We start from the raw sequence: 72,089 nt of genomic DNA, 5'->3' as shown, positions 1-72,089 counted from the left end.
CTAGGAAGAATCTTGGTGTTTCCAAACTTCTTCCATTTAACAATGATGGAGGCAACTGTGTTGTTGTGGACCTTCAATGTTGCAGACATTTTTTGGTACCTTTCCACAGATCTGTGCAATGACACAATCCTTTCTCTGAGCTCTACAGACAATTCCTTCAACCTCGTGGCTTAGTTTTTGCTCTGACATGCACTGTCAACTGTGGGACCTTATATAGACAGGTGTGTGCCTTTCCAAATCATGTCCAATCAATTACATTTACCACAGGTGGACTCCAATCAAGTTGTAGAAACACCTCAAGGATGATCAATGGAAACAGAATGCACCTGAGCTCAGTTTCGAGGGTCTGGGTCTGAATAATTATGTAAGCTAAGCTGTAAGATAAGCTATTTCTGTTTTTTATTAAATTAGAAGTTGTCAGTTCTAAGAATTCCATTTTAACTTTAGCCTGTAGTGTTGATCTCTAACCCTACGTACTGATGCAAATCAATATCGCACATATTGTGCGCCCTTCCCCTCTTCTTGGTGTCATGATATTCGTCACAAACTTTCAGTTTTTCTTGCATTTCCCAGACACATTATAGCAACCTTTTCTCAGCTTTGAGCTTTTTTCTCTCCACCCTTGCAAAGGTACAGTGTACCACTGTTGTTGCATAACATTTGATGAAAACTGATGAAATCAACTGTACTTCCTCAGCAATCTGTAGATCCCCTGAGCTGGTTACTAAGCAACAGAAGTCGTGTTTTTTGTTGTTGTCAAGCGCACCAAGATGAGTTGGGAATGCCTTGCTTCTCGATTTGTCTTAACCTTACCATTGGAAGAATCAGGTCAGTCAAGACAACAGTGAGTAGGGTATAGGTGGCCTACATGCACTATCTAGAAGTGAAGCTACAGTGCCTGAAGTTCTTGGAAACCCTCAACACAGAGGATTCCTTCTTCTGTCCCTAACTTCTCATTAGGCTAAAGGAAGGGAGTTTAGTTTGCATGGTAAGTTCCTTCTCTATTCCTCACACATATCATACTAATCTCAGTGTGTTGAAGGAGGAGAAGACCCCATGCAGACCAGCAGACCTCAGGAAGACTCGTGTAGACTCCTGCGGACCCCAACGAAGACTAGCCGTCACTAAGTTGTCAGCTATGGAGATCCAAATAAATATTCCAAATATTTGTCTCTGAGGACCATTGGGTCTTTTGTGGCATCACTCAGAGGCAGACTTAGACACATCTTCCTGATGCTGCATGAGGTAAGTACTGTCCTGACTCTTGTCCCTGTTTAGTGTTAGCAGTACAGTCACGGAATCCACAAACCTTAACAGCAGGAAATATTGCAGATTGTACCTTAAATATCTGATGGACATTGTTGTCTCTGGTGACTCAGTAGTTTGAGCAGTGATGCTTTCAAAAAAAGAGTGCAAGTTAGAGAGGGAAGTTAAATGCCCTGCATGCACTCCGGGGTCTTATGTGTTTGACATGACCTTGTATTAAGTACTCATGATGGCTGTGTTTACAAATGTACAGAGGGGACAAAGGTTTGGTATGCTGAAGGTTTTTAGGCGCATACAGCCGATCTATTCTGGAGTGAAGTGGCAGAGAAACATGAGGACAATGATCCTATGGAAGTCTCTCTCAGCAGAAAAGTGATTTAATGCGTTGTTTTTTTATTTTTTATTTTTTATTGTCATGTTTTTGTGTCTATCCAGAGAAGGAAATGTTTGACTAAAAAATCTGCTGGTAAAATGGTGAATAGAACCATTCCGACTGATGACAACGGACCTCTCTTGGCGGAAAATGTCTGCAATATTTCCTGCTGTTCAGACTTTTTGGGAGTCATCGGGATCATACTAGATCTGCTCTTCATTATTGTTGTGTATATCTACACAAGGCTTTCAGAACCTCCCTGAGATTCTGTGACACACCACATTTCTGGGAGTTACTGAGACCAAAGTAATAACACTGAAACTAGCCAGCTACTTCCAACCAACCAAATGAAACTATGCCACTGTCTGGGACCCTGTGTCTCACCTTAGTGACAATAATACCTGTAAGAGGTGGTGGAGATCAGACACATCACATTACAATCACTTGGGTTTTACTGTGTACTGTATAGGCCCTAATGGATACAGGATGCAAAAAGATGGACTATAGCTTAACGTGTTACATGTAGCATTAACTTGAAGTAGCATTAGCTCGAGATAGCATGAAGTGGAGATGGCATGAACTGGAGATGGTATGAAGTGGAGATAGCATTAACATGGAGAAAGCATTAACATGGAGATAGCATGAACTGGAGATCACATGAACTGGAATACCTGAAAAAGATTGAAAAACTACTCTTTCATGTGGATTCAGTGGATGTTTTGTCATTTACATATTGCATGTGAAATATGCTGATGATCATTTTCCTCACTAACCAGGTTTTCCACCCAACCTTTTTAATGCGAGTAAAGTACATGTTAGATAAAAAAATGTCATGACAGGCCTGATGAAAACAGAACATTTGTAGGTAGACTTTCCAAATGTCGACAAAACAAAAAATATTCCAGACGAGGTGTGATCTTTTTGTGGCAGTAAAATTAATCATGTGAGAAATGTCGGTGGAACAGTAGCGGTGCGTGGGTACAATCACTGGGGAGCCCAAAAAAATCCATATTACAACCTATGTGTTGTGATAATTGTGTTGTTTAATCTATAACTTGTTAGTTAATCTGCCTTACCACCATGAGACTGTATATAGGCCTAAGGCCGAGACAATAACAAGACAGAGTGGCAGAATAAATTCAACCACACCTTTGTTTCATCGCAAAACCAGAGAGCAACCTCTGTCTGGTGAAGTCCACAAAGCATACTGCACGTACCAAACAGTTACATGAACTACAGCATGGTCAAGCAAGTTAATGTTTCTGACATTTTCCGACCACTTAACAACTATTGATTTAGAACCACAGAGAGTTACCATAAGTTGCAAAGAAAACAGGAGCTGCCTCCACTATTCCAGCACCATTTCATCTTCAGCATTTCAACAATATAAATCACATATGCTTATTATAATACAGTGACAACTGAAAGATACCAAAAACAATGTAGTCCAATCAACGTAAACTAAATATGATGTGGCTGTCCATGGTTCTGTGTGAGTGTGCGTGCGCGTTCATGCAAGTAGAAAAAAACATGTTGACTTATCATACTCGTAGAGAAACGCCAATTCCAATCCTCCTCCCTTTCATGTTGATGAAATGGTCTCCCACTCTGTCATATATAATACGCTTTTTGTTGTCCTAGGTTACCTGGCTAACATGCTTGATCGCTAGCCTAACTTCCTTTCATGGGCAACGTTAGCTAGTTAACATTAGCCTTCTACATCTAGCTACATATTGATCTGCTATCCTCTCAGGCCAGGGGCACAATGTTTGAATTAATGTTTGGATCAGAATCATCAATATAATCACTGGCCAGTATGGAGAATGTCCAAATCTCTAATTCCATCCATGGCTAATTTAGGAAAGGGACCATTTTAGCTAGCTAGCTAGCCACCGGAGGACAAAAACATTGATGCTTGGCTGCCATTTGACAAATAAAAATAATCTCACTCTTTTGTCCACAATAATCTCATCATGTAGGCTGTACCTCCACTGTATCTGTGAGCTGTTGGCTAGAGTGCACATGCCAATAACAGAGAGGGCACACTCCCTATATAACGCACATTGTTTTGTGAGAAAACCATCAGTAGAGTTGAAACCTGATGGAAACCCATTTAACTTGTAATTTCTATTCGGTACATGGGAATTTACCCCTTTCTTTCTCCCAATTTAAATGATGATCTTGTCTCATTGCTGCAACTCCCCAACTGACTCAGGAGAGGCAAAGGTCATGTCATGCATCCTCCAAAACATAACCTGCCAATCCATGCTCCTTAACACCAGCCAACTTAACCCAGAAGCCAGCTGCACCAATGTGTCAGAGGAAACACAGTTCAGCTGCGGCAGGCACCTGGCCCGCCACAAGGAGTCGCTAGAGCACAATGAGCCAAGTAAAGCCCCCCCAGCCAAACGCTCCCCTAACCTGGATGATGCTGGGCCAATTGTGCACTGCCCTATGGGACTCCCGGTCACGGCCGGTTGTGACACAGCCTGGGATTAAATTCAGGTCTGTAGTGACGTCTCAAGGACTGCGATGCAGTGCCTTAGACCGCTGCGCCACTCCGGAGGCCTTCGCAAAATGCCTTTTTTGTGCATTATGTCATCAAGAACAGCCTTTCATCCACAACAAGTCAATTTGATGGAAACGTATGTCTGGTGGGAAAATGTGCATTTTGTTTTATGCAGATTTTAAAATACTCACATGAAGATCTGTCTCCAATTGGATGGAAACCTAGCTACTGCTTGTAATTTGCAGATGCACAATTGTTACCACAGAAAATTATTATACCGGTTTACTGGGGCTATACAGTATGTACCACAATCAAGTTATATTTATTCTTCTTGACTCTTACTTGTATAAAAGATTAGGAAAAAAACCTTGTCAGTTCCTTCAGGTATCTCCCTCTTACATACTTACAGTAGATACCTGTGTTGGTTGGAAGCAGCATGATAAGTGAGCTCCTCTTTATGGAAGTGAGTTTCTGAGTTAGTCTGTGTACTCTGCTCCAGGCCGGATGGATGTTCTTGCTGTTGATTAGGTACCAAACAGAGCAGTCTATTGAGCTAATACCCTCTCTGTCTGGAGCTCCAATATGCCACACGGCCACTGACGATTAAAACACCTCTCACATGGCATTCATGGGGCTGAACACCACAAAGGGCTCTTGTCTCCCACTCTCCCATTCTAAACGCTCCACAGTGCCTCTGAGGCTAAATGGTAAAACTCTACCCAATCTCGGTGTCTCTGTTATAAAGAGGAAGAGAGCGAAAACCCAATCTGCTGTCGGAAAAGTTGATCAGTAGCTCAGCTGTAACACTGTGACATGCTTTTCACACGACAAAGCTGAGCCGAACTAAGCTGAGCCAAGGTAAGGTGGAAATCAAATATCCAAACCAGCGCAATGTGGTTTGGGTCGGCATGATAGTATGAAAATGATGAGGGGCCACAGAGTGACGTGGACCCCAAGATATTCAGAACTCCATCTGTGATGTGAGTCAGATAAGAGCGGTTTGGCTTCAGGTAGAGAACAATGTAGGGGATTCTCACTGTATGGGTGCTCCAGGGTGTACTCAACAGTACTGTTATACTTAATGTTGATGTCTCTTTCCTTCTCTGCTTTTCTCTCTCACTCATACACACACACATACACACACACACACACACTCCCCCCCTCTCTCTTTCACTGTTTTATTTCTCCCATCTCTCCCATTACCTTTTTTTTCTCAGGCTCTGTTTTCTGTGTGAAATAAAGATTCAGACAGAAGACTGACATGGTTTTAAATACTCGTACCCTTTCATTAACATTTCTCTATTGTTGAATATTTGCTATCAAATATACTGAACAAAGAAATGAAACACTGGTAAAACATTGATTAGACGTCTTCCTCTGTGAGTACACAGCCTGTCATTAAATACCGCCGCGTCAATATTCATCAAAGCCTTAGGTAGAGCAATCACATTTCAAGACAGCTTCTCCCTTGTTGTGGATACGTTGATGCCCCCTTTACTCAGTAGTTATTTTGGTGAGCTTCCGTTCAGTAATAAAAAGAGAATGCATTTCCTGCTGTGTGCCTTGTGTCCCCTGGTGATGATGTCAGACGGTTCCATACTGATGGACTATCAGGGGACCATCCTGCCAACTGTGCCAGGTGACAACACGAGAGGAAGAGGAATCAACATATCAACCAGAACTAGTATGAATTCCTTCCACTAATAAGTCAACGTATAGAAGATGTCTTTATGATAAAGATAAAGGGAGTATGGGCCTGTGTGTCACTAAAGTCAAAAATGCCTTTATAAGTACATTGAACCTGTATTGAGTGTACGGAGTCGATCATGCTCCCTTTACATACTGTAGACACTTGGCAAACAATATGTGTCATTGTTTTCTGTTTTGTTTACCAATATGGGTGGCATAGGTACAGAAGATACAGTCCACGGTGTGGTGATAATATTGATGGCTTGCAGTGATGGGAGGAAGTTAAATCACAGAAGACACGCGCGCACAGCATGCTGCTTTTTAATGAGGAGGAGAGTGTGTACTCTGGCTGTGCATCAGGGTCAACACAGCAACTGTCATAGTCATCTCCATACTGGACTGCTCCTACTCCTGGAAGCACATTTCTACCCCTTAAGCCAACATTTGTGTATGTTTGTTCAGGTTTGGTGAACCTAACCATGTATACACCTATACTTACATGTATATTAATCAGATACCCTAGTGTAGTTTGCAGCCTTTGTTCTATCTATAGCCACCCTCTTGTGGCGGGCACGGCAAGTATTTTAGACGGCGTCACTGTAGAACATGCTGGACTAGACTGGAGTTTCTAATGACGGGTTATGAGTGTCATTATTTCTGTAAGATATGTTCTTGCTCATAGGAATGGATGAGATTGGGCTAAAGACACCTGCATGTCCCAGATGTAGAATTGTCTCAGACACAGCCTTGTGATGTTTTTACCCTTGTCTACTTCTCATCTCAGTGATCAGCTCCCTGTTTCGCAATATCAAGTCAAACCATCACAACGATGGGCTAGTGCCTGTAAATCAATCGGTTAGGTTTATATGGACTGACAACAAGCCTCTCTGATCCTCGTATGCCTTAGGTGGGTTAAGTGTGTGACACCACGCGCGGTAGAGTTAATGAGACCGTGAAGTGAGTGGGACGCACCCTGTCCACCTCCTTATCGAATGGCAATCTGATGAGCCCTGCGGCCGTCGCTCCTACAGTAACAGACTGAACTGGATCCATCTGACCACAGTGACAGTCAATAGACTTTCTGCTGGGGAGAGACAGCGAGAGCGGGGGGTTGAGAAAGAGAAGGGCAAAGAGAGAGAGAAGATGAAGGGGGAGAGAGAGGGATCAGATGGCGGGAGTGCGGGAGGTAGGGAGGGAAAGTGAGAGATAAAGAGAGAACAGGAGGTAGAGGAGGTGACCGACATATTATAATCAAGAATGAACAATTATTTTTGTTTAATAGCCTGAGAGGTCATTATTACCAACCTTTTGAAAATGTAACGTACAGGATAAAGACATTATTTTGTCAGCTTGGGTGACTTTACCATATTGCGTGTAATGACACACATACAGATTCTTCATGGGCAATTACCTATAAATCACATATGATATACAGTATAGTGTACTCTACTAAACATTACAGTCATAATGACTGTGGGCAAAAACCTGCTTTCTTATACAGTGGCAAGAAAAAGTATGTGAACCACTTGGAATTAGCTGGATTTCTGCATACATTGGTCATAAAATTTGATCTTCATCTAAGTCACAACAATAAACAAACAGTCTGCTTAATCTAATAACACACAAACAATTATACATTTTCATGTTCTTATTGAACACACCGTGTAAACATTCACAGTGTAGTGTGGGAAAAGTATGTGAACCCTTGGGTTTGATAACTGGTTGACCCTCCTTTGGCAGCTATAATCTTAACCAAACTTTTCCTGTAGTCGCGGATCAGACCTACACAACTCTCAGGGGGATTTGTGGACCATTCCTCTTAACAAAACTCAGTTCAGCAATATTCTTGGGACGTCTGGTGTGAACCGCTCTCGAGGTCATGCCACAGCATCTCAATTGGGTTGAGGTCAGGACTCTGACTGGGCCACTCCAGAAGGTGTATTTTCTTCTGTTGAAGCAAATCTGTTGTTGATTTACTACTGTGTTTCGGGTCGTTGTCCTGTTGCGTCACCCAACCCTCTGTTGAGGATCAATTGGCGGACAGACAGCCTAACATTCTCCTGCAAAATGCCTTGATAAACTTGGGAATTCATTTTTCAGTCAATGATAGAGAGCTGTCCAGGTCCTGACAGCAAAGCAGCTCCAAACCATGATGCTCCCTCCACCATACTTTACAGTTGGGATGAGGTTTTGATGTTTGTGTGCAGTGCCTTTTTTTCTCCACACATATTGCTTTGTGTTCCTTCCTTCCAAACAACTCAACTTTAGTTTCATATTTTTCCAGTAGCGCTGTGGAACATCCAGGTGCTCTTTTGCGAACTTCAGCCGTGCAGAAATGTTTTTTTAGGACAACAGTGGCAACAACTTCTTCCGTGGTGCTCTCCCATGAACACCATTCTTGTTAGGTGTTTTACGTATCCTAGACTCGTCAACAGAGATGTTAGCATGTTCCAGAGATTTCTGTAAGTCTTTAGCTGACACTTTAGCTGATTCTTCTTAACCACAGAGAATTCTGCACTGTGATCTTGCAGTCATCTTTACAGGACGGCCACACCTAGGGAGAGTAGCAGCAGTGCTAAACTTTCTCCATTTATAGGCAATTTGTCTTACTGATGAACATCAAGGCTTTTAAAGATACTTTTGGAACCATTTCCATCTTAAGTCAGCAATTCTTAATCTTAGGTCTTCTGAGATATTTTTTGTTTGAGGCATGGTTCACATCAGGCAATGCTTCATGTGATAGCAAACTCACATTTTGTAAGTGTTTTTTTTATATTGCAGGGCATCTTTAACCAACATCTCCAATCTCGTCTCATTGATTGGATACCAGGTTAGCCAAAGGGTTCACATAATCTTTCCAACCTACACTGTGAATGTTCAAATTACGTATTCAATATAGACAAGAAACATACAATAATTTGCGTGTTATTAGTTTAATCTCACTGGGTTTGTCTATTGTTGTATAAGATCAGATCACATTTTTTTGACCAATTTATGCAGAAATACAGGTAATTCCAAACGGTTCACATAGTTGCACTCTATAAACAAACATGGTGATTACTAAGAGAACACAAAATATCTGTCTACAAATATATATTTCCACCCATTTAAAAAAAAATCCACACATATGAAGACACAGATATTTATATTTTCCTCTCTAGATTAACAGTCAATCAGACAATTACATCTAAACGATGAAAGACACAGCAAACACACTGTACATAGCTTATGATATTAAGAAGTATGGTAGGGCCTTCTGAGTGGCGCAGTGGTCTAAGGCACTGCATCACAGTGCTAGCCATGCCACTAGAGATCCTGGTTTGAGTCCAGGCTCTGTCGCAGTTGGCCATAACCGGGAGACCCATGGGGCTCCGCACAATTGGTACAGCGTTGTCCGGGTTAGGGGAGGGTTTGGCCGGCAGTAATGTTCTTGTCCCATCACGCTCTAGCGACTCCTGTGGCAGACCGGGCGCAATGAGTAGTAAGTGGACTTTTAAGTAGCACTTTATATTAACTCCACATATTAAAGCATTTATAATGGATCACTTTATAGTTTATTCATCACGTATTAGTATAGGTCCTTCTAAACCAGTCTTTTTTTTGTGGCCTCATCTAAAGTTGTGATCTATTTATACTTTGTAAATACTTTATAAATGTTTTGAGTGACCGGTGCATTTCTCACAAAAAGATGGACATGTCATTGGACATGCCATTAGTACCTGCTGCTTCTCATTAAGGTCTCAAAATAGCCTAGAACATATGAATGTTAAAATAGTAATCACACAACACAGGACATTAAAGGAAATGCAATGAACTTCCTGCTTTCTCTCTGTTACCGCACTGCAAGCTGTACCGGAGCGCCAAGATCTAGGTCCAAGGGGCTTCTAAACAGCTTCTAACCCCAAGCAATAGAACTCCGGAAACATCTAATCAAATGGCTACCCAGACTATTTGCATTGCCCCCTCCTTTTACGCCTCAGTTACTCTCTGTTATTATCTATGCATAGTCACTTTAATAATTCTACCTACATGTACATATTACCTCAATTACCTCGACTAACCGGTGCCCCCACACGTTGATTCTGTACTGGTACCACCTGCATATAGTCTCGCTATTGTTATTTTACTGCTGCTTTTTAATTACATTTTACTTTCTTCGTATTTGTATTTTTTAAACTGCATTTCACTGTTGTATTTGGTGCATGTGAGGAAGGATTTGAGGAAGAGTTCAATTGTGAATGTTTTGCTAATGTTGTCAATCTCGTGAACTAATCATAAAATAGGGATATGTAGCCTACAGACAACAGCTGGCTGGACTGCACAGTTATTCTCTAGTGGATTTTAACTCCTTCATTACTACTGATGAATAGGCTAGGTGAATGAAGTGGAAATGTTACATGTATGATTTGCAGTCAGAAATGTTATAAGCTTTAAATGCATCCTGCGCTTCAGTCGTTTAACATCAGACTATTGGCTGAGAGTTTCCTTTTCCGAGGGTGGATAGTTCACAAACCGGAACTCTGCTGCTCGAAGGAGTGACTGCAATCCACAATTTGGTTTTGGAAAGTCACTGCCAAGAACGTCAGCGTTTTTGGACTAAAAACATGATTTTACTCAGCCTAGAGTGTGTCTGAAGTTACACATCACACAATTACAATGGTGTGACTGTTTTGGAATAAAATGTTCAATATATTTTCTTAAACAACCTCTGTATTGTGCGCTTATTGTTTAACCATTGATATGTTCTAGGGGCAGTGGTGACCCGTCCTTCAGGGCACCTGGGGCAGAGCCACCTGTTTTGAGCCCCACCTGTTTAGCTTGAAAAGATAAACACTCAACATCGGCCATGCTGTCAATCCCGCATGATTTACGCTGCGTTCAGAACAACTGGAAACTCAGAACTGGGAAATCTCAGACTTCAGTGAGTTCAACACAACTGGGAACTCTGAATAAACGGGCCCCGACTGGGAAAATACTTTTTGAACGGTCATACAACTCGGAATTCCAAGTCGAGAACACGAGCCTCGTACTAGAGCTCCGACCTGAAAATCACTGATGTCATGATTTAACCTTGTTTTTTTCCCGTGTTACCAGGCTTCTTGAAAGAACCATAAATCCAGAGAATGCCAGACTTTGCTAAAATAGTTTGATGACAAAATGTGCACATTAAGGACCGCCGCGTCAACTTCTTGTTCAAGTGATCACAGCACAATAAGGTGAATCCAAAAATATATTGTATGCTGTTGCATAAATTATGTATTATGCCAGGGAGATAGGTACACTGTAGCTAAGAAAGTACTACTGAGTGTATGTTGTGTAGTAAGCTGTTGGTGGTTTTAGAGAAATGTCATCATTGAATATTGTAAGAGCATTTCATTGTATGCCCCCTTTATTTATCATATGGTTTTGACTTGGTATACAGGGCGAATACTGTAAGAACGGCCATGTTCTGAATTCTGTCGCTATACAAATAGTTATATTGACTACATCAGTCTTAGCTCATTAATGTATTAATCGAAATTACGGATTGCCTCTTATCCTCTCGGCGTCCCCTTATGCCATAGTTTGTACATCTCATTTGTCAGTAGAAACTACATTTGTTTAAGCAAGTTAGCCATATCAGCTATGTTTTTTTAAAAGGTAGTAAATTAGGCTGAATTAACTGTTTCTCTGCCAGACAAAGCTCCGCTGATAGCGAGGTCTAGCGGTGGTAAGGATTCACTCCATGGTGCTGAAAAGAAAGCTCTGCCGTTTGGACAGCGCTTATGTTGGCCCTAACAGTTTGTGGGCACCGTTTGTCACCGTTATAGTGCAATTAATGTATTGTTTAGTGTTGTGTTGTGTAGTGTAGTGAAGTGTAGTGTAGTGTCATGTAGTGGCTTTGATGGCATGTATCTAAAAAAAATGGGGAGTTTGACCCACCAAGATTTACATGCTAAAATCGCCTCTGTCTAGGGGCCTATTTGAGCATCAGGGACTGCTGGAATGTCTACCAATGGCCAGTCCATCTTTTTGTGAGAAATTACACTTGTCACTTTTATAAAGTATTTATGAAGTGTAAATAGCCGACACTTTAGATGAGACCACGGAAAAATACTTATTAACGTTTAGCAAATGGTTTATAAGGACCTATATTAAGCATCTTAAGAATGATCTTACTTTTACTGGCCTCTGTAGGCTTACTACAATCTCATTTAGTGAGCTTTATCATCTCTATCAATAAAGGAAACACACTAAATGCCTATTTTCCCTTAAGAGACTCTGTTGGATCTTTCCCATTATGTCCCATTGTTTTTGTGCAGACGATCCAATTGAGATGAGCTGTTTAATTGGATTCGTTGCATAAAACAGAATAAACAATAAATGGAAGCCCGAAACCAGAGAGGATCTATCCATTTGTATTCAAATGAGATCAGCTGATACAAAATACTAAACAATTGCTTGTTTCCATTTATTTATTTTTCCTCTCATCTGTGTTGTTCATCAGACAGGCTCCCTGGGGTCTTTATTGGTGTGTGCAGTTCTCCATTAAAAGCGATGTGTGGCACCAGACTGGGACGAGTAATAAATCACAGCCCAGACTTAGAGACAGACAGTGAATAGAAAGAGAGAGAGAGAGAGAGAGAGGGGGCAGAGAGAAACGGGTTATAGAGACAGAGACAGAGAGAGAGAGGGCAGAGAGCAGAGAGAGAAAGAGAGGGCAGAGAGAGAGAGAGAGAGAGAAGGGCAGAGAGAGAGAGAGAGGGCAGAGAGAGAGAGAGAGAGAGAGGGCAGAGAGAGAGAGAGAGGGCAGAGGGAGAGAGAGAGGGCTGAGAGAGAGAGAGAGAGGGCAGAGAGAGAGAGAGAGAGAGAGAGGGGGCAGAGAGAGAGAGAGAGCAGAGAGAAATGGGTTATAGAGAGAGAGAGAGAGAGAGAGAGAGAGAGAGAACATTGAGGCAGATCTAGACACAGAGAGAAAGAGAGAGATGGGTTATAGGGAGAGAACCTTGAGACAGATCGAGACACGTAGAGAAAGAGAGAAAGAGAGAGAGCAATAGTTAGAAAGATTGAGACAGACAGAGATAGATAGTGACCGAGGTTGTGAAGCGAGATGCTCCGATTGGGTGTGTTCCAAGTTCTTACGTGGCACTCTCAGTCTCAGTGGGTTGGGGGTGGCTGCTTGGTTGGCACCCCTGCAGTTTTTGATAAACTCCGTTTGACGACAGCATTTTATTTACTGGGACATATTGTGTTGCCTGAGAGAATGCTTCAGACTGCTTCAGTCTGCTATGCACTGTCTGACATTAAATCAGCGCGCGACAACTCTAAAACCTCCTCGCCCTTCAAATCTCAGACGACAGCGTGATTCATTAAGTCAGAGTAACTTTTCTTCATGTTAGACGTCATTAATTAGCCTTCAATTTCATATTCACATTTAGCTGATTTTGTACAAGTTAGAGTGCGGCACATGAGAGTGCAAGTATGCTGAGGGAGAGTGCTGCATTGAGATTTACAGCCCGGAACACCACTGTATTGGTACATTAGTTACTGTACACCGGGTCTGGGTTCAAAGGTTATTTATTTTCTCAAAAATACTGTGAGTGTTTGCTCAAGCCAGCCTGGAGTGCCAAAAAGGCTAGTTCTGCACCATTGTTCCATGGCCCAGGCAACCTGAATCAAGCACATACTGCATTTGACCCACCTGGATTCAGTCCTATGTAGCAAAATTTGAAACTGTGTTATTTACATTGGATAAAAGTAGAGACTCAGAGCTAGGAAATTGTATATCATACATTGAAGTTGAGGGACAATGGGAAATCATGGCTAACGGGAAGGTTCCTGACTTTTTCCATGGCTAAACCAAATAGGCTTGTAATTTAACAATTGTATTCGTAGTTACAGATGGAATACAAGTTTGTTATTGAGGCTGACGAAGGTTCAATGTTCCAGAAGGCATTTCTGGCAAAAAAAAAAAACACGCATTTTGATCAAAATAAAATAAAAATACTTTCAAATGCCTCTCCTGTGAAGGAGTGACGTGCCACATGCACCTAGCTTCCCGAAACGGCTCACATATTAAAAGTATTTGAAAGATTTCAAATGCTATTTGAACCCAGGTTTGTATATGGTATTCGTGTATACTGTGTGGGCATGTAATGTAGATTAGACAAGAATACACAATGTGTGCACGGCTGCTGCTTTTGATGTTCTTGTTCATCAGTTTAATAAGCTTGGCAGGCCTCAGAGACATGACTGTAAGCCAATGCACACTCAGGTCACCTTATGTAAATAGTTATAATGAAGTACAGCAGACCTTTGATGTAGTCCTACTGTGTTATAGGAGACGGCGTGGGATAAGGCCATTGATTATCCGGTCTGACACTCGTGTGGAGACAGTAATGAAAAGGGGGTTTAATTGAGATAACCCTCGTGCCTTTGAGGGTTTTGTTCATGCAAAACCCTTCATGATAATCTTTCCATTCATGTTGAGCACTCTATTTGACTCGAAGTGAGCCAAGAGGATGTGCGTGGATCATCCTTTAATCTTTGGATATATGTACGGTATAAGATAACGAATGAAAAGCGTATCTGCTTTGCTTAAAAAACTAAGAACGTCAGACACATCAGAAACTTCAGAGACGAAGAAAACCTAGTAGGTAATTACTCGATAACAGCACACTGTTGCTGATCCGAGAGGAGAGGAAGGATATTAGAAGTGAAAGGTGTGTTCACACCATCGGTTCCCATCGGTGTAGGGAGCATGATTGGTCTTGGCAGGGGATGCCATAGACCCTTACGCCTCTCTATCAACACAGAGCCTTATCCACCACCAGCCAGTTCAGATTGTTATTCATGAGATGTCCTTATTTCAATGTTTTTTATAAGAAGTGAAAATATACACAGATTTATTTGCAAATCCAATTTTTGCAGAAAACCAACCTGTCTTTGGTTGAGTGGTTTCATTCACAGAGGAATTTGTTAAATCCTTAGTTCTTTTGGGAATCTGAGACTCCTTTTTTTATGTTAATTTCCTAAAGATAGTCAATAAGGGTAATAAGTGCACTAATAATTGATGTAGGCCAAGGAGCCGTTTTGGCCTGCTTATGTGTCATTTCATGTGTTGTGTACAGTGTGTCTATCTAGGGATGGTTTAACTTATTTTTGTACACTAGAGGGCACTATATGTTGGGTCAATGGTCACTGGTCACATAAGTAGCACTGGTGACCAGTATTGATAGGAATTCCGAGTCTATTTGGCCCCATTGACATAGAAGAGCCAGCTCAGTTGGCTCTAAATCGGCTCTTCATTCAAAACGCTTAAAATTCGAGCTAGAACCATGGAACATTTTTAAAATCTTCAATGTAAAGCGCAAAAGGTAGGCTACTATTATGTCAGATCGTGAAATGCGCATTCAAATAAATGTTTACCTGGTCAAATTATTAGATGGGCTACAAGCAAATTATGCTTTTTTCATGCACTGAAAAACTTTGCGTGGACCAGATTGAGTGCTCTCTCCACTATTTACTGTTTCTGCAGTGTGGATTTCACCATCTTCAGATAATTATTTTGTAACTTATCTGAAGAAAAACTTTGTTTTGAGCTCAAAGGCAGTATGCAAATCAGGGAGCCAAACAAATGGCTCTTTCACCTATGCGAAAGCTGGAAAGCTTTTGGAAAGCTGATTCTTGTGGACGAGTCATGAACCGCTCTCAACCTGTGCCAGTGGCTTCTCAAAGGGATTCACCACTACACTTAAGGTGACCAGATATCCAGAAGGACTTAGAACCCTGTCAACACATTTTCTCTTGACCTGGAGAAGGGCTTTAACAAGCTAAGACGACTCCCTGTGCGGGTGCCTCTTGTGAGTTACAGTACAGTATATGTGTGTCACTTCTAAGCCATCTGTGCCCAAGAGAGCAACTCTTCCCCTGGTGTCTGTGTCTGATCAGACACACACCAGGGTTGGGCTCAATTGAGAATTTGGGAATTGACTCCCATTCAACGTATTAGTTGAAATTCAAATTGAATTGGCCACACCCCACAGGATGAAGAATTATACATTTGAGTTTGAGTTACAGAAAGTAGAATTTAATTTAGTGCAATTCAAATAAATGCCACTCAGTCTTAGAACATGACTGTTTCATTGAATCTGAAATGTAGTATTTTCCCCATACTGAACAGAATTTAAGCGATTCATTAAATATAAGAACTTAGAATATTTTCATTCGGGTTTTGTTTTCCTTTATCATTCATATGAAGTTTATCCTGAAAATCAATAGTTTCAACAATCTTTTAGATGCATGTATATAAAGACATGTTTGACCTTTTATGTACAGAATGTATATTTGTATAGACTACATCTATTATAGAATAGAAGAGGAATTTGAATTTCAATTATATTTCCTTTAATTCAAATTCAAAATGCAATTATGTATCCTGTTTACTACTTCAGTTCAAATTCAACACACAGCACACACACACGCATTACAAGAGGAAGCTCCTGTCCAAGATGTTCAGTTCAAGTTATTTGGTAGAGCAAAGGCTTTTTGCTTTGTTGACTCTAAAGAAAAGATAAGGGTGAAATTGCAAAAGGGATTTCTGAAGCCAACTTTTATACTCAGCGCAATTCTGACTTAAAGAGCAAGTTAGAACTGACTCTGACAATCACATAGCTTCGGTAAACAGTAGAAAAACATCTGAAAATGACATTTGTGTGAGGATGTTTTATATGCAGTATTTCACTTGCCATACCAAAGGAAGGAGAAGTGAACACACTAAAACGGCAAAAAACTAGCTATTTAATAGAGATGATATGATGTATTTTACTTACTGCATCAAAAGGAGTAAAAGTGAAGACACAAAAGAAAATGTCAGACTTATCGACTTTCCTTATTACATGGGAGAGTCCGGCTCCATCAGCGATTCTATTGACTGGTGGCCTTGGCGTATTTCCTCATGCTTACACACATCATTGCTCCATCTCTCTGTATTGGTCCCACCATGGCATTCCATGTGTGTCTCTTGCGCAATAGGGTATAATTAGACCTAACATGCAGCTGTACATCATCAATGGTTGGCTTTTTATTTTGTACCTTTATTTAACTAGGCAAGTCAGTTAAGAACACATTCTTATTTTCAATGACTGCCTAGGAAGAGTGGGTTAACTGCCTGTTCAGGGGCAGAATGACAGATGTGTACCTTGTCAGCTCAGGGGGTTTGAACTTGCAATCTTCCGGGTTACTAGTCCAATGCTCTAACCACTAGGCTACCCTGCCGCGGGAGGAGTTGTCCTTCCTCAAGGTGAACTGGGAAACGGTGGTAATAGTGTATTGGTCAATAGATTGGGAGGGGGGTTTGTCTTTGGCGTCGGTATTTATTGTATATACAAAGGGTGTCCACTCCAAACAGTCATCCATAACAATGCATTGAATATCAATATTATTCCAGGTTACATTTTTCTCAACTCTTTTATTTTTTTGATTTATCATACTAACTACAATAAATCTATGCCACCCTGTCTCTTCCATGACTAATCAACATCTCTGAAACACATCTCATACCCAAACAACCTCTCAACAACAGAGACATATACTGTACATCTCATTGTGTGATACTATCTCCCTGCATGCTGTGATTGCATCTGGGTTGGAGTTATTGACTGTGGCGTTGCACAATGAGCTTTCTTCTCCCTTCCACTCAAGGCTACGTCTGTAAACCTACCTGATGAGCCTCTTCGTGACGTTCTGGGAAACTAGACACTTCCTGATGCTCGGGAAAATTAGACCATGCAGAAAGAACTTTGGTGGACATGCTGAAGGTTACTCTCACACTTCAGTTCCACTATACATGTCGCTTTGCCATCAGTGTCGTGTCAATGTGACATTCCAATTGCTACACAGAGCGTGCAGTTTGAGAGTGGAGAGGAGCAGAGGGGAAGAGCATCTGTATTCTATTTTACCCTAATGTACCATACCATATTCATCCATTATGTGTAAGTACAATAGCCTTGGTCCAGTTTTTCGCAAGTGCTCATTAAATTATTGCTAGTGGTTGTACAGTTCACTAAGTATAGGTCATCCTCACACATGGCAGTGGACCAACCTGAGCAGAAAATCTGAACCTGCCGAGTCCCTCGAAACACATACACAAGGCATGTCTACACATAACACTTAGATAAGACTTCTGCTTTCAGAATACGATGATCGCATTGAAAAGACAGCTCTAGACGCACAAAAGTTATATTGAGGTCTGTTCAGATCAGGCTGACCACCTCAAGAAGATGTAAGAGAGGCATTGTGTGATTATTTCTCCTCAGTTTGCAGGCAATCAGGCTACCAAAAGCACAAACAGTGGGCAAACTCATTATCATTCCCACTGGAAGTCTCCAGAAAACTTCTGTTTTGGGAGCAAGAGGCACCTTTTTATTTTAAATGTTGAGGAAGAAATTGATTAAACACTGAGGGTAATTACCCTCAGACAAAGGAACTCATTGACATATTTAAGGAAGCTGATCTACAACACATATTTAGAAGCAAGTTAAAATGCAAAGAACTGACAAGGTACAAAATCTGTCGTTCTGCCCCTGAACAAGGCAGTTAACCCACTGTTCCTAGGCCGTCATTTAAAATAAGAATTTGTTCTTAATTGACTTAAAATATCAATAGGTGTCAGAGGAAGTCCCTAAACATTGTCAAAGACTACAGCCACCCAAGTCATAGACTGTTCTCTCTGCTACCGCATGGCAAGCGGTACCAGAGTGCCAAGTCTAGGTCCAAAAGGCTCCTTAACAGCTACTACACAAACGCCATAAGACTGCTAAACAGTTAATTGTTATCCAGACTATTTGCATTGTCCCCCTTTTTTACACTGCTGCTTCTTGCGGTTTATTATCTATGCATAGTCACTTTACCCTAACCTACATGTAAATATTATTTCAATTACCTCTACTAACCTGTACCCCCGTACATTGACTCAGTACCGGTAACCCATACAACCGCGTTATTGTTATTTTATTGTGTTATATTTTTACTTCAGTTTTTTTTAAACTGCATTGTTGGTTAAGGGCTTGTAAAGTAAGTATTTCAAAGTAAGGTTTACAAGTTGTATTCGGCGCATGTGATGAATGACATTTTAGTTGATTTAATGATCAAGCACAAGCTAACCCTGAACTACAAATAAAAACTGTCAACAAATACATTGCTAAAACCAAAACTCTGAACTTATAACTAGATCAAAAACACGTATGACCCAGAACCCTAAGTCACCTCTCACCTAACAAGAAAACAAAGATCAATTGAGAACTGGGATATTGCATCTTTCAACTGAAGTAGGTAGGTTCAATGTCATAGATGAAGAAGAGCGGCTATGTTCGGTCTGCAATTTAGGGGAGATGACAAATGAACTGCACTTTTTATTTTTTACTGTACTTTATATGATAATTTAAGACTAACCTTGTTTTAAAAAATGCAACAACAGAATCCAGAACTATTCTGGATAGTGATGAAGAAAAACTTTCACGGCTATTCAGGAAATAAGTGTTTCTGAGTGTAAATGTTATTTCCAAAGCTTGGAAGACGCGACAAGATACTGTAAATTGGATAACTGAAAGGTGTTTTAATTGTTTTAATTTCAGAAGGAATGCAAATGTGTATGTACTGTACATATGTAGTTATGTACCCACAGGGTTGGGGGGTAAACGGATTACATGTAATCCGTTACATGTAAAGGATTACAAAAAAAATGGTAACTGTAGTCCGTTACTTTACCAGCAAACATATTGTAATCAGATTACAGATACTTTTGAAAAACAAGATCATTACTTCAAGGATTACTTTGACATTCAGAAAGGAGGTTGATGACATTCAGGTTGATGACATAATGACATTCAAATCAGCATTGAAAAAAGTTTAAGTTTGTTCCACCTGAGCGAGTCTGACCACAAGTCCTAAAGCACTATGATGACACATCAAAATGGGTTTGATGGATTCTGGGAAAAGAGCAGGAATAGGCTTTTGTAGGTTACAGTCCAAGCTACGTCTTCCAACGGTACGACTGCTGTCGGCATCCAAAGATTATCCAACTTGAATAAACGCTGGAGGTTAGGATGACAGCAGTGGTGTAGTCTAAGGCGATATGGATATCACATATTATTGATATCTACTTGACGCATTGATGTGAATCACACTGCTGCTCTCTCTTTAACTATTTGTGCCTTACGGATTGTAGTTGTTCCTCCTGACCGTTGTGCAGGTCTGATCTGCAACTACAGAAAATGTTTGGTTGAAGTTATTGCTGCCAAAGGAGGGTCAAACAGTTATCAAATCTAAGGGTTCACATACTTTTCCCACCCTACAATGTGAATTTTTACACGGTGTGTTCAATTAAGACATGAAAATGTATAATGTCATTAGATTAAGCAGACTGTGTTTGTCTATTGTTGTGACTTAGATGAAAATAAGATCAAATTTTGTCACCAACTTATGCAGAAATCCAGGTAATTCCAAAGGGTTCTAATCGTTTTTCTTGCTACTGTACATGGACAGGACATGAGGACACCTGTAATTTACCATGAGTAGCTCTGATCTCAAACCTCGCCACAAGTTATTGTGTCTGTCACAGGGGAGCGCCATGTCCCTGGGGACCACGCAAACAAGTATAAGGCCTACCATTTGTAGCTGTACATAAAGGAGGCCTCACTTGAATCAGACTATATTCTCAAAGCTTGAGACAGCGGCATTAAAATGATATAGGTTTACCAAGGGCTTCCATTTGAACCTGAATGGAATAAACCAACAACTCACAACCCAAGCTGTAAAACTAACGCCATTCTATGGTAATCTGGTTCCAAAGAAAGAAATAGAGTGGTGGTATATAAACCTGCCCTGGCAAGCATCCAAACATACAGTACTCTCTTTCTCTGTCTAAAAAAAGGACAAGTCAGTCCATCAACCCGTATTTGACAGCTGAGGTCCCCATAACATGTTCAAACAAGAGGTCTGAGAGGCTCCAGTCCAATAAAAAAAACAGGGGATGCTGAAAGAAAATCACATTTCAGCACAATTAAAGCCACAAGTATGGAAGTGGACACGTGGGACCTCGAAATGGCAAGGCCTCCTCATCCCATTTTCAACTGTTCAGCAAGACTCAGCAAACAGCTCCACTGGCTCGACCTGTCCTTCCCCAGCGTGTGAGGCCAACTTAATCTGATGCATTCTGAATACCAAAACAACATTTTACTGCTAAAAAAACTCTGAAACTGCAATGACTACACCAACTACACCACGGTGATCCCGAGATTTAAATAGACAACTTGGGATCTCTATTATTCCCAAAAAAATGTTAAAGGGAAGTTGCTAGGGAGCATGGGTCTTATCTCTAGTATCTTGATTATAACTTTGGGGATTGCCCGCTTTGGATGCCCAGAGGCAGTCTCTTGTTGCTGAGAACTTAGTAGACCGTGTAATACAGTAGGTATGCCTTACCGGGTTTAAGGTGAAAGTTAGAGCTGGTACGGGGCGCTTCGAAGTGGCTGTATATCGTTTCACCCAGAATCATGGGCACAATGACTTGTAAAGGAGAAGAGTAAGTCATAACTGCATGTGGCCATGTGAGAAGCAATAAGGTTGCATGCACTGCTGTCATACAAAGCGGAATGCAGCTTTTCTGTATTGTACTGTAAGTTAATATCTTAAACATTCTGTATACAGTGCCCGTTCAGTTACTGAAAGGGTGTTACTGGACAGAAGGTGTAGGGGGTCATCAATTTGAGCTACAAAAAGAAACACAGCAGACAAAGACTACAGTCGGGATGAAAAATGATCATAATTGCAGTCCTTCTTGGGCATTGCTGTCCTCTTCCCTCTTTCTGGAAACTTTAAGAATCTATCAACCAAAACAACCAACCCATTCCAATAGAAACCTTTACTACAGCAAGCATATATTCATTAACATCGCAACACTTCCTTTACATTTACCTCCTATCAGATATTTTATTCCTCTGTCGTGTTCCAGTTTCAACGACAAGCCGTATTCTACATGTAAAATCTAATAGATGCTAATCTATTGCGCCCCGTCTTCTACTCTTGGCTAATGATGGTATTCATAGACTCCCTCCCACACAGCTGCCACAGTCTAATGACCAGCAAATTCATGCTACCAAAGATTAACTATGTTTACTGGGAACAGTTGCTGTTTCAAATGGGTTCTTCGGCTGTCCCCATAGGAGAACCCTTTTTGGTTCTAGGTAGAACCCTTATTGGTTCCAGGTAGAACTCTTTCAGATTACATAGAACCCTCTGTGTAAAGAGTTCTACATGGAACTCACATGTCTGACTCCTCTCTCTCTTTCTCTCTCTCACACACACACACACACACACACACACACACACACACACACACACACACACACACACACACACACACACACACACACACACACACACACACACACACACACACACACACACACACACACACACACACACACACAGGTTTTTCTGCCTGGAACCAAAAAGGATTCTTCAAAGGGTTCTGCTATGGGGAGAGCAGAAGAACCCTTTTAGGCTCTAGATAGCAAAACAAATTGTATGAGTGTATGATAGAACTATCACAAAAAAAAGTGAAAATAGTATACTGTAATAACAGATCAGACCACGTGTGAGTGGTACTTGCAATCTTGGCAGTATCTAGTGTATAAAGTTGTACAATAGCTAAAGGTAGTGGCACTCGACGGAGGCAGCAATTTATCTACTGTATCTATAAAGCCTCCTGTCCAGAATCAAACTGCACAATACATTAGGTATCTGACTGCAGGACATAGTTGGAATGCTTTAAAAGGTTCTGTAAGTTTTTATCCTCAAGAGTAAATCGCCTTGACCTCAGGTGTGCCAGATGCTTTGGAACTCTGATGAAATATTGATGAGTTTAAAAGATTGTGTGTCAGTGCAATTGTTCTGGTACGTTAATGCACCGGAATTAACAAATCCCATGGCCAATTTCCCATGGGTCCGCGAGTGGATGCATTGTTACAATTTATCAGTAGAATATCATTACACAATATTAATAGTTTGCATTGGAATAGGAAATCAGCTGGAAGATCTGTACTGTTATTCATATTCCATAACATTTTCAGAAGTGGACATTAACGATGTAATGGCCAAGATGGAAGGTACAGTACTTTGTTCAAATGGCTAGACATAAAACTGTGAACACACTGTTACAGCTCTCATCTGGGTGATTTCCCTGACTGAGAGTTATTTGGCAGACACATAAAGTGTCGGCTCTTACACTACACTACGGAGTTCATTACCTGTTTTAGGCAAAGCGTTCTATGAACTCGATGTTGGCGCCTCTCATCGCTTTGCCATCATCAACTTCTTTCCCTTTAAGACATTGCATTTCCTTGTTCTATACCCACAATGAGCTTTGAGTTATTCACAGGCCACGTGCTCTCATATGAGCAAGTATGGTAGCGACTTTAACCCATCACCTACATCCGGACCTCTTGGCGTAATGGTTATGGTGTTGGCTTGACAGTCGCAGAGTTCCGGTCGGCGCTACCCCCCAAATTCACTACATTGGTGTCAAAAGTGGGGTGGTGCCTGTGTGGCCATCAAAAGAGGCGTGTACACGTGAGAGTCTTGGTACAGAGGAGCGTGGGGACACTCTCTCCCAGAGGAAGGAGACAATGTCGTGGCCTTAAACTAACACCTAGCAACCTCAGTAAGAGGTTCAGACCTGTTGCCGTAACAGTTAAGGTGTTGGCTTGACAGTCGCTGGACCCGGGTTTGAGTCCAGCTCAGGAGGCAAAGTATCATTTAGAATAAGATGAAGGATGTCACCCAGAGTGGGGATCCTGAAAATAGACCACAGACACAGTACATTAAACATTTACTAATCCATCAGACAATAATTTATCATACAACCTCCTGTGCATCTAACATAGGTACTCAGACAGTGCATGATTAATTGCTTCATGAAATATGGTGCTCTTTAAATATTGCAAGCAGACGTGGTTTCTGAAGCACAAGCTCTTGTATTTCAAAATGCACAGATAAATGTGCCAAGAGTAGGCGAGACAACTCAATTAGACTGTCATAACTTCATAACTACTCTCGAAAACACTGCATGATTAGCCGTTTGTGTTCATATCACTGTAGGCTATTAAAAATCTCTCCCTTCTCACACACTCACACAGAAACACACGGCTGTTGCGCTCTTTCCCTCTCTGTAAGGTTGTCGTATGTTCCAATACAATAGTCGCCTACTCGGCTACGCCACTTGCATACGCTATTAACGTTGGCTGGATCTGAGAATGTAGATGGGAAAAACGTTCTAATTACATTTTGGAGAATACTGGGGCGACTCGACACTATTTCAAGATAGTCAACGGTGTACTGTTCTCACACGCGTAACACAATGGATCTCTCATTTATGGCTGCACAGGTAAGTCTGCGACATTATTGGTATTGGTAATCAAGAAGTTATGTGTGGTTTCCATGCAATTATCGGCTAATAATTATTAGAACGAATAGGCCAAATGCGTTGTCAAAAGCTTGCTAATGTGCAGAAGGCAGTAAAGAGTAAACCAGTTCTATATGGCGTCTGTATGGGTTATTTATTTCCTACCGACATACGCACGAAGTTTCTCTCTCGCCCGATGAACTTGATTTTGTCACCAACAAGCTAAAATAACCTTTCGCGGATAAACAGGTGTAAACACGCATCCCACCCTAAATCTTGAGATCAATATCGTTTTTTAAACCGACTGTAATACAACTTGTTGATTTTTTTCAAAATATAACATTTGGTCGCTTAAGCTTCAGGAAATGATACGATTTTAGCACGAATTAGATTAGGCTAAAGTTAGTACATGTAATCATGTAAAAAACTTAGCACACATGCGTACATGTTTTCATCCATTTTCTATTATTTTGTCCACGCTGATGTTCCTCTGATCATCAATGCAGTTCTTATATTTGACTGAGATGTCAGACAACTTTGTAATCAACAGGATAATTAAAGTAATCAAATGTAATCAGCCCAGATGAGATATATGCAATTATAATAGACTTGGAGTTGATCAATATCTATTAAGATAGGCTATTCTAGATATTATATGGCAGGCTACCATGCCATGGTGCAAATATGTGATTTGCAATGCGAAATGTAATTATCTTGAACTTGTAACTCCGCATAACGACTCTAATAAATGAAAAATGACAATAACACACCGGACCATGGACAATGTTTACGATTCACCATGATTTTCATTGCTAGCCTATTTACATTTCTCTGATTATGAGTGTCATGCCCTCAGGGCTGCACATGCATGCACATTTATATTTAGAAAACATGAGCGTCATTAGGGTGGTCAATGGTGGGCAAGGGGAACCCCCCCCAAAAAAAAAAAATGTTGTCTCAAACTTAGCTTAAATTTAAGAAAACGTAGGCAAACATTTTGTCAATTCAAAATGATGTGCTTGCTCAAGTTGTCTCATATGATCGTTCAACTATAAATTATTATTTGGGCATCTTAACTAAAAAAGGCTGTGCAACTGGTTACAGACACACAGAGTGCTTTTAACATACAATATTTTTAACTTACATACAGTACCAGTGAAAACTTTGGACACACCTACTCATTCAAGGCTTTTTCTACATGTTTACTAATAGTGAAGACATAAACACAATGAAATAACACATATGGAATCATGGAGTAACCAAAAAAGTGTTAAACAAATCAAAATATATTTTTGCCAAGAGTGTGCAAAGCTGTCATCAAGGCAAAGGGTGGCTACTTCGAAGAATCTCAAATATAAATATATATTTTGATTTGTTTTGTTTAACACTTTTTTGCCTACTACATGATCCCATATGTGTTATTTCATAGTTTTGAGGTCTTCACTATTATTCTACAATGTAGAAAATAATGAAAAATCCTTGAATGAGTAGGTGTGTTGAAATATTTGACTGGTAATGTATATTAGACATACATGTTTACATTGTGCATGTTCATTTATACAGTAGTTATTATTCAACATGTCCTCACTTGGGATTTGAAATCTCAGCCTCTTGGTTCTTGGCATTCCAATCTTCTGGCTTTGCCACCATATCTGAGTCAAGTGTCAGTTTATCTAACTATTCTCTCACCATTGATATTATTGACTTATTTCAGCAATTGTAGGTTTTTCTGTGTAGTTGTCTGCTGTTGGTGGGGCATATTAATCTGTTTTAATGTTACTCCGTAATCACTATGATAAATACAATAGTTTTGCTTGAGTGTACCTTTAACAGAGCTGAGATTTACTTTGAAGAGCAAAGAGTAGCAATGCAGGTGAAATAAGTCATTGACATGAACATGGTTGTGGTAGCAAGAAAATTGGAAGAGGTTGTGAGTTCAAATCCCAGGTGAGGATGTGGAATATTAATTACTGTCTACATGTCAAATATGAAAACATTGTATGTTAAAACAATAGTTCCCCCACAGGCTTTTTTAGGTAAGTCATATTTTTCAGTCAATTTTAGCAAACACGTCGTTGTAAGTTGACTGAATTTCTGCCTATGTTTTCTAAAAGTTGGAGCTAATTTTGCGCCAACTATTTGTTTTTAGTTCAGGTAACACTTGGGCTGAAAGAAGTGGAACCAGTTAATAATAATTTGTTGAAACCAAACATATTACAGTGTGTGGTGTTAGCCAGGCGCCTGATAACTTGGAATGTAGAGCGGTAATCAGCTGAATTCTCTTGTATTTAGAGACTTTCTGACAGGGATGAACGTTTTTAAATCCTCAATAAAGCTGACTATAGTATCTCACAAAGCCCAGATTGAATGTGTTGGTCAACACATTGTGCAATCAACATACAGAACTTTCAGGTTACTGTAGGGAAATACAAAATGAAGACTGATATTACTGAATCATATCATGAGCTAGGACGCCATCATATATCTTCATGTCACCACTCATTCCCCTCAACATCCATCCATACAGTACTCATCAAGGACACATCCTCAATCATCTGTCAACTACAAAACAGTATTAATCAAGGCTTTCTCTGTTGCTGTGGGTGTTCAGAGTCTAGGTCTGGGAGGTCATGTGTCGGGAAATATTTAGGTGGTTTTTCTCCACGGCTCTAGACAGCTGTGCGACGGTGCGAGGAAGCGATGGCTGTTGGGAGGACGGCATCGGTAAGATAGAGATGGTGACACAGCTCTGCCTGCCACGTTGAGAGAGCTCTCCATTAGACTCTGAGCTGGGCGCCAAGTTTCTCTGCCTGACTTCTCCACGACGCTCTCCGCTCTGCTCAGTGTCATCTCGCCCTCGATGCCCTGGCTGACAGGCAGGAGCTAGTCACTTTCACATTAATGCTGGAGAGCACACTGAGATGCTCCATTGCCATATTGTTCCAACATGGGTCTGCTATGACAGAACTTGGTAACTATGCAGGCTTAAGCATAAGCACTAACTGCCTCAGTTTCTCACTTCCCATTCGTATTACATTAATCACATTCTGATTACATTTCTCTCTTCTGTCTCATTATGCCTTCGTACACAAAAAAAAATGCTGGGTTAAAAACAACCCATCGCTGGGTAAATAGTGGACAGAACACACGTTGGGTTATTTTTGACCCAGCCAGTTGTGTCATTTAGTTGGGTTATTGAGCTATGATCCACCGTGTCAGATCAGAACACTGGAAGCACGTGGCTTAGTAGTCGCATGGCATTCGGGTCGTTATTTCTGGTCCCCGGTGAGAGCAAATGTCATTACGGGTTATCTGTTTTGTAGTATTGTCAAACGCATTAAGGGTGAGCACCAACACTTTTGTAGTTTATTGAAGCTTACACAAGTTGAGTTCCTCAAGTGCCTCTATGCATATCCCAGTGTTGGGATAGTTACCAATTTGTTATGATATTTAAATAATGTTGTTAATTGTATATTTAAACTATGTAATGTGCAAAAATATTGAAGAGAAATTTAAATGTGTACAAAATTGTACAAAAATAACATGATGAACAGGAATGACATTTACTCCCACAGGTTGCCAAAAAGACTTATCGTCGCCAATAGGCCATTCTTCCTGCAAATTACCTCTATAGTTTAAGCCTGTGGGGGGGTTCTACTAAGCTAACATGTGGAATTGTTTTAAGATGGTCATATGAAGGATCATTTAGATATTTGATTTGAAATTTTAGGATCCCTTTAGGTATAAAAACAAATATTTGATGAAACATTGAATTTGGTCTTACTGCTATTAGCTATTAGCCCATAAACGCATTGAATAACAGCATCATACATGGAAAAACAAAACTAAAGGAATTTTGTTTTTGAAGTGTCTGTCCTATATCTGAGGGATATAAGAAAGATCAGGAAACTTCCATATATACTTCCATTCATTCATTTTACTGGTATCGGGCTACCTTCAGGCGAGTCTTGTGAGGCTTAGGGACATCCTAGAACAAAACAGTAATCACAATAGAGGAGTCATAATAGTTTGGCTACCCGGACAGGAAGATCACGTCAGTGACTCAACCCACTCAAGTGACGCACCCCTCCTAGTGACGGCATGTAAGGATGCAGTGGATTCAGATGCAGCCAATGCAAAAAATATATATCTTAATACACTGCTCAAAAAAATAAAGGGAACACTAAAATAACACATCCTAGATCTGAATGAATGAAATATTCGTATTAGATACATTTTTCTTTACATAGTTGAATGTGCTGACAACCAAATCACACAAAAATTATCAATGGAAATCAAATTTATCAACCCATGGAGGTCTGGATTTGGAGTCACACTCAAAATTAAAGTGGAAAACCACACTACAGGCTGATCCAACTTTGATGTAATGTCCTTAAAACAAGTCAAAATTAGGCTCAGTAGTGTGTGTGGCCTCCACGTGCCTGTATGACCTCCCTACAATGCCTGGGCATGCTCCTGATGAGGTGGCGGATGGTCTCCTGAGGGATCTCCTCCCAGACCTGGACTAAAGCATCCGCCAACTCCTGGACAGTCTGTGGTGCAAGGTGGCGTTGGTGGGTGGAGTGAGACATGATGTCCCAGATGTGCTCAATTGGATTCAGGTCTGGGGAACGGGCGGGCCAGTCCATAGCATCAATGCCTTTCTCTTGCAGGAACTGCTGACACACTCCAGCCACATGAGGTCTAGCATTGTCTTGCATTAGTAGGAACCCAGGGCCAACCACACCAGCATATGGTCTCACAAGAGGTCTGAGGATCTCATCTCGGTACCTAATGGCAGTCAGGCTACCTCTGGCAAGCAAATGGAGGGCTGTGCGACCCCTGGCCTGTCTCCTGGTAGCGCCTCCATGCTCTGGACACGCTGACAGACATACCAAACCTTCTTGCGACATCTCGCATTGATGTGCCATCCTGGATGAGCTGCACTACCTGAGCCACTTGTGTGGATTGTAGACTCCGTCTCATGCTACCACTAGAGTGAAAGCACCGCCAGCATTCAAAAGTGACCAAAACATCAGCCAGGAAGCATAGGAACTGAGAAGTGGTCTGTGGTCCCCACCTGCAGAACCACTCCTTTATTGGGGGTGTCTTGCTAAATGCCTATAATTTCCACCTGTTGTCTATTCCATTTGCACAACAGCATGTGAAATTTATCAGTGTTGCTTCCTAAGTGGACAGTTTGATTTCACAGAAGTGTGATTGACTTGGAGTTACATTGTGTGGTTTAAATGTTCCCTTTATTTTTTGAGCAGTGTATATACAGTATATATATATATATATATATAGAGAGGATATCTTTAGCTTAAACAGACAGATTTTTATGGGGATGTTTATATTATGCTAGTTCGATTTTCATGGGGCTGCTGTAATTGACTAAAGAGGGTTAAAAAAATGAAACAAACAAAGTGGCAACTATACCAACATTGGGATATCAAATCAAATCAAATGTATTTATATACCCCTTCGTACATCAGCTGATATCTCAAAGTGCTGTACAGAAACCCAGCCTAAAACCCCAAACAGCAAGCAATGCAGGTGTTGAAGCACGGATATGCATAGGAACTCAATCTTGTGTAAGCCTTATTAAAGATACAAACCTGTCTGTGCTCAACATGTACTGACAATACAACAGAACAGATTAACTGGAATGACATTTACTCTCAAAGGTAGCCAAAATAACGATCTGAAAGGCACGCCCCTACTAAACCACGCCTCCAGTATTCTGCTCTGACTGGGTGGATCATAGCTCAATAACCCAGCATCAACAACCCAATTTATAGAAAAAATGAGTTGTTTGTGACCCAACTGGCTGGGTCACATTAACCCAACATGTGTTCTGTCCAATATTTAGCCAAATTGGGTTGTTTTTAAACCAGCATTTTTTAGAGTCTACCTGCCCATTGGAAACCAGAGCGAGAGGGAGCAATCATCTGGGTCGCACCTAAACTCATTACGCTGTTGGTGGTATAAACAGTCTTAACATTTACTGTGCTTTCTTTACACATTTTTATCTCTCTCTCTCTCTGCTAGCCTTAATCTGAAATAGGAGCCACCATGTAATGAGTCCTAATGTTTTACCAAGTGACTTTACTCTTAATCATATCCTTAATTTTGTGCCCTTGATGCAAATTAATCGTGGGCTATATTCCTTTTAAGTTTTGACAGATGATGAAGGATGCTTGAAGTTTGCAATTTTTTTTTCATACAATGTCCATGATCGCAATCAAGATTTCCCATTATTCCTAATTAAGCCATTCCGTTTATCTCTTGCCACTGATACCGATGCTTCTTTCAACTCTTATTGAATTTCTCCTTTATGTTTGACCACTGCTTATGACTATTTCATTTTCATACCCTCAACTACAAAGGAATAGTTATACTGCTTGTGCAAGACTCATGCTGTGTCTGTTATATGTCACATACACTGATTTTTAGCATCAATCTACTACATTCCTTTTTTCTATTTCATGCTCTCATACTATTCTATACATCCTTGGTTTTGATCATTAATGTTGTCTGCTACTAAATTAATTTACAGCACACATCAGCTGTCAGTAAGTGGGATGCTTGTTAGTGGCTTCCATAGATTTGTAGAGTGTGGGTAGGCTACAACTGGTACTGAAACAAAACCCTATCTGAAAGGAACTGATAGTGAGGATGGCTGTGGCTGCAGATCCCATGGATACATAGCTGATCAGCCAGCCAGTCAGCCAGACAACCAGCTAGTGACGGTTATAGTAGACATACTGTACGTGCTGCGTCTGCTGGAGCTACACATGCTATATGCAGTGGTGGGAAAGGTGCCCAATTTTCATACTAGAGTAAAAGTAAAGATACCTTAACAGAAAGTTCCACAAGTAAAGGTGAAAGTCACCCAGTAAAATACTACTTGAGTAAAAGTCTAAAAGTATTTGGTTTTAAAATATACTTAAGTTTAACAAGTAAATGTAAGTGCAAAAATATACTTAAAGTATGAAAAGTAAAAGTATAAATCATTTAAAATTCCTTATATTAAGCAAAGCAGATGGCACCGTTTTCTTGTTTTTAAAAAGAATGTATTGCCAGGGGCACACTCTTGTGTTTAGTGAGTCCGCCAGGTCAGAGGCTAAATTTGACAAAAGTACTTTTGGTTGTCAGGGAAAATGTATGGAGTAAAACGTTTTTAAAAATGTAGGAATGTAGTGAAGTAAAAGTAAAAGTTGTCGAAAACATATATAGTAAAGTAATGTACAGATTCTCCAAAAAACTACTTAAGTAGTACTTGAAAGTATTTTTACTTAAGTACTTTACACCACTAGCTATATGGGTGTGTGTACAGTAGGATCAGGGAGTGGTTTGTCACTTCTTGGCCCACTCGACTGGGCACCAGATAAAATTGCTTTCAGACCTTGACACCATCCTCCTTATCACACCAACCAAGTACTTGTCTTTGGGTCTAAGCTACAGGCGGCAATACAATTTTCCTCAGCTTAGCCCAGGGGTGTGTCAGAGTGCATGTACTGTAATTAGCGGGGCGAGAATGATGGCTTCTGGCTCCCAGCTCTCCAGTAGTAATGTGCCATGCTCGAGCTAGCTGGCTCTCTCTGAATGGGTGAATTTACAGACAAGGGGTGAAATATTGCGGGACGGCAACAGCTCCCAGGGTGGGGCACAAGCTCCCTGTGTGTGGACAGGAAGCACAGAAAAGATTAAGCAGTTGTGAGATCTTTCTTGGATTATGACTGTTTCTTCTCAGTAGACTGCTGACACAGTGCATGAAAGGATATCTGATCAAGACATAATGATCTGAAACAGAGTGACTGGAGCTATGGCAAAAAGAGATCAGCATACACGGTTAAACCAAGTGTTTAAGACACATAACTAAAATAAATTCTGTAACACTTTTTAAATGCGTCAAGGCATTTAGAATATCAATGAAAACTCGTCACAGTGTTTTGATTGTAAACACAAGAACATGCTTATTTGCTATTATACTTTTTAAACATATGAACATGTTTATTCAGGATAAGGCATTTAGGTTTTAAACACTAAACACTGGGGGTGTTATTTCAACACTGTAGGATGTAAAGCCATATTTTCATATTTCCATAAATGCCTTTTGAGTGAATGTAAGAGATACCCACCCATTACTGTGTTTGTTAGTAGTGATGGGGAAATGAAGCTTCCTAAAGCATTGAACTCTTTCCAGCCAATTGTGTCGAAAATAGGTTTTGCCCCATGGAAGCGTGCACATCATTTTCTTGACGTTGTTAGCTAACCCGTCTATTGGCAAACCTAAATGCCTGAAGTTTAAGTTTTTAACACTGATGTTTATGTTATAAACGTGTCACATGTTTCATGGTTTTCCGGTGTGTTCTGTAGAGAGGGTGATTATGCTGATATCCAGGTATCACGATGCCTCCGCGTGTAAATACATGAGGATGTACACCCATAACACTCGTAGGTTGTTTACCCTGTAGAGAAAGGAAATTGGAGTGCTAATGAAAATGGCAGTGTGGGATGCCATAGAGTTAGTGAGCCATTACCTGTAACCAGAGGGGGCCTTTCTCTCCAAGCTGCCTTCTCAAGGAAGCATCCAAAGCAGGGTGCCCTATTTCCAAACGTAATCGACTTAAACATTTCTTAAAATATATTTTGGCCCCTATTCCAGGCATGGTCAAGTTAATCAATAGGACTGTGGTCATACATTAGATAATCTTGTTTAGTCATCCATCATTCTTCTACTCGCTGTTAATAGCAATGCGCTGGGAATGAACAAGCATGTCCATGACTTACAATATTTAGCCTTACAAAACAGAAGGAAATGGCCGTCTACCTTACTTGCACAGAAGTGCATCAGGCAGTAGTTCTATTTTACGCCCCATTAACATTACCAGATGTACATAAAGTAACAGAACTGATAATACAAAAAATTCAGCAACCATTGCAAAACCATCCTAACAACCATATTTTGAGTTATTAATGGGCACTGATAAATTTTCACGAGTCGCGACTCGTTTGTAAAATGAAGAATTCTCCAGGGACCGCACAAAGGGAACATAATGATATGGATGTTGGGTCGGGGATGTACATTTTCTTCAAAGGATCTGCGATATCTGATGAGTGCAGTGATTTACTGCGTTTATAATCCATATACAGTATTGTGTTATCTTTTTCGACCTGATGAGTTAGTATGTAAATCTAAATGAAATGTTGCCAGTCCAATGTTCCCCAGAGGTGACGATTTGTCAACGTGATTTTTTGTAGTCTGTAGTTATTATTGAATGGGAAACATCCTTATTGATCGACTAAACTGTTTCACATCATAATTTATCATATTTAATGTATTCACAGATACTGAGACATTGTGTTTTTTACATTCGGGCCCAATGAAGTGGAAGAAAAGTTCATCTTTGTTTAAAGACGATATTCTTCATTTTTTAAATTGAGTTGTAACTACTGAACCTTTAAATTAGGCCCTTCTAAGGTTATATATTGCATTGTAAAGGCTGTGTCTGACCTGGTGTCTTGCCGGAGTCAGAGGTCCCCATTCTACCCTGGTATACTACAGTAGAATCCATGCAGTGACGCAACTGGTCTGGGGACAGTGCTTCCACATCCTGTGTAACTCATCATCACCACAGCAGGGGTTACTTCCAGTGCCTTAAACAAACATAGTTCAGGGTGTAGAGAACAAACCCATTGCCGCATACAGTAGTCCTGCTCCTGGTCTATACACTGGCCATAGAGTTCAACTCAGACTTACTATCTCATCATGAACAGTATGATAAAAGGGGGCCAAGCAGTACAGTAAGGAGAGTCCTCTGGATCACCCCTATAGCCCTCTGCACTGTGGAATGCTGGGAATTGCCATTGTAGCAGCAGTACCAGTTCACTCCTGTGTGTAATGTGTTGACTATAGTTGTTCTAGTTGAACTTGAGGTCTGTGGTGTCATGATTTAATGACTTTTCAAATGCAAAGCAGAAAACTACTCAAACGTGAACTGTGTTGGGTATGCGCCACATCTGAGGAATAACAATCAGTTAAATATTTTCTCACTACGTATCTCTCTATTAATACATAAACAGTTTGTTACAGAAAGTCCTGGCAAATATGCTTATTTCCACAGGGGCTATGGTTGCTATCAAATTCCTTCAGTGCCACTTTACTGAAAACACTCCCTTCTCAGGGAAATTGGAAGCTATCGCTTGTTGGAAAAATGTGTTATCTAATGTTAGTCCAAAAGTAGGGGTTTTCTCTCTCTCTCTCTCTTTCCCTCTCTCTCTCCCCATTCCTCTGACTGTTTTTTCAGTCAGAGTCTTTTAAGTCTTTTTGTGATTCAAAGTCAGAGAGGTGTTAATGCCCATTCTAGAATGCCCTTCTACCAAATCAGAAATTATTATTCAACATGTGGTAGTGATAAGGTGTGATATGTCAATGTCTATTTCAAGAAATTACATTTGAAGGGTTAATGTGTCAACATGTGTATGCTAAAATGTTATGTGAAATTGGAGGTACCAAACTATTTTAGGTGTTGCTCCCCTCAGAACCCAATTAGTTTTGCTATTGGGACTAGTGAATAGGTTACTTATTGTGACTTTTGTTGTCTAGAGGCTGTCTACACTCCATGACTACTCCGTAGGGCTGTTACGGTGACCATATTACGGCCACACCGGCGTTCACAAGTCATGACTGCAGTCAAATTCCAGTGACCGTTTAATCACAGTAACTAGGCTTCTCCAAGCTCTGATGCTGCTGATGGTCATTAGTGGCCTACCAGTTGTCCCACATGAATGCAAATGTGATCGAAAATCTAATCAAACACATCATGAGAGCCCACAAGCTCCTGTTATGCAGCATTTCTATAGGCTGTGCAATTGAGTGAGAAAACCGTTTTGATGGACTCTATTGAATAGAGGAGGTTCCCATCAGCTTTCTGTAGGCTAAGCCTACTATATTTATTTCTCATCTTTCCTAATATTAAGCACATTGCTTCTTTTTGCAAGAGGAGTATAGCCTGCCTGGCTGGCATGAAAATTAACCATGGGAAAAGCGTCCTCCATTTGTTTTTTAAGTGTGTTTCGTGTTTGAAATTTCACACATATATTACTTAGTATTTGTAAAGATAAGATTAAATCAAGAATAGCCTGATGGGTGACAATATTAGCCTATCACTTGTGAATGATTCCCAGCTTGTGCAGTAAGGCAAGAAACAAAGCATGCATTTTTTGTGTGTGACTTTTTCAAATCATAGTCGCACACCTCCTGTAGCCTAGGCCATAGGCCTATATGTTTTGATAAGGTTTGTATCACAACTACAGTGGCCAAATAACTTCTTAAAATGAAGCACATTAATCCACTTTACAACCAGTGTTGAGCCTATTTGGCATACATAGGCGGTGTGTGAGTTTGGGGAAGAAAAATTTCACCATAAAAATGCACCTTTATAATGAGCATTACATACCTTTACATGCATAATCGCATTTGCGGTCACTTTTGAGAATTGTGTTTTCTCCGCTAATTGATTGCATTTTTGAACATCAACTATTCCAGACTATGTTTGGAATATTTTTTTTTCAGGCAGAAGGACAAGTTGACCAGTAAAATGCGTCCCTGTTGTGTCTGTCTTCACTTGTAGCCTGTGAGAAAGCATAGCAGCACCCACCTGTAGCACGCGCTCCAGCAGGTATATCTCTCTGGTCACCCCCAAAAACAATTCTTCCTTTGGCCGCCTCTCCTTCCTGTTCTCTGCTGCCAGTGACTGGAACGAACTACAAAAATCTCTGAAACTGGAAACACTTATCTCGCTCACTAGCTTTATTAAGCACCAGCTGTCAGAGCATCTCACAGATTACTGCACCTGTACATAACCCATCTATAATTTAGCCCAAACAACTACCTCTCCCCCTACTGTATTTATTTATTTATTTATTTTGCTCCTTTGCACCCCATTATTTCTATCTCTACATTGCACATTCTTCCACTGCAAATCTACCATTCCAGTGTTTTACTTGCTATATTGTATTTACTTCGTCACCATGGCCTTTATTATTTTGTTGCCTTTACCTCCCTTATCTCACCTCATTTGCTCACATTGTATATAGACTTATTTTTCTAGTGTATTATTGACTGTATGTTTGTTTTACTCCATGTGTAACTCTGTGTGGTTGTATGTGTCGAACTGCTTTGCTTTATCTTGGCCAGGTCGCAATTGTAAATGAGAACTTGTTCTCAACTTGCCTACCTGGTTAAATAAAGGTGAAATAAAATAAATAAAAATGTAAATCCCGAGATGCTGTGAGAAGGACCAGATCACTTTACAGGCATTGTCTAATAAGAATTGAGAACCTCCGAGAGAGCCTTGAGAGTGAGAGGTGCTTTGGAGCATGCAGCCGGGAGAAGGGAAATATAATTATTATATTCAGCCCAAGTGCACAACAGCTACTGGCCGCAAAAGTCATAGATTTTTTTAGGGGGCGTTACGGCCACACAAAAGGGATGCCGCCAGGAAATTTGAGTCATTATCAAGTGCTTGTCCAGTTGTGAATGAGAGACTGAAACAATGCATATCATATCATTAGAGTCATATCATGCAGCCTTAGAATGTATTGAAAATTAAAACACATAGCCCAACATTTGTATCACAACTAAAGTTACATAAATAAGTCTAAATGAAGCATGTAGGAGGACCTGTTTCTTTGTTAACCTCTCAACACAGAATAGAAGCATGTGCGCAATCCCTCAAACCTTTTGGAGAAAATATCCTTTCTATTTTATTCAACTATGTTCAATTGTATTCTTCTTCATGTTTCTTTAGACCTGTCTAATATAAATAATGGATATCTTTTGATGGTGTTGGCTATATTACATGGATTTATTAGACTTTTAAAAGTAGACGTTCCAAAGGTCTGCATCAGTGTCTTGTGGACTATGGGTGGAAGCCAGAAGATGCTAATTGTGTTTCTGTTAATTAACGGTCAATTACTGTGAAACCAGCAGTTATTTGCTTGACAATCACCGGCTGACAAAATGTCATGACCGCCACAGCCGCCGGTATGACATTGTTTATTTCTTCCCAAACACAACTCATACATTGTAGTTTCTAGCAAGAGATTTCTTTGGAAGACATTTTCTCAGTAAGGTACATAATGAAGCAAACACATTTTCATTAGCTTGTCGAGACTGTCGATGTGCAGTCTTTATGTGATTATTATTCATAGAAAAACGTGCAGGTGCCATTGTGTGTTGGGGTTTTGTTGCTCCCTTGTTTGATTGTGTGACCTAGGGAAGAATGGATAAATGACCTGTTTGTGTGTGTGTCTGTTTGCGTGTGTGCGTGTATGCATGTGGGTGTGTGTAAGGGCATTTTGTTATTCCCTCCTGACATTGTGTGGCCTGTGGAGAAATGGATTAATGACCTGTGAATGTCCTCACACTAAGCAGCCTGCTTCCTGTAATGTAGCCCAGTGGATAGCTTTTACATCACATGAAGCCCAGTCCCCAGAGTGGCGCTAACGCTATCTCTGAGATCCCATGCCCCTCTATATGATTAACGTGTCACCTGGCTACACACTACAGTGAAGACTCACCCAAGCGGTGAGAGACAGCAGGAGTGGACTAATCACAGCATGCGGAAAGTCCCATGTCCTTCTTGTCGTGGTTGAATGATGGGCGTCTTGTTCAGTTTGCTTTTTGGCCACCGCTGTTACAGGGATGTGGTTAGACCCACTCTGAGCCCAGACACACACTTTTAGGGGAAATTAGTAGTGGTGGGCACCAAAATAATATTGATAATTCAATATGAAAATGGTACCGGGCATTTTTTAGATTTTTATTTTACCTTTACTGGGCGATGTATCGTGATAGCATGTCATATCATGATAATATTGTGGCATATATAATGATATGTTTTTATTCTTCCTACTTGTCTACACTTTTCAAAAAAACTGTTCACGTTTTCTATTTTCCTTCATGCCCATAAGACATTCTCATCCAGGGACAGATAGAAAGACGGCGAGGACGTCTAAAGAGAGACCAGAGGGAATCATGGTAAAAAAAAAAATGTTAAAAGGGGCATTCAGCAATGATAGGCCAGTGATTAGTACAGCCTTGTGTAATTCTTACAGAGCCAAGATATAATAAAAGAAGAGCTAGGCCCAGGCAGGCACATAGTACTGTTACAGATCTGAGCTGATTTGTTACAGAACAGGCAGGCACATAGTAAAAAGCTGAAATAGCTGGCTGATTCTGTTTTTGCCAAAGATTGGGCTCCATCGAAATAGCTGGCTGATTCTGTTTTGCCAAAGATTCTCCATCGTCAGTAGTGTGATGGCACTCAACCAGACAGGCTTGAGAAATGGTAACTCGCCAGATATTACTTTGTAATGTCAAATTGGTTGCATGTTCCAGCATTGCTTTCCATGCTATAAATGACATGCCACACTCATTATGTTGAGGTAGGCTGGATATGACCTGAGGAAAATACCTTGTCTATGGATTGTGGAGGCAGAAATCCAATAATTGCAACACATATTCCAAATGAAAGGGTAGGTTGTGAACTATGCGAAATAGTGTAGTCCTTGTTACCTGAAGATGACAAAGTGTCCTTTGCTTGATTTGCATATAATATGTTACCGTAGTAACAGAGTTCACTGAGAGACATGGAATGAGTTTGTAGCCATAAATGTACATAGGTCAGGATATGGCAGGTTTAAATGTCTAGTCTGTAATAGCATACAAGATATCAAAGTCTACATGGGAAAATAGTGGTAAAGCTCAGAGTTCTATTGTGATGTGAAGCAGGGGTTTATAGGTATTGGACTCCATATTCAAGTCTGTAAAAAAGTCAATGCGTATACGTGGGCCAAACTTGCTATACGTGTGCATCCATGAACCATCCAATGACCCTCTTTTTTTACTAGATTGAAGAGTTTCACTTTATGCTTTGTTAGAGAGGATATCATATTGGTTTCTCAAGTTTTAGACATTTGTATACCTTTTGATTGATGGGTCCTTTTGTTTCGTGAGAGAATAAGAGGCAGCTATGAGAGAGGTAGTCGTGACTGATGCTGTGTGGACGTTTCAAATAGCATTATTTTACAGTATTTTACATTTTTTTCTGTAAACACATGGGGCATTTTCTGTAAATGTAACGGCTGTCTTGGGAAGAAGGTGAGGACCAAAGGGCAGCGTGGTATGTGTTCATCTTATTTAATGAAAAAACTGAACACTGAATAACAAACAACAAAGAAACAACCGAAACAGTTCTGTCTGGTGCAGACACACAAAGACTGAAAATAACCACCCACAAAACACAATGGAAAACAGGCTACCTAAATATGGTTCTCAATCAGGGACAATGATTGACAGCTGCCAAACTACTTCCGGCGCCGACAGAGATGGCCGCCTCGCTTCGCGTTCCTAGGAAACTATGCAGTTTTTTGTTTTTTTACGTGTTATTTCTTACATTAGTACCCCGGGTCATTTTAGGTTTCATTACATACAGTCGAGAAGAACTACTGAATATAAGATCAGCGTCAACTCACCATCAGTACGACCAAGAATATGTTTTTCGCGACGCGGATCTTGTGTTCTGCCTTACAAACAGGACAATGGAGTGGATTCCATGCAGCGACCCAAAAAAATGACTCCGAAAAAGAGGGAAACGAGGCGGTCTTCTGGTCAGACTCCGGAGACGGGCACACCGTGCACCACTCCCTAGCATTCTTCTTGCCAATGTCCAGACTCTTGACAACAAGGTTGATGAAATCCGAGCAAGGGTAGCATTCCAGAGGGACATCAGAGACTGTAACGCTCTTTGCTTCACGGAAACATGGCTCACTGGAGAGACGCTATCCGAGGCGGTGCAGCCAACGGGTTTCTCCACGCATCGCGCCGACAGAAACAAACATCTTTCTGGTAAGAAGAGGGGCGGGGGCGTATGCCTTATGACTAACGTGACATGGTGTGATGAAAGAAACTATCAGGAACTCAAATCCTTCTGTTCACCTGATTTAGAATTCCTCACAATCAAATGTAGACCGCATTATCTACCAAGAGAATTCTCTTCGATTATAATCACAGCCGTATATATCCCCCCCCAAGCAGACACATCGATGGCTCTGAACGAACTTTATTTAACTCTCTGCAAACTGGAAACGATTTATCCGGAGGCTGCATTCATTGTAGCTGGGGATTTTAACAAGGCTAATCTGAAAACAAGACTCCCTAAATTTTATCAGCATATCGATTGCGCAACCAGGGGTGGAAAGAATTTGGATCATTGTTACTCTAACTTCTGCGACGCATATAAGGCCCTGCCCCGCCCCCCTTTCGGAAAAGCTGACCACGACTCCATTTTGTTGATCCCTGCCTACAGACAGAAACTAAAACAAGAGGCTCCCACGCTGAGGTCTGTCCAACGCTGGTCCGACCAAGCTGACTCCACGGCATGTGGCAGGGTCTACAGTCAATCACGGACTACAGGAAGAAATCCAGCCCAGTCACGGACCAGGATGTCTTGCTCCCAGGCAGACTAAATAACTTTTTTGCCCGCTTTGAGGACAATACAGTGCCACTGACACGGCCTGCAATGAAACATGCGGTCTCTCCTTCACTGCAGCCGAGGTGAGTAAGACATTTAAACGTGTTAACCCTCGCAAGGCTGCAGGCCCAGACGGCATCCCCAGCCGCGCCCTCAGAGCATGCGCAGACCAGCTGGCCGGTGTGTTTACGGACATATTCAATCAATCCCTATACCAGTCTGCTGTTCCCACATGCTTCAAGAGGGCCACCATTGTTCCTGTTCCCAAGAAAGCTAAGGTAACTGAGCTAAACGACTACCGCCCGTAGCACTCACATCCGTCATCATGAAGTGCTTTGAGAGACTAGTCAAGGACCATATCACCTCCACCCTACCTGACACCCTAGACCCACTCCAATTTGCTTACCGCCCAAATAGGTCCACAGACGATGCAATCTCAACCACACTGCACACTGCCCTAACCCATCTGGACAAGAGGAATACCTATGTGAGAATGCTGTTCATCGACTACAACTCGGCATTCAACACCATAGTACCCTCCAAGCTTGTCATCAAGCTCGAGACCCTGGGTCTCGACCCCGCCCTGTGCAACTGGGTACTGGACTTCCTGACGGGCCGCCCCCAGGTGGTGAGGGTAGGCAACAACATTTCCACCCCGCTGATCCTCAACACTGGGGCCCCACAAGGGTACGTTCTGAGCCCTCTCCTGTACTCCCTGTTCACCCACGACTGCGTGGCCACGCACGCCTCCAACTCAATCATCAAGTTTGCGGACGACACAACAGTGGTAGGCTTCAACCTCAGGAGGCTGAAGAAATTCGGCTTGTCACCAAAAGCACTCACAAACTTCTACAGATGCACAATCGAGAGCATCCTGGCGGGCTGTATCACCGCCTGGTACGGCAACTGCTCCGCCCTCAACCGTAAGGCTCTCCAGAGGGTAGTGAGGTCTGCACAACGCATCACCGGGGGCAAACTACCTGCCCTCCAGGACACCTACACCACCCGATGTTACAGGAAGGCCATAAAGATCATCAAGGACATCAACCACCCGAGCCACTGCCTGTTCACCCCGCTATCATCCAGAAGGCGAGGTCAGTACAGGTGCATCAAAGCTGGGACCGAGAGACTGAAAAACAGCTTCTATCTCAAGGCCATCAGACTGTTAAACAGCCACCACTAACATTGAGTGGCTGCTGCCAACACACTGACAATGACTCAACTCCAGCCACTTTAATAATGGGAATTGATGGGAAATTATGTAAATATATAAACAATGCTACCTTATATAATGTTACTTACCCTACATTATTCATCTCATATGCATACGTATATACTGTACTCTATATCATCGACTGCATCCTTATGTAATACATGTATCACTAGCCACTTTAACTATGCCACTTTGTTTACATACTCATCTCATATGTATATACTGTACTCGATATCAGCTACTGTATCTTGCCTATGCTGCTCTGTACCATCACTCATTCATATATCCTTATGTACATATTCTTTATCCCCTTACACTGTGTATAAGACAGTAGTTTTGGAATTGTTAGTTAGATTACTTGTTGGTTATTACTGCATTGTCGGAACTAGAAGCACAAGCATTTCGCTACACTCGCATTAACATCTGCTAACCATGTGAATGTGACAAATAAAATTTGATTTGATTTGATTTGAAATAGAAAATCATAGACAATCTAACATAGACAACCCACCCAACTCACGCCCTGACCATACTAAAACAAAAGACAAAACAAAGGAACTAAGGTCAGAACGTGACAGTAAAACACATGCTTCCGCTTTCCCTAGTATGAATAAAAGCATGATAATGGCCTGGAACATTACCATAGGAGTGCACAGTAGCCTGTAGTTAATGGATGATATTTGCTGTGTGTTTAGAAGAAGAGAGGAGAATGTCACTGTTGCTACCCATTGTCTCAGTAGTCCATTTGTACGAGAGATGGATTATTTTGGGATACCAGGGGAAATAAGAGAAAGTGCACTTCACAGGTGAATAATTTACAGTTGATGGAAGTGCTCAGTGTCATTACTATGCTCTAAGTCCAAAGTGGGCATGTGAGTGCTCATTCAGTGGTTCTGCTAAGCAAGCTTTGGGATATTTAGTCTGTACTTGCAATAGAATACAAAATGTTACATCCTTTTTCATCATGCTGAAACCTCTGGCTATAGGACCGAAGATCATTTGGTAAACAGAGAGTGCCATGACTGACAACCGACTGGAGGCTTATTTGAGGAACTGACTGTAGAAACATAAAGACGTTGACTGCTTCTGACAGTTGCGTTGTAAAGGGGAATCCTAAAGTGCTCACTAACACATATGCTCATGTTCAGGCTGTAGGGTGGGAGACAGCAACCTATATACAGGGACTATCCTGAGACACATATGAGGATATGGTTTGTACTCTGTTGATGTTCACTCCTATGGAAGCTCTTTTGAAATGCTTTGCCCTGAATGCTGATTGGCTGACAGCCGTGGTATATCAGAACCTTTACCACGGGTATGACAAAAATACATTTTTACTGTTCTAATTACATTGGTAACCAGTTTATAATAGCAATAAGACACCTCAGGGGTTTGTGGTATATGACCAAAATACCACGGGTAAGGGCTGTATCCAGGCACTCCACTTTGCGTTGTGATTAATAACAACCCTTATCCGTGGTATATTGACTAAAAAAGCCAACTGTACTCTTGGAGATTTACATAGAAAGGGATTGTGACAGTGACAAAGAGCAAATGAGTGCAGAAATCAACTGAATTTAGTTAATAAATCCAGGTAATCTAGCCAGGGCAGTACCGAGGCTCCAAACCTTCCTATCTTGTTGATCTCTTAATTATTGTCTCAGCTGTGATTTAGCACAGTCTACACTGGGAAACCAATATGCAAGATCCATTTGTTCTAGCTAGAAAGCGATTTCAAAAAGCCGTTATGGCGGTGACAGGCACCTCTATTACCCTGAACATAGCACTTTAATGGCTAGTTGGAGAGAAAAAAAACGTGTGTAATCCGATGCATGAACAAATGAGCAATGTGGGAGTGCCATCGCTCATTTGGACAGAGCGGTTTGTTTTCATAGGCACACTGACTTGTCCCTTTGAGGAAAGGTGTTTGGGGCCGTCTGAGTTGTTGTGCGCCTAAGTGTTTTGTCAGCGTGCATGTGTGCACGTGTATGACAGTGATGTTTAGCAGAGGCAATAAGGAACAGTGATTAAAAACAACACTCTTATGTCTTAGTTACCTTGTAAGGTATTTATTAAATGGAAAGTATTGACACCATTGAATAGCAATCAAGCAGTTCACCTCTGAGTGACACATTGGAATTGATGTCCAGTCCACAAATGGACAGTGTGTACTCCATTATCAGCAACAGTCAGCGACAGTATTGGTAAACAGCTTTGAATGAAAAAAAGAACATGTTTGAGGAACAATTGTATAATTTGTTCACATTCCCCACTCCTGTTTCTAAATGGTTAAAATCTTCTCTGAACCACATAATGTGCTGGGCTGATTCTATATACAAGTGAAAGATAAAAGGTAAGCTTCTTGAAGGCATAGTTTCTTCAATGAGATGAGTTCTGCTTTGTTTGAGGGAAAGTGTCTTTGAGAAGCTATTGTACATTTCAATGTGTAGAAGGAATTGTTTACCCTACAAGTCTATACGTTTGACATGCGAGTGAATTGTCTCTTAATTCCTCTCCTTACGTTATCTGTGAAATGTGAATAGATGGTCAGGTGGAAACCTGAAAAACAGACACATCTACGGGACACTCATCACAGCCCTTTCCTTGATCAGTTCTCTATATGACATTGTCTCTCCCTTTATTGTACCCCTACTACACAATACCCTCTCTTTTTCATTAGTTTGCTATGAACAAAACACATCTCTATAGGAATCAAAGGAAATAAGGTACTCATAAAGGACTTTATACCTTTATTTAACTAGGCAAGTCAGGTAAGAACAAATTCTTATTTTCAATGACGGCCTAGGTACAGTGGGTTAACTGCCTTGTTCAGGGACCGACGACAGATTTTTACCTTGGGGATTCGATTTTGCAACCTTTCAGTTAATAGTCCAATGCTCTAACCACTAGGTTACCCTGCCCTGGCGTACTCATACAGGATCTCAGACTCCATCCCCTCTTTGAGACAATGTTCACAAAATCTTTTTTTGTATACTGTATCTCTTAACCTCCATTGACTATTTACTTTATATGTGACAGACTAATCTCCACAGAAGGGTTTCAAAGATACCGGTAGCAGCCTCATCACATTAGAACACGTCTTTCACCATTGTACTCTAACCTCGTGACAAATTGGTCATTTGCTGCAATTGGTGACGCTCTACTACGGACTGTGTTGTATAGGATACAACTGTGTGAAGGAGAACACCTTTCTTGTCCCACTGTCATATTTGTGGGGTTTGGCTACCTAAACACAGCTCATATATTCTGTGTGTTATTTTCTGAGCATAGTTGCCATCCTCTTCCCTGCTGTAGATAGGTATTGCGATACTGCGTGTATGTTCTGAATGTGTATGCGTAAGTGTAGGAATATGTAGGTTCCATACCATCGCTGGAAAGCATTGCATTGGCAATCCAATAGCTTTACTGTTGATACATTTCAGTGAAAGAGTTTTAAATGATTGCTATAATCTAAATATGTGCTCCAATGGCCTATTGGACGAGCTTCACCTTCCAGATAAGGGTTCCTCATTCACAATGAATCAGAGCCATTGCAGAAATGTTTTCAGACTATTTACTTAATATTGGAAAGGAGACAAGTGAACTGAATATTCAATTAATATTCAAAGGGAGAAGAAGATTAAGCCAATGGACTATATTGATAGGGAAGGAGTGTTTCGGGTTATACATAAAATGACGCTGTGCAAAGTTCAGATATTTTGCCCACTTGGAGTTTAATGGACTTCCTTTTCTCTTCCAGTCTGTCATGGCGGGGGCCTTCATGGACTCGTCACCCAACGATGACTACAGCACGGACCACTCCCTCTTCAACTCCTCAGCCAGCGTCCATGCGGCCTCCATGGCAGCCCATGACCAGCCGGAGAGGGAGCCCATGTCCCGCGACGCCATCTGGCTTTGGATTGCCATCACCGCCACCATTGGGAACATTGTGGTTGTGGGAGTGGTGTACGCCTTCACTTTCTGAGTGGTGGGAGCCATGATAAAGTGTTGCCAGCAGGAGGAAGTTGCTGCACAAGATATTTGAACATAAGCTCAGAAACTTGAGAGCGACATAATCTCAGAACTCCACAGCAGCCAATAACCACTCTGAAAGGCTACACTGATACAGAGGAGTGAATGATTATTGCATTGACATCTTGTCCATGCTTTTGAAAGACAAGGGACAAATACAAATACAGAATTGAGTATGTGTAATATGTTGGTAATTTTACTGCAGCCAAAGGTAAAAATATGAAATATTTTGTACATAAGTTCTGTTGATTTTACGTAAAAATGTTAACATTTCTGATGAAGCTTTAAATATTGAACGGATTCTAGAAAATAGTATACAGTGTTGTATAGTCAACTCTGAATAACCTCTGAGCTAATTGGTCAATTCTGAAATCACCTAAAGGACGTAAAATATTCCTACAGAACCTTTGTAACGTGCCAATCGAAGCGTTTGGAGATCATTGTATGGAAAGTAACACTGATGTGTTTTTATCTTCAAAGCATTATCTTCAAAGCATTACTCCACAGAGGTCACTGTATTCTAAAGACATCTGCCCAAAGTTAGGAGTTTATGACAAACATTCTAGAAACAGAATGCCTAATGATCTTAGATTTATTTACTTACCCCATGAAAATGTAGTTCACCTGACACTATCGGTTTTGGATCAAGTAAATCTGGTTCTCCCCTTTTCTTTCTAAGTGAGCCTTGAGTGCTGAATAGACAATCCTTTCCGAGCAAATTCATATCAAATAAAGTATGGGTACACTAAAACTATTTCCCTTAAACACCCCTATCAGACCTCAAATCCACATGAACGGGATGTACGATTTACAGAACTTGATGTTCACTGTGACCGCTTGTTATTTTTGTTTCCATTCTGTATAGCAATCCACTTTTCACAGATATTTACATGTGGAAACCAGATTTATCACGCTTAGAACTCACTTGGATCCAAGCCTCTTGATGTGACTGCTGTAACCATAACCATTTTTATGTCGGTCTGAATGTATATTTGGATATAAGATTATCTTTCTTCCTCTTTACAGTTGCTCAACACATTGTAACCCAAACTGCATTCCAAGCCAAATACTCAACAAAAGTATAAACGCAACTTGTAAAGTGTTGGTCCCATGTTTCATTTGTTGAAATAAAAGATTCCAGAAATGTTCCATATACACAAAAAGCTTCTTCCTCTCCAATTTTGTGCACATTTTTTTTACATCCCTACTAGTAAGCATTTCTCCTTTGCCAAGATAATCCATCCACCTGACAGGTGTTGCATATCAAGAAGCTAATTTAACAGCATGATAATTACACATGTGCACCTTGTGCTGGGGACAATAAAAGGCCACTCTAAAATGTGCAGTTTTGTCACACAACACAATGCAACAAATGCCTCAAGTTTTGAAGGAGTGTGCAATTGGCATGCTGACTGCAGGAATGTCCACCAGAGCTGTTGCCAAATAATTGAATGTTCCTTTCTCTACCATAAGCCACCTCCAACATCGTTTTAGAAAATTCGGTAGTACGTCCAACCAGCCGCACAACAACAGACCGCGTGTAACCACACCAGCTCAGGACCTCCACATCTGGCTTCTTCACTTGTTGGATCATCTGACACCAGCCACCCGGACAGCTGATGAAAATTAGGAGTATTTCTGTCTGTAATAAAGCCCTTTTGTGGGGGAAAACTAATTCTGATTGGCTTAGCCTGGCTCCCCAGCTGTGCCCATCCATGTGAAATCCATAGATTAGGGCCTAATGAATTGATTTCAATTGACTGATTTCCTTATATGAACTGTAACTCAGTAAAATCTTTTAAATTGTTGCATGTTGCATTTATGTTTTTGTGCAGTATCGTTTTAATGAGCCCCGGATGAGACAAGAGACAGTTGCCATAGCGATGAATCTCTACTTCCCTCTCAAGGATGCAGTGTTTCTCGTTCCCAGTACAGCACACCTTTTTATCTCTCCCTAAACTCCCCAGCAAAACTGGCTAACACACACACACAGCTTTCTCACAAAACGCTGGGTACATTTCCATGCACAGGCATCCACAATGTCCAAATGGCCCTTTATGTAGCCTCTTTACATGTGGACATCACACATTAGCCGATACTCTTACATAAATAATTAAGAGATTTTATAAGTTGAATGATACTCTTCATCTATTAGCATTAGCCTGCTTTACTCCAGAGAGCAAGCATAGTTGTCTTCTGCTTTTGCTGTCTGTAAAAGGGCACAGGGTGAGACCCAGATGCAGACACGGGAGGCAGGTGGTTTGAGTCTCTGATATTAATTATAATCTAAGGGGCAGGCAAGGGTATGGTCGTGGATAGGCAAAATATCATAACAAGGTCAGAGTCCAGGAGGTACAGGGTGGCAGGCAGGCTTGAGGTTAGGGCAGGCAGTATGGTCAGGCAGGCGGGTTCAGAGTCAAAGCAGTCAAGTGTCAAAACCGGGAGGACTAGCAACAACAGAGAAAATGGAAAAAGCAGGAGCACAGAAATAACATGCTGGTTGACTTGACAAAACAAGATGAACTGACAACAGACGAACAGGGAACACAGGAATAAGTACCTAGGGACTAATGAGGAAAACAGGTGACACCTGAAGGTGGGTGGAGACAATCACAAAACAGGTGAAACAGATCAGGGCATGACAGTCTACCCTTTGTGCACATTGATGTTAGCGGTGAGATTCGTAGCCCGTTACTCACCAGACAGGGGGCATGCAAATCTCCAAACCGCAAAGTCACTCTCTAAATTAAAGCAGCCAGACAGTGAGCACCCCATTAGGTGTAACATGGAGGCTGGGAGGCAAATAAAATTTCAATAAAGCTCTGATGCGTTCCTGCCTGCCACACCGTAGAGCAGGCCCGAGGATGTCAAACACACTGCATTAATAGAGTCACTGTTTGGGAACAGTCATCTGTGTCCCAAATGGCATTCTATTCTCCATACAGATGCCGGATCTTAATTTGACCCCTTTCATCTCAGGAGGATTTGAATGAATATTGAATATTTAGAATCGCTGCCAGAGGGCAGCTGGAATTGGTGTTTGTAGGCTATACAATAACTTAGGCTTCATGTCCACAAGGCGTCAGTTCAAGTAGCCTTTCTACGTGCAGGCTACAGAATTCCTATGTGGATTATAATAAATGAACATATTTGGAAGGGGTAGATGTATTTTTCATTAGGGGAAATCTGTTTTTTTAGATTAATTATTTGATTGTATGTTTAAGACAAGCAATAGGTTGAAAAAAATTGTAGATACCTCAGTGCCTGTGTGGTCTAGTGGTTACAGCTGCTGACCCCAGCACACATATGCCAGTGTCAGCATGGGTTTGAATCTGGCTCCCTGCCTTTTGGAGGAACTCATACTTTTCTAGTTACTCTCTGTGGGTTGTATTTTCTGAAGGAATTCCATTGGCTTTCAAAGTTGTCCATCAAACCCAATCATTTCTATTTACACTAGATGGCTGATAGGGGGCGCTGTGTTGAAGCCATCGCACCTCCACCGTTAGCACTCCCCCACCGTTAGAAAAAAAATATTTTGGAAGCTATAGAAATGCATTTAATATGGTCTACATTCATTTTTTCACATTTATTCTGTTATAGACACCTTAATGTATACTTTTGAATTATATTATGTGAGCTAAACATAAACAATAGAAATAAAAACAAATAGAACAATTTGCTTTGAAAAACATTTTTTTTTTAGGTTTCCAATGTTACTGTCCCCACTACAACAAAAAAATCTTAAATAAATGTAATTTTGTCTTTGAAACATTTATTTTAAATACTGCAGAATTCTATTAATTCCTATGGAGTACTGACCGGTGACTTCAAAGACTCTCAATGGCCAATACATAGCATCAGCAATAAAGGATTTATATACGTCATTGGTCAAACCCTGTATCTCCACCACGGTTCTTGATGTGAAGCGCATGTCTTCACTCCTTTCCTTTCTGTTCCTTTTTTAACCTGTGAAATCACATTTTTTTTACATTTAGCTCATTAAATTACTTCACTAATCAGTGCAGATTGAACAGGCAAGCTAGTTGTTTACATGCGTGATGGACAGAAAAGTGTATCCTATGGCGCAAGATTTGACTGAATTAAAGCGGGTGGGGAGAGAGTGAGAGAGGGTTGAGAAGGAGGCTTGAATCACTGGGCATCTTGTTATGACACGCATTATTTCAATAACTTCCACCGAATTATACCTAGGAGGAGCGGCATCTATGGAGGAACTTTGAAAGTCCTTTGAGCTAGCTAGCTAACAGGCTTGTGTGTGCAGATTCGGTAACAGAATTAAAAACACGTCTTACATTTTTGTAGTTTGTAGTGAAACGTGATAACTAGGCCTATAGTATCCTTAACTAGCACTGAAAACGTTCATCCACTCTTCTCTAGCTAGTAAAAGATCTCTCTCCCTATCTTCTGAATCACGCTGTAACTTCAGTACAGTAGCCTATGCTTGGAGGAGGGAGGGTAAGGTAGCCTAAATGTGCACACACACTGGCAAAGATTTTCACCTTGCAGACAGACACTGGAATACGTTTCTGAGTGACAGAGGGCTTTGCATAGAGGCTTTGTTGCGTAGTTTTATAGGACTAGACAAAAATGCCTGGGATGTAAAATAACGTTATTAACCGGTTCCCATGCTTTTAAAATAATTGTTCTGTTCTGGAACTGTATGGATCACTTTCGTTCCAGGTTCTGGTTCTGTTCCTTGAAAAATGCCGTTCTTTTACGGCTTTCGGTTCTGAACCAGTTCCAACTCCTGCTCCTGAGGATATTTTTGTTGAGTCCAACGCGATCAGAGGTAAGTTGCACATTAATAACCTTATGCCTTTGCAAAATTATGTATTTCTGGAGTAAGATAAGTATTTCTCAGATATAATTCTGCTGTTGAAATTGTGTTTTGAGGGCAGTTACATGTTGCTGGTAGCTAAACGACAGAATTTGACAGATAAAGTTTCATTTCCTGTTTTTAGCTCCCCATATGATCTCTGCTCGTTGGCTAACTAGCCACCTTGTCATGATTGGCATAAAGAGTGAACAGATTTATCAGATAATTGTGTCAATAACTAACTAGCTATAACATTAGGTTGCCACTGGATATGCTGGCGAAGCTAGCTAGCTAGTTGTAGTGTCAACCATGTAGCTCGCTAACATTAGCTAGGTCAACAGGTGAGTCCAGCACAGCATCCTCCCACTCCTCTGCTCTCACTCTCACTGTGTTTGGGTGTGTGTGGTGGGTGTGTCTAAATGCCATTCTGATTTTATGACAAGACCTGACGCCTATAAGCACATCGGTCATACAGTCAATGTATCTCACTAAGCTTTTTGTGCCATATACTGGAAATAAAAAAGGTTGTGTGTCTTAATTACAGCTTGTGCCACAACTGAGTGGGAGGAGAATGTGCCAGCCAAGAAAATAAAAAGTGGAAAGGAGAGGTTCTGAAGAGAAATTGAGGGTAAATCCTACCTTGGCAGGAAAAAGATGATTGAGTTGACTATGCCAATTAATATCTGCACTTTGCTTATTGATTACTTACATTATTCTTACCTGAATAATTTGATGTTTAATTCCATGCTGAAATGTGTCTGATTTACATACTAATAACATGATTGATAGTGAAATTTCTGATGTCCGGGAGGGCACTTGCCTGGGCTACGGCGGTGTGGGAGCCACAATCCACCATTTGCCTCAGTCTGGGGGAGTTTGTGGTGGGGGTAAGGAAGGTGTTCGATTCTCCATTGTCTGGGAGAGAGGCTGCTCGGAAGCTACTTCCACTACGTCATGACTCCCGTAGTGTGGCAAACTACGTGGTATATTTTCGCACTTTGGCCGCTGAGAGTGCCGGGAAACCGGAATTCCTGTTCGACATGTTCCTTCATGGATTATCAGAGGGGGTTAAAGACAAGTGTGGTGGTTATTTTCTGTACTATCAAATGAGAGACACACTTATCACACAAGTCAGAGTTATACTTAAACTGAATCTTTATTAGTGAGAGCTTTGCAATAGCAATGGCTGGTTGACGAATCACCCTCCGATGATTCATTGAGAGCCACAACACAAAGGCTAATGAGATCTTTTATAGCATAGATCCACCCCCTAGTCTACATAACAAACCGGGTCACAAGGTGAGACCTTTTAAATGAGAAAGCAGTATGTTGTAGCCAGATAGCATTTGCCAGAAATTATCATTCAGTTTGGCACCTAAGACGAGGTTCCAATCTCGTTCCTGGTACTTCATAGCACAAAAGCACCAACTCATCCAATGGCATAAATCAATTGACAACTCCAGATACTCCCATCTCAAGTAAAAACCCTTCTTGACCACACACCTAGACAAGCTCACTGAGGGGAGTAAAGCCTCTAGGTCATACACTATCCCAGGATAAGTGTAACATCAGAGATGACATACAATGGTTCCAGACACAACCACACATATCTGTTGTCTCAAACCTTATCTCCCCCAACGCCAAAGGAGGGAGTGACTGGCATACAGACATTGTGGAGACAAGTAATTGGTTCCCCATTAACCTTTTTGGGATGGGGGGCAGCATTTTCACATTTGGATGAATAGCGTGCCCAGAGTGAACTGCCTACTCTGTCCCAGATGCTAATATATGCATATTATTATTAGTATTGGATAGAAAACACTCTGAAGTTTCCAAAACTGTTTGAATGATGTCTGTGAGTATAACAGAACTCATATGGCAGGCGAAAACCTGAGAAAAATCCAACCAAGAAGTGGGAAATCTGAGGTTTGTAGTTTTTCAACTCAGCCCCCATTCAAGATACAGGATGATATTAGTTATGTTTCACTTCCCAAGGCTTCCATTAGATGTCAACAGCATTTAGAACCTGTTTTGAGGATTCTACTCTAAAGGAGGGGCTCATAAGGGCTCTTTGAGTGAGTGGTCTGGCAGAGTGCCACAGCCTCGATCTGGCGCGCTCACGTGAAAGGTAGCTACGTTCCACTTCATTTGTACAGATTGGAATTGTCCGGTTGGAACATTAATTAAGTTTTATGTTAAAAACATCCTAAAGATTGATTCCATACTTAGGTTGGCATGTTTCTACGGACTGTATCGGAACTTTTTGAACTTTTCGTCCGACGTTCGGCGCGACCTGAACGCGCTTTTGGATTTGTTTACCAAACGCCCCAACAAAAGAAGGTATTTGGACATAACTGATGGACATTATCGAACAAATCAAAACATTTATGGTGGAACTGGGATTCCTGGGAGTGCATTCTGATGAAGATCATCAAAGGTAAGTGAATATTTAAAATGCTATTTCTGAGTAATGTTGACTACCCAATATGGCGGGTATCTTTTTGGCTGCTTTGTTGTCTAAAGGCTGTACTCAGATCATTGCATGGTTTGCTTTCTCCGTAAAGGTTTTTGAAATCTGACACAGCGGTTGCATTAAGGAGAAGTTTATCTAAAGTTCCATGTATAATAGTCATATCTTTATCAATGTTTTTTATGAGTATTTCTGTAAATTGATGTGGCTCTCTGCAATATCACTGCATGTTTTAGTACTACTGAACGTAGCGCGCCAATATAAACTCAGATTATTTTGTATAAATATGAACTTTATCAAACAAAACATTGTCACAGTGTCTCCTGACCCCTCCTGTCTCAGCCTCCAGTATTTATGCTGCAGTAGTTTATGTGTCGGGGGGCTAGGGTCAGTTTGTTATATCTGGAGTACTTCTCCTGTCCTATTCGGTGTCCTGTGTGAATCTAAGTGTGCGTTCTCTAATTCTCTCCTTCTCCCTTTCTCTCTCTCTCGGAGGACCTGAGCCCTAGGACCATGCCCCAGGACTACCTGACATAATGACTCCTTGCTGTCCACAGTCCACCTGACCGTGCTGCTGCTCCAGTTTCAACTGTTCTGCCTTATTATTATTTGACCATGCTGGTCATTTATGAACATTTGAACATCTTGGCTATGTTCTGTTATAATCTCCACCCGGCACAGCCAGAAGAGGACTGGCCACCCCTCATAGCCTGGTTCCTCTCTAGGTTTCTTCCTAGGTTTTGGCCTTTCTAGGAAGTTTTTCCTAGCCACCGTGCTTCTACACCTGCATTGCTTGCTGTTTGGGGTTTTAGGCTGGGTTTCTGTACAGCACTTTGAGATATCAGCTGATGTACGAAGGGCTATATAAATAAATTTGATTTGATTTGAAAACATACATGTAACATGAAGTCCTATGTGTGTCATTTGATGAAGATCATCAAAGGTTAGTGATTCATTTTATCTCTATTTTTGCTTTTTGTGACTCCTCTCTTTGGCTGGAAAAAATGGCTGTGTTTTTCTGTTGCTTGGAGGTGACCTAACATAATTGTTTGTTGTGCTTTCGCTCTAAATTATTTTTGAAATCAGACACCGTGGCTGGATTAACGAGAATTTTATCTTTAAAATGGTGTAAAATACATGTATGCTTGAGGAATTTTAATCATGAGATTTTTGTTGTTTTGAATTTGGCGCCCTGCACTTTCACTGGCTGTTGCGGGGGGGTTCCGCTAGCGGGGTGGTTCCGCTAACCATTCACATGGTTTAAGAATAGGTAAAAACACATTCACATATGAAGACAATGTTCCTTCCTGTCCTCTCCCCTTTCTGATATTCTGCATAGCACCAGGGACATGTGCTATGGGCCCCAGGTGACTGAGCCCCAGCTGAGGGAAGAAGTGCAACTGCCAACACTAGTCCGAAGGGATACATTCTAATAACAAGTATATCACAGAAGCATATTATGCAGATAAGACATCTTAATTATCTATGTTACCCAACTAATTCTGATACTTCCGCCACACAAGCTCGCAGCCCGGGAGCTTCCCATGGACCTCGACTCTCATAGCCTTGACCATACTGTTCGATGGAAGGCTACAGGAACGTAGGAGTGAGAGGAGATCTGTTACCCAGTCACACTCGGTCGTCCACGGTTCCCACCTCGCCTCCGAGGAATCCCTGAAGTACCAAGTACCAAGTACCAATCCGATGTCACCCAAGTGCCCTCGGGAATCACAGAGGGCTGTCAACTCACCTCCTCCGGAGCCCATAAACTGGGCAGGGCTAGATTGTCTCCTGCTTAACACTTACACAGACTGAGCACCAAGAGCTGTCTGTGTTGTGGAACAACAAGACATTACATATCTAGCTGCCCATTAAAAGACCAGGCTCATCAGTAGGTATGAGGACGCTGGTGAGCCATATGGGGAGTTTCCAATCTCCCATTACTCCTGCCCCTCTCCATGCCATCTTGCTGTGAGGTCACCGGTCCAGACTACGATTCCTATCAACCAGTGAGTGTCAGGTAATCACAGTGAGTCTATGTAGTTCCTGCTCATCAAATCTCCTCATGTACCCATACGGACTAGGGAGAGGCGAATGTCAAGCGATGCGTCCTCCGAAACACAACCCAACCAAGCCATACTGCTTCTTGACACAATGCACATCCAACCTGGAAGCCAGCTGCACCAATGTGTTGGAGGAAACACCATACACCAGGCGACCTGGTCAGGGTGCACTGCTCCTGGCCCGCCACAGGAGTCACTAGTACACGATGAGACAAAGATATCCCTGCGGCCAAACCCTCCCTAACCCGGATGGCGCTGGGCCAATTGTGCGCCGCCCCATGGGCCTCCTGGTCGCGGCCGGCTGCGACAGAGCCTGGGATCAAACCCAGAATCTCTAGTGGCACAGCTAGCACTGCGATGCAGTGCCTTAGACCACTGCACCACCTGGGAGGCCGAAGACAGCGTTTATCATGGCTAGAGGGCACTACAAGTACCTTGTGATGCCATCTGGACAGACGAACACTCCCACAGTGTTCCAGGCCCTGGTCAACGATGTGCTCTGTGACATGTTGAACAGGTTCGTGATTGTGTAGCTTGATGACATCCTCCTCTTTTCCCATTCAGCTCAAGAGCATGTTCTCCACCTCCAACAGGTCCTCCAGCATCTCCTGGAGAACCAGCTTTTTGTGAAAGCAGAGAAATGTGAATCCCATCACTCCACCATCTCCTTCCTAGGAAACATCATCGCTGCAGGTCATATTCAGATGGATTCTGACAAGGTGAGAGCGGCAGTGGATTAGCCTCAACCCACATCCAGGGCTGCAACGTTTCCTGGGGTTTGGTCATTTCTACCGCCGCTTCGTCCAGGGATACAGCACCCTGGCTTCCCCCTTCTTAGCACTCACCTCTCCCAAGGTACCGTTCACATGGTCTCCAGCATCAATTCACTACAGCTCCCATCTTAATCCATCCGTACTCGTCCCGTCAGTTTGTGGAAGTCAATGCCTCGGACATCGGAGTTGGGCCTCTCCTGTTTTAGCGTTCTGCCCAGGACCAAAAGCTGCATTCCTGCATTTTCCTTTCCCATCTTCTTTACCCCTGCTGAGCGGAACTATGACATGGGAAATCGAGAACTAGTCGCGGTTAAGATGGAGTTGGAGGAGTGGAGGCACTGGTTAGAGGGGGTGGAACATCCATTCTTAGGGTTGACTGACCAAAAAAAAATGGAATATTTCAGCACCGCCAAGTGCCTCAACTCATGGCAGACTCGATGGGCTCTGTTATGCACTCATTTTAATTTTATTATCTTCTACCGCCCTGGGTCCAAGAATGTGACACTGAGACCATCCTCTCTACCTCCTGTCTAGCGGCTAACCGAATGTTTGTCCCAAAATCTTTCTGTTTCCCAGTCCTAGAATGGGCGCATTCCTCTAGACTCACCTGACTTCTTGGCATCAGTCAGACCCTGGCTTTTGTCCAACAATGTTTTTGGTGACCCACCAAGGTTCCTGACATTTCCGCGTTTGTCGCTGCATACACTGTGTGTGCACAGAATAAGACCGCAGCAAGCTCCGGCTGGACTCCGTCAACCACTCCCTGTTCCTCACCGCCCCTGGTACCATATATCCCTGGTACCATATATCCCCTATATCCCTCGTCACTGATCATTCAAATGGTGGTAGATAGGTTTTCCAAAGCCATCCATTTTATTCCCCTTCCCAAGTTACCCTCAGCCAAGGAGACGGCCCAGCTCACGATGCAACACATCTTCCGGATCCATGGACTTCCAGTCGACATGGTCTCCGATCACAGTCCTCAGTTCTCGTTCCTGTTCTGCAAGGCGTTCTGCACCCTCTTTGGGTCATTGGCCAGCCTGTCCTCAGGTTTTCATTCCCAGTCTAATGACCAGTCGGAGCGAGCCAATCAGGAACTGGAGATGGCCCTTCATTGCCAGCAACTCGTGTGGGTGGAATACGACTTCAACACCCTTCCCTGCTCGGCCACTGGTATCTTGCCCTTCGACTGTTCCTTGGGATAACAGCCCCCACTCTTCTCTGAGCAAGAGGAAGAAGTCAGCATACCCTCTGCCCACATGTTCGTCCGGCACTGTCGCCGTACCTGGAAGAGTGCAGTCCGCTCTTCTCAAGACCACCTCCAGGTATCAGGCGGACCACCACAGGACCCCTGCTACCGCTTTTGTCTCGGGCAGAAGGTATGGCTTTCCACTCAGGATCTACCCCTCTGGGAGGAGTGCCAAATCCCGCCCCCCGTTTTATGGGCCCTTTCTCCATCTCTAACATCCTTAGCCCCTCTGCTGTTCCTCTTCTTTTGCCCTGCACCATCCGTATACATCTCTCTTTTCATGTGTCTAGGATTAAACCTCTGTCTCACAGCCCTTTGTCTCCTGTTTCCATTTATACCTGCATTTTTTGTTTACTTAAATTTACTAATTTACATGCATACTTTGGGGTTCTTATCCTCGCTTGTGTTTTCAGATCCAATGGGGAATCCACAGAATCCCTGTGGGATGCAGAAACTGGCAGATAACTTTTCTGTGCAACAATGTCTCTGGAAAACTTCCACATTATTTCCAGGATTATCTGCTTCAATAACCGAGACACCAGACCAGCTCGGCGGCAGAGAGACAAGCTAGCTGCAATCAGGTTAATGTGGAACAAGTGGGTAGACCGCCTTCCCTTGTTTTATAACCCTGGGCCCAACATTACTGTTGATGATCAGCTTATGCCATTTAGAGACCGCTGCCCCTTCAGGCAGTACATACTGTCTAAACCTGCAAAATATGGCATCAAGATTTGGGATGCCTGTGATGCTGCTTCATCATATGCGTGGAACTTGCAAGTGTATAAGGGAAAGCCAGATGGAGGAGCCCCTGAGTAGAACCAAAGGATGTGGGTTGTCCTGGACGTGACACAGGGACTCTGTGGCCAAAACTTCACATGCAATAACTTTTTTACTTTGACTAAGCTGAGACAGGAGCTCCTCAAGAGGAAGCTGATGATGGTAGGAAAAGTGCGGAAAAAAACAAGCCAGAGCTCCCATCTTAGCTGTTGAATAAACAGTGGCCAGGAACATCAAAAAAACAAAAATCATAATGGATTACAAAGCCACAAAAGGAGAGGTGGACAATTTAGACAAGCTGGTGACTGGCTACAGCTACAAAAGAAGAACTCTATGCTGGCCACTTGTGATATTTTTCAACATCTTGGGCATCGCGGCTACAACGTGTTTGTCATCTGGATGGCATGGAATCGAGATTGGAACAGAGGGAAGCTCCAGGGGAGATGGCTCTTTCTTGAGGAGCTGGGCAAGGCATTGGTAAGACCTCAAATCCAGAGGACGCAACATATCCCAAGGGCCCCAGCATCTGCAGCCAACGTAAGGTGGATTCAGGAGGAGGATGCTGGTGCCCCATCCGCACGACCCACAGAACCAACAACTCCAACACCGGAAGTAAGTGTGAGTGATGTTGTTGCATGTGTGTGTGTCTGACTCTCCTACCTTGGCATGCTGTAACTATATATGTGAGTAAGTGAGTGAGATGTTAGTAAAACTAAGTGTTTTCATCATTCTAGATTGCAGTCAGTAGCAGCAAGAAGAAGCGTTGCGTTGTGTGTGTACCCAAGAAGGACAGGAAGACACAGTACACATGTATCAAGTGCAATAAATACATTTGCAACACACACACACAGTAAACCTCTGTCCCTCATGTGGTGTATAAACAGGTCTTCATTTGTTTTCAAGGAGGCTCATTTATCATTTCTATAAAATACTGTATGCAAAATCTGTCCTTCCATTTTGTTCAGTTCAAAGCAATCAACATCAATAGTGATGCAAACCTTGTTTCATTTATATTTGTTCAAGATAAACATGATTTATTCCACCCATGTCTTGATTTTAATTGATTGTTGTTTACAAAAATCACACTTTATAAAAAAAAAAAAATAGCGCTTTTATTGATAAATGTGATCTAGCAGAGGTAAATGGCAAATATTAACCATGTATGCGGTATGTATTGCTGGTAATTGATATAAGTCAACATTAAGTATTAAGTCTTTTTATGTAAATTGTTATGGCTGTATTGTTTTAAAAACCCAATAATGTTGTGGGCCCATCAGACCTGAGAACATTGGATGAAAACAAAATAACAAAAACATGAACACCACATAAGGGTTAAGTATAGATTTATAGTACTCTATCCACCTCCACAAATTATGCATAGCCTAACTATAAAACGTGGGCGAGCATACACACTGGAGGAAAGTTTAGCATTCTTCAGTAGGCCTACATCAGTCAATCAACTGATAGACCAAATCAGGTCATCGACTCCGCCAGGGAAACACACAAACAGTAACCTATTATCAGTTTTCACACCTTTCATTATGTGACAATCGATAGGCTAACAGGTAGCCTACAAAATGTAACCTATTAGAATTTTATCAAATAACACGCAGCCTGTTGTAACCATCAATAGCACTAGATTATTAGCAGCTGATGTAGAGCTAAACCATCAATATGCACTAAATTCACCCACACAGCTGATCTCAATTGCAACCATTATCGGTCACTTCATTACAGCTCCCTAAACGATGACGTCAGTGTTACTTTGGTCAGAGATCAGGGCTGCGCTCAGTACTTTTCTACGTTCTGGAATGTTCAATTGAACGGAAATGATGCTGTACTGAACGACCAGCTGAAAAACTGGGAGGGGTTGGGTAGTGGGTTGGTGAAAACTGTCAACATGGCCACTGCCCAAGAAATATGTCACTCATTGCTTCAAGCTACATTTCGCCACACCCAACAAACGGGAACGTACCTCAAAGTCTGTTCAAGAACGTACAAGCCATTCCGCAACGTAGCAAACGTTCAAGCAAAATGAACGCACCTCTGTTTAAAATGATGAGATGACCATGTCTCTTTAATGGGTGTCGTTGTCCCAAAGGCAGGAAGGCAGACAGCATACTTAGTTCTGTGTATTAAGCACATTGAGCCATTGAGCTTGTTCTGGACAGATTTAAGAGTGAGCCCTCTCGCTTCACCTCTTTCTCTCTACCTTAGTCCTGCTTGTTTCATATTGTCATTGTAACAACGTCTACGTTTTTGAACAGACTAAGGACAATTTATCTATTTGACAAGCTTTCTGTCCAAGTATTTTCTCATGTACCATGGAAAATCTACTGTGGCAATTTACCCGGCACTGTATGAATGGAAGCTAATGTTGATCTAGCTTACTGTTATTATTTTGTTTCCTATTTCTGTTATCAAAAAGTGTCTGGGATGGGCATTTTATATCAAGATCAGGGGTAAAATATCCCTGGATTGTTCATACTGTATTTGAAATGTGTAACTAAATTAAGTCTAAATTAATTATTTGAGCAAGAAGGGCATGGGCCGGAATTGAACCCACGCCAACACAACAGGCCTATATGTGCGCCCTGAAAGCAGCAGCCCTAAATGCTAGACCACCCCAGGCAACAATTTAACAACATTTTGACAGTTCATTCATAACTTTACGATACTTCACACTTGTATGTCATAATCTAGTGGAGACCAATATCTATCTTGTGTTCTTGAGCTATATTATATAAAACAACAGTTGTATATAGCTGCATTTCAGATACATTTTTGTACATTTGAATGTAGCAGTAATAAGACCTAGGCGTAGCGTTTGATTCAGCGAGAGATAACATTATTTTGACAGCAGCCCTGATCCCAATGACTCCACTGACCCCACATAGAGAGAAAGAGAACCGCACATTTTCAAGGAATCACAAGGCTTATTTGGATTTCGTGATACAGCAGGAAAATTCTCCCTGACAAAATAGTGATCAAGTTAAGAGCCAACATCTGTATAGTGAACTGTGAGCCCTGATCAAAAGTAATGCACTATGTACGGAATATGTGTCATTTGGGACACAGACATTGATGTGAAGACAGGGATGGTCACGGCATTATGTAGTCTTTGGATAGGGGATATAATGTCCTTTTGAGTATAATGGATGAAGCTGTCGATCCAAAAGGTTCGGTTTGATAAGTTGGTCCGTGATTAACCTTGATTAACCGATCGTTAACGGAGATATGGATGACTTGTTGAAATGATACAAATGAAATGCTGATTAAGGAATCTGTCTTTCTTTGAAAGAATGTTGATTTATAAAATGGGATTGAGCTCACGTTTCATCATTTTGATCATTTAATATGTGCATAGACGGATTTGAAATGAGAGTCAGGAAGCAGAATGTCACTACCCCCGCTCCCTCTCTCCGGCGCTCATCATCGCCGGTTTACTATTCACTGGCTCTAATAACCATTATTACGCACACCTGGCACCATGGTCTCAGACAATCCCACAGGTGAAAAGACAGATGTGGAGATCCTGGGCTGGTATGTTACACGTGGTCTGCGAATGTGTGGCCGGTTGGACATAGTGCCAAATTCTCTAAAACAACTTTGGAGGCGGCTTGTGGTAGAGAACAGAACATGCCTGTCCTGATCCTGCCTAACGTCTTATACCTGATTTGGATTCTAACCCTTTCCCTGCGTTGACTTAACTTTTGCCTATAATAAACTTGGATACTCGTACTTTCTGCCTCCTGTGTCTGCATCTGGGTCTTAGCCTGAGCCTTGAGTAGACAGAGACAAGCCCCTCAATGTTGTCTCCTCCCAAGGAGCCACCATTGGAAGACGCAAGGAGTTACTTCAAAACCTTATGGAAGAACTCCAGAACTTGGCGAGAACACCACGACCACGCTTTTAATGCATTGCTGGAGCAATTCTGCGGATATTCTACTAGGCAGCAAGCCTCTACGGTAACCCCTCAGACTCTTAGTAACCCAGCTAACAGCGCCACTTCTCCCCAGCTTTTCCCGGCTTCCCGAGAACCCCGCTTACCTTCTCCGGAGCGCTACGCAGGAGATCCGGGATCCTGCTGCGCGTTTCTCTCCCAGTGATCCCTCATCTTCGAGCTGCAGCCTTCTTCGTTCCCCTCGGACCGCTCGAAGATAGCGTATTTGATAAATCTGTTGTCCGGGAGGGCAATCGCCTGGGCTACAGCGGTGTGGGAGAAACAGTCCAGTCTGGAAGAGTTTGTGGCAGAGGTACGTAATGTGTTCAGTTCTCCGAGGTCCGGGAGAGAGGCTGCTCATAAGCTGCTCCAACTACGGAAAGACTGATAGTGCCTAGAACCCGGAAGCCCTGTTTGACGCGTTCCTTCCAGGATTATCGGAGGTGATTAAAGACAAGCTCGCAGCCCGGGAGCTGCCCATGAACCTCAACTCCCTCATTGCCTTGATCTTACAGATCGATGGGCGGCTACGAGAACGTAGGAGAAAAGGAGGTCACACTTGCTCATCCTCTGCTCCAACCTCGCCTACTAGGAATCCCGGAAGTTCCCGACATCCACCTTATGAAGAGAATCCGAGGTCACCTGAGGGCGGTTGACTCGCCTCCTCCAGAGCCCAAACTACTGGGAAGGGCTAGTTAGTCTCCGGGTGAACGTTAATGCAGGGACTTCAGGACATTTTATTTCGACCTGTCCATTAAAAAGACCTGGCTCATCAGTATGTAAGAGTACTGGTTCTATCATGGGTTGGAGCCATTTCTGCCGTGTCTGCCACATCCTGCAGGCTTGGGAGAATTCTAGGATCTCTCCTCCATTCCCGACCTCTGGGAGGTCTTCAACAAGGCATCTCCCTCCACATTGACCCTACAACTGCCCCATTGACCTTCTCCTGGGCACTACACCACCTCGGGGGCGGCTTTACTCTCTGTCAAGTCCAGAGACCATGGCTATGGAGGAGTACATTGAGGACTCGCTGCAGGGGGTATTCATCCAACTGCCTCTCCCGTTGGCACAGGGTTCTTCTTTGTGTAGAAGAAGGACAAAACCCTGCGCCTGTGTATCGACTGCCGGAGCCTACATGACATCACGGTTAAAAATCGTTACCCTCTACCACTCATCTATTCGGCATTCTAACCTTTTCAGGGAGATACCATCTTCTCAAAGTTGGACCTTCAGAATGCCTACCTTCTGGTTTGGATACGGGAAGGAGATGAGTGGAAGACAGCTTTTAACATGGCTAGCATGCACTATGAGTACTTGGTTATGCCATTTGGACTGACCAATGCTCCAACTGTGTTCCAAGCCCTGGTCAACGATGTGCTCTGGAACATGCTGAACCGGTTTGTCTACCTCGATGACATCCTTGTAATTTCCTGTTAAGCTCAAGAGCATGTCCTCCACGTCTGACAGGTCCTTCAGCGTCTCCACAATAACCAGCTTTTCGTTAAAGCAGAGAAGTGTGATTTCCATCGCTCCACCATCTCCTTCCTTGGAAACATCATCGCTGCTGAACATATATGGCTGGATCCAGACAAGGTGAGAGAGGTGGTGGATTGGCCTCAACCCACATCCAGAGTGCAGCTGCAACGCTTGCTGGGATTTTCTAACTTCAAAAGCTGCACCCCTGCGCTTTTCTCTCCCATCATCTTACCCCTGCTGAAAGGAAATATGATGTGGGAAACTCCTCACCGTCAAGATGGCGTTGGAGTGGCGTTGGAGGGGGCAGAATACCCATCCTTAGTGTGGAACCTGGAATATCTCTGCACTGCCAAGCGTCTCAACTCTAGGCAGGCTCATTGGGCCCTGTATTATACCCGGTTCAATTTCACCACCTCCTACCGCCCGGGGTCCAAGATTGTGAAGCCTGACGCAATCTCACATTTGTATAGCCCCGCTGCTACTCCGTCTGACCCCGAGACCATCCTCCCTACCCCCTGCCTAGCGGCTGCACTCGTCTGGGGTATAGAGAGCCTGGTCCGTAAGGTGCAGATGTTTGTCCCGAACTCTGCTCGTTCCCCGGTCCTGGAATGGGAACATTCCTTGAGACTGACCTGCCATCCAGGCTCCTGTTGGATCCTGGCTTTCATCCCACAATGCTTGTGTTGGCCTTCCATGGTTCCTGATGTCTCTGCATTCGTCATCGCCTGCACTGTGTGTGCACAAAATAAGACTCCGCGGCAAGCTCAGGCTGGCCTTCTTCAACCACTTCCTGTTCCACACCTCCCCTGATCCCATATATCCCTGGAATGTGTTACAAGTATTTCTCTGTCAGATGGCATCACCATGATCCTAACAGTGGTGGATAGGTTTTTTAAAGCCGCCCATTTTATTCCCCTTCCCAAGTTCCCCTCAGCTAAGGAGACGGCTCAGCTCATGGTGCAGCACGTCTTCCGGATCCATGGACAACAACATTGACGAATACGCTGATTCGGTGAGCGAGTTCATTAGAATGTGCGTTGAAGATGTCGTTCCCATAGCAATGATTAAAACATTCCCAAACCAGAAACCGTGGATTGATGGCAGCATTCGCGTGAAACTGAAAGCCCGAACCACTGCTTTTAATCAGGGCAAGGTGACCGGAAACATGACCGAATACAAACAGTGTAACTATTCCCTCCGCAAGGCAATCAAACAAGCTAAGTGTCAGTATAGCGACAAAGTAGAATCTCAATTCAACGGCTCAGACACAAGAGGTATGTGGCAGGGTCTACAGTCAATCACGGATTACAAAAAGAAAACCAGCCCAGTCACGGACCAGGATGTCTTGCTCCCAAGCAGACTAAATTACTTTTTTGCCCGCTTTGAGGACAATACAGTGCCACTGACACGGCCCGCAACTAAAACATGCGGACACTCCTTCACTGCAGCCGACGTGAGGAAAACATTTAAACATGTCAACCCTCGCAAGGCTGCAGGCCCAGACGGCATCCCCAGCCGCGCCTTCAGAGCATGCGCAGACCAGCTAGCTGGTGTGTTTACGGACATATTCAATCAATCCCTATCCTAGTCTGTTGTTCCCACATGCTTCAAGAGGGCCACCATTGTTCCTGTTCCCAAGAAAGCTAAGGTAACTGAGCTAAACGACTACCGCCCCGTAGCACTCACTTCCGTCATCATGAAGTGCTTTGAGAGACTAGTCAAGGACCATATCACCTCCACCTTACCTGACACCCTAGACCCACTCCAATTTGCTTACCGCCCAAATAGGTCCACAGACGATGCAATCTCAACCACACTGCACACTGCCCTAACCCATCTGGACAAGAGGAATACCTATGTGAGAATGCTGTTCATCGACTACAGCTCGGCATTTAACACCATTAGTGCCCTCCAAGCTCGTCATCAAGCTCGAGACCCTGGGTCTCAACCCTGCCCTGTGCAACTGGGTACGGGACTTCCTGACGGGTCGCCCCCAGGTGGTGAGGGTAGGCAACAACATTTCCACCCCGCTGATCCTCAACACTGGGGCCCCACAAGGGTGCGTTCTGAGCCCTCTCCTGTATTCCCTGTTCACCCACGAGTGTGTGGCCACGCACGCCTCCAACTCAATCATCAAGTTTGCGGACGACACAACAGTGGTAGGCTTGATTACCAACAACGACGAGACGGCCTACAGGGAGGAGGTGAGAGCCCTCGGAGTGTGGTGTCACACTCAACGTCAACAAAACTAAGGAGATGATTGTGGTGGACTTCAGGAATCAGCAGAGGGAACACCCCCCTATCCACATTGATGGAACAGTAGTGGAGAGGGTAGTAAGTTCTAAGTTCCTCGGCGTACACATCACAGACAAACTGAATTGGTCCACCCACACAGACAGCATCGTGAAGAAGGCACAGCAGCGCCTCTTCAACCTCAGGAGGCTGAAGAAATTCGGCTTGAAACCAAAAGCACTCACAAACTTCTACAGATGCACAATCGAGAGCATCCTGTCGGGCTGTATCACCGCCTGGTACGGCAACTGCTCCGCCCACAACCGTAAGGCTCTCCAGGGGGTAGTGAGGTCTGCACAACGCATCACCGGGGGCAAACTACCTGCCCTCCAGGACACCTACACCACCCGATGTCACAGGAAGGCCATAAAGATCATCAAGGACAACAACCACCCGAGCCACTGCCTGTTCACCCCGCTATCATCCAGAAGGCGAGGACAGTACAGGTGCATCAAAGCTGGGACCGAGAGACTGAAAAACAGCTTCTATCTCAAGGCCATCAGACTGTTAAACAGCCACCACTAACATTGAGTTGCTGCTGCCAACACACTGACTCAACTCCAGCCACTTTAATAATGGGAATTGATGGGAAATTATGTAAAATATATAACTAGCCACTTTAAACAATGCTACCAAATAAAATGTTTACATACCCTACATTATTCATCTCATATGTACATGTATATACTGTACTCTATATCATCTACTGCATCTTTATGTAATACATGTATCACTAGCCACTTTAACTATGCCACTTTGTTTACATACTCATCTCATATGTATATACTGCATACAATGCCATCTACTGTATCTTGCCTATGCCGCTCTGTACCATCACTCACTCATATATCTTTATTTACATATTATTTATCCCCTTACACTTGTGTCTATAAGGTAGTAGTTTTGGAATTGTTAGCTAGATTACTTGTTGGTTATTACTTCATTGTCGGAACTAGAAGCACAAGCATTTCGCTACACTCGCATTAACATCTGCTAACTATGTGTATGTGACAAATAAAATTTGATTTGATTTGATCTATTGATGCTTCGTGCCGTCACATCAAGGCAGACGTTCCAGACTCTCAAGTCAGGAAAACTTTGAGAGCTCATGTCAGCCAGACTGTCATGACCCGGCATATGACATTTGAATTCATTCAACCCAAAAGCATTTTTGACCTCCATTGGACAGTTCTTAGAATGAATTCTGAAGGGCATATTGGTCAAAATGTTTTTCATTGACTTGACACTTCTGTCTGCCTGAGTTTAATAAATGTAAATATTAGTAATTTAGCAAATGCTCTTGTCCAGGGTGACTTACAGGAGCAATTAGGGTTACATGCCTTGCTCAAGGGCACATCGACAAATGTTTCACCTTGTCGGCTCTGGGATTTGAACCAGCGACATTTGGTTACTGGCCCAACGCATTTAACTGCTAGCTTACCGCCGTAATTGAACTGCTAGCTTACCTTACCTACTTCTTCGAAGAGGGTGCTGTTCCCTTGCAACACCATAGACTACACTATGCACAATCAAAGGCTCTTTTAAGAGCCATTCACATTGCAATAAGATTATTTTTCCTTGTACTTAGCTATGTCAACTGCAGTTATTCAATTCCCAGTTCCTCTCACTTTGGTGCTGTTCGGGTAAGGGTGATTGATGTCTGTACAAAAACCAAACGGGCTCTTTTAAGAATCACCCATTTAGAAAAAATGTAGAACAATTAGACACCCCATAACCCATACCTACAAACTTGTGAATCAATCTGATTGATGGATTGTGTTGTGCAGCAAGCAGGCTCAGGTGTGTAACTGTGGCTCCTTCCACCTTCAAATAATAGGCAAGAGGACCAACCATGAAGAATAGTAAGACACTTAATTCTTTCTATTTATATAACTACACTGTATTGTTTGTCCTCGTTTGTCTGTCTGTGCATGTCACGCCTGCTCCCGCTCTTCCCCACTGGCGCTTGAAGGCGCCAGGCTCCCCAGCATTACGCACTCCTGCCAACATCATAACGCACACCTGCATTCCCTCATCACGCGCATCAGCGAACTATTGGACTCACCTGGACTCAATCATCTGTTTATATTTGTTAGTTCCTCAGCTCTGTTCCCCACTGCTGCATTGATTGTCGTTTGTCATTGTGTATCCGTGTGCTGGCGCTGTTCCAGTATTGTTCTTTGTCTGTTCCTCATTAAATGTACTACTCCCCGAACCTGCTTCTCGACTCCAGCGTCGGTCCTTACAGAATGCAGCAGCCATCAAACGCAGCTTCGGGGAGTGCTGGCTTTCCGGTTCGTGGTGATGTCGGGTCCGGGGAACGCCGTCGATGGAACCGAGTATGCCTAAGCCAGCTCGTCTGGTTTCTACGCCCTAGCTGCCTCGAGAGGTTTCTTGCCCCAGTTGGCATGGAAGGCCCCCATCCCACGTCAGGCCTCAACTGGATTGTCAGGTTTTTACGCCCAGCCGGCTCGTCAGGCTGTTACCCCTCAGCTGGATCATTGGGCTTTCACGCCTCAGCAGGATTGACAGGCTCCTATGCCTCAGCTGGAGAACCAGGCTCCTATGCCTCAGCTGGCTCACCAGGCTCCCTCGCCTCTGCCGTTTCGTCAGTATTTTCCACCTAGCCCGGCATGGCCAGTGCCTCGGCCGGCCCATCAGGCTAGCCCAGGTGGATCGCCAGGTGGTGCCCCTAGAGGGGGGGGTACTGTCACTCTTGCTCCCGCTCTTTCACCCTGCCCAAAGGCGCCAGGCTCCCCAGCATTACGCACTCCTGCCTTCTCTCATCACGCGCATCAGCGAACTATTGGACTCACCTGGACTCAATCACCCTTTTATTGCCTTCCCTATATTTGTCAGTTCCCTAGCTCTGTTCCCCGCTGGTGCATTGATTGTCGTTTGTCATTGTGTATCCGTGTGCTGACGTAATTCCTGTCTTGTTCTATGTCTGTTCCTCATTAAATGTTCTACTATGTTCTGCTAGCTTGTTTAGCCCCGGCCTACTAACTGTTCGCCATGTCCCCAGTCAGCCCAACCACTCACTGGACCCATATTTCAATATGCCCCGTCCATTACTGTCCTGGTTAGTGATTACTGTCTTATTTCACTGTAGAGCCTCTAGCCCTGCTCAATATGCCTTAACCAACCATGTTGTTCCACCTCCTACATATGCGATGACATCACCTGGTTTAAACGTCTCTAGAGACTACATCTCTCTCATCATTACTCAATGCCTAGGTTTACCTCCAATGTACTCACATCCTACCTTGCCTTTGTCTGTACACTATGCCTTGAATCTATGCTATTATGCCCAGAAACCTGCTCCTTTTACTCTCTGTTCCGAACGTGCTAGACGGCCAGTTCGTATATTATTAAGCAGTACCCTTATCCGACTTCTCCTCTGTTCCTCTGGTAATGTAGAGGTTAATCCAGGTCCTGCAGTGCCTAGCTCCACTCTCACTCCCCAGGTGCTCTCATTTGTTGACTTCTGTAACCGTAAAAGCCTTGGTTTCATGCATGTTAACATTAGAAGCCTACTCCCTAAGTTTGTTTTACTCACAACCACCAAAAACCCTGAAATCTCCATTGCTTACTATAACATTTTCAGCCAAGATAGAACTGCCAAAGGGGGCGGTGTTGCAATCTACTGCAAAGATAGCCTGCAGAGTTCTGTATTACTATCCAAGTCTGTACCCAAACAATTCGAGCTTCTACTTCTAAAATTTCACCTTTCCAGAATCAAGTCTCTCACTGTTGCCGCTTGCTATAGACCTCCCTCTGCTGTGCCTCGATAGCATATGTGAATTGATTGCCCCCCATCTATCTTTTGAGCTCGTGCTACTCGGTGACCTATACTGGGACATGCTTAACTGGGACATGCTTAACACCCCGGCCATCCTACAATCCAAGCTTGATACCCTCAATCTCACACAAATTATCAATGAACCTACCAGGTACAACTCCAAATCCGTAAACACGGGCACCCTCATAGATGTCATCCTAACTAACTCGCCCTCCAAATACACCTCTGCTGTTTTCACTCAAGATCTCAGCGATCACGGCCTCATTGCCTGCATCCGTAATGGGTCTGCGACCAAACGACCACCCATCATCACTGTCAAACGCTCCCTAAAACACTTCTGCGAGCAGGCCTTTCTAATCGACCTGGCCGGGATATCATGGAATGACATTGACCTCATCCCGTCAGTAGATGATGCTTGGCTATTCTTTAAAAGTGCCTTCCTCACCATCTTAAATAAGCATGCCCCATTCAAAAGATTAAGAACTAGGAATAGATATAGTCCTTGGTTCAGTCAAGACTTGTCTGCCCTTGACCAACACAAAAACATCCTGTGTTGCATTCTGCATTAGCATCGAATAGCCCCTGTGATATGCAACTTTTCAAGGAAGTTAGGAACAAATATACACAGGCAGTTAGGAAAGCTAAGGTTAGCTTTTTCAAACAGAAATTTGAATCCTGTAGTACTAACTCCAAAAAGTTCTGGGACACTGTAAAGTCCATCGAGAATAAGAGCACCTCCTCCCAGCTGCCCACGGCTCTGAGGCTAGGAAATACTGTCACCACCAATAAATCCACTATAATTGAGAATTTCAACAAGCATTTCTCTACGACTGGTTATGCTTTCCACCTGGCTACCCCTACCCCGGTCAACTGCCCGGCACCCTTCACAGCAATCCGCCAAAGCCCCCATCATTTCTTCTTCACCCAAATCCAGATAGCTGATGTTCTGAAAGGGCTGCAAAAAATCTGGACCCTTACAAATCAGCCGGGCTACACAATCTGGACCCTCTCTTTCTAAAATTATCTGCCAAAATTGTTGCCACCCCTATTACTTGCCTGTTCAACCTCTCTTTCGTATCATCTGAGATTCCCAAAGATTGGAAAGCTTCCCCGGTCATCCTCCTCTTTTCAAAGGGGGTGACACTCTAGACCCAAACTGCTACAGACCTATCTCTATCCTACCCTGTCTTTCTAAGGTCTTCGAAAGCCAAGTTAACAAACAGATTGCCGACCATTTCAAATCCCACCGCACCTTCTCCGCTATGCAATCTGGTTTCAGAGCTGGTCATGGGTGCACCTCAGCCACGCTCATGGTTCTAAACGACATCATAACCGCCATCGATAAGAGACATTACTGTGCAGCCGTATTCATTGACCTGGCCAAGGCTTTCGACTCTGTCAATCACCACATTCTTATTGGCAGACTCGACAGCCTTGGTTTCTCAAATGATTGCCTCGCCTGGTTTACCAACTACTTCTCAGACAGAGTTCAGTGTGTCAAATCGGAGGGCCTGTTGTCCAGACCTCTGGCAGTCTCTATGGGGGTGCCACAGGGTTCAATTCTTGGGCAGACTTTCTTCTATGTATACATCGATGATGTTGCTCTTGCTGCTGGTGATTCTCTGATACACCTCTACGCAGACGACACCATTCTGTATGCTTCTGGCCCTTCTTTGGACACTGTGTTAACTAACCTCCAGATGAGCTTCAATGCCATACAACTCTCCTTCCGTGGCCTCCAACTGCTCTTAATTGCAAGTAAAACTAAATCATGCTATTCAACCGATCACTGCCCGCACCTGCTCGCCCGTCCAGCATCACTACTCTGGATGGCTCTGACTTACAATACGTGGACAACTACAAATACCTAGGTGTCTGATTAGACTGTAAACTCTCCTTCCAGGCTCACATTAAGCATCTCCAATCCAAAATTAAATCTAGAATCGGCTTCCTATATCGCAACAAAGCATCCTTCACTCATGCTGCCAAACATACCCTCGTAAAACTGACCATCCTACCGATCCTCGACTTCGGTGATGTTATCTATAAAATAGCCTCCAACACTCTACTCAACAAATTGGATGCAGTCTATCACAGTGCCATCTGTTTTGTCACCAATGCCCCATACACTACACAATATTGCGACCTGTACGCTCTCGTTGGTTGGCCCTCGCATCATACTCGTCGCCAAACCCACTGGCTACAGGTTATCTACAAGTCTCTGCTAGGTAAAGCCCCTCTGCTAGGCCCTCTGCTAGGTAAAGCTCTTTCCTTCCTGTTCTCTGCTGCCAATGACTGGAACGAACTGCAAAAATCTCTGAAGCTGGAGACTCATATCTCCC

The 72,089-nt window shown here is 42.6% G+C and overlaps 1 protein-coding gene across 1 annotated transcript; it reads left to right on the top strand.

Moving 5' to 3' along the window:
* Positions 1-23,947: 23,947 nt before the first annotated feature.
* LOC112251757 (uncharacterized protein C14orf132-like) lies at positions 23,948-47,231 on the top strand. The gene is made up of 2 exons (XM_024422708.2): positions 23,948-24,261; positions 45,797-47,231. The coding sequence occupies exons 1-2, from the start codon at positions 24,235-24,237 to the stop codon at positions 46,019-46,021; spliced, it is 252 nt and encodes an 83-aa protein (XP_024278476.1). The 5' UTR covers positions 23,948-24,234; the 3' UTR covers positions 46,022-47,231.
* Positions 47,232-72,089: the final 24,858 nt, after the last annotated feature.

Source organism: Oncorhynchus tshawytscha, linkage group LG05, assembly GCF_018296145.1.
Source record: "Oncorhynchus tshawytscha isolate Ot180627B linkage group LG05, Otsh_v2.0, whole genome shotgun sequence".
NCBI lineage: Eukaryota > Metazoa > Chordata > Actinopteri > Salmoniformes > Salmonidae > Oncorhynchus > Oncorhynchus tshawytscha.
This window is presented reverse-complemented; position numbering and strand designations above follow the sequence as displayed.

Bases quoted from the DNA above. Each gene is read 5' to 3' on its own strand.
- LOC112251757 (XM_024422708.2), top strand. From the start codon at position 24,235: ATGGATCTCTCATTTATGGCTGCACAG. The intron at 24,262-45,796 runs GTAAGTCTGCGA...TTTCTCTTCCAG, and splicing joins TCTCATTTATGGCTGCACAG to TCTGTCATGGCGGGGGCCTT.